Genomic DNA, 72,089 nt, shown 5'->3' with positions numbered 1-72,089 from the left:
GTCATTACTTTTAATAGCTGAGTAGTATTCCATTGTGTATATGTATCACATTTTCTATATCCATTCCTCTGTTGAGACCCATCGGGTCTCTTCTGGACCCATCTTCTGGATGGAAAAACATAAGGCTGCTATGAACCTAATGGAGCATGTGTCCTTGTTGTATGTTGAAGCATCTATTGGGTATATGTCCAGGAGTGGTATAGCTGGGTCCTTAGGTCCAATTTTCTGAGGAACCGCCAGATTGATTTCCAAAGGAAAGTATAGTAGAACATGAAAGTGAAGATGCACTACATGGAGAAGTTCCGAGGGTGGATGGTTAGGTGAGCAATGGAGCGATCTGGAGCATGGGAGAGAGATTACTACCACAGGTTTCCTCGCACATATGCACAACCATAGTTAATTCTGTTTGCTTGTATCTGTATATGATATAACAGCAGAAAGGGAACTACTTGGGGAAAGAAGAGGTTGTGAGGGAGCAAGGGAGCTTAAGAGGATGTGAAGAAGAGCGAGGGGCAGCATTCAAGCGCGACAAACCCATAAGGAAGCCAAAATATTTGGATCCTGTGTTCTCATCAGGTTCTACAAACGGGGCAGGCACGAATGTAGGGCTTGCTGTTTGCCTGTCAGAAATACTCCCACAGACCAGTGTCAAGTCTGCAACAGTCCATCTGCATTCCTTACAGTTTCACTGCCTCCCTCAACACCCACAACCTGCTATGCTGCTCTGTTTGTCCAAAGCACGCACTGTCTTCATCATTGCTTAGGAAAACGTGATTCCACTCTGGTTAATAGAGTTGCCAAGATGTGTTCTTGCCGAGTACCTCACTTTCGTGTTTGACAGGAACAACTTTGTAAATAACATCTGAGGTATGTGAAACTTACAGTCAATGAAACTATATACCCTTAGTCACTGCTCAATTGAAAAGAAATTTTAAGGTTTGGACAAGATACATGCAGAGGTTTTCTATTTGTATGGATGTATTTTCTGCACTTTCACAAGTGGGAGTTTTAGGCTTTGGCATTTAGCTGCTTCTGAGAGAAATCTTTTATCTTCTCAGTTTCCTCTGCCCTAATTCAGTTTTGTCAAATAAATAAATAAGTCAAAAATGAATAAATATATTTTGTCACACTCCCTTGGAAAAAATCCTCTAATGTTTCAACAAAAACCTAATCCCTAGTTATAGATCACCTTTAGATCCTTCAGCATGGGATTATTTTTGATATCTATATACATATATATACATATATACATACATATATATACATATACATACATATATACATATACATATACATATACATATACATATATATATATATATATATATATATATATATATATATATATATATATAAAAGAGAGTTCAAACTAAAAATGATTCTTGGGGCATTGCTGATTCTGCATGTGACTTTGGAAGACCCACCTGTACTCTGCGGACTCTTTATCATCATTATGTGTGCATCACATGTGAGTGGCAGCATTACTATCTTTGGGCTTGTGGTGTGTTGAAAGTGGGAGGAAGTATAGAGAGTTTGACACAGTGTAATTCTTGCTCTCTACTCCCTATATGTGGACACATTCACTTGATGTTCATATTATTTTAGATCCCAGGAAAAATACGGGGATACACTTTTATGTTTTGAAGAGTTTCCTATTAAGCCTTTTATTAAGGTCTCTGCTGTTTAGGCCTCATGCTTGTCTAAAAATCACCAGACTACCAGATGAAGATATTTTCTATAGAGTACATGGTAGGTATTAATGAGCTCACAAGTAAGGAAGATTCAGATTTAACAGCAGTTAGAAAATGTTCTGGAGTGCGGTAAAATGAGTTTGTGTCAGAGACTCATTTTAATTGTTTCAATTTGATATTAAAGTAAAATAACTCATTTATCTTAAGGGGTACAACTATTAGATATATTAAAGCTGACATCTCAGAACAACAACTCTCTAGAAGATTTTGGGTTTTGTTTTCATTTCTTTAAACCGTGGCACAGAATAAAGCCAGTTAATGAGAAAAGGCGTGATTTATCTGAAGAGGTGTAAAAGCTTGGGGAAATACTTTCATACCTTCAAAGACATCATTTTATAGAATGAAGGTGGAAGGCAATTTCTTTTTAAGGTGAGTAATTATTATGTAACAGATTCAAATATTCAGACTGCAGGTTGAATGTTCACTTCACATTTCTTACCGTCACTGGTTTAAGGTCACTGCACACTCTGACCGTCAAGACGTATAGTTTATCAGGGAAACAAAAAGCACATGGAACTAGTTTTGCTGCCTGCCAGAGTCTGACATGAACTGTGCAGTAGAGCTAATAGGTTATGAGGATCTGAGGAATAACATCATTTTGGGAAGAGGGCAGCTAGGAAACTATTGGTGGACATCATCTGGCTTTGAAATAGAATGTTGAAAGGGTCCTGAGAAGGGGCTGGAGAGGTGGCTTATTGGTTTAGTGGATGCGGTGCTCTTGTAGCAGACCTGTCTGACTGTGTGTCTGCCCAGGATGATTACCACTACGTGGTGGCTCACAGCCACCCGAGCCACTTCCATAGGGTGCAACGCCTTTTAATCCCTGAAGTCACCAGAAATGCATGTGGGGCATTTCATACAAACATTCCACATAACAATTAAAATATGAAAACCCCAAATTTTTAAGAGGAGCCAAATGAGCTACGTAAAAGCTATATAACTAATTAATTACAAAAAAGGCCATACATTCGAAAGAAAGCAAGGAAGGGGCATAGGGAAGTGTTTCGAAGGGACTAAAGAGAAGGGAGAAATGATAACATTATAATCTCAAGAACAATAAAATGCTGAAGTTCTCTTTTTTAATTAATTTATTAATCACATTTTATTGTTTCCCATATTTGATGATAGATGATTGCTTCAGTACTGTGGATACATAAGTTTTATCCTTGGAGATTAACCATGTCAGTAAAGTAATTTATCTTAACCTGCTTATATATTGGCATAGTGAAAACTGCCCAGTCAGTTAGCATTATAATGGAAGTGATAAAAAAAAAAGAGAGTAGAACAGGGAGGATGTGGAATGGGCAGGGTTTGGAAGACAGCTTCTTGCTGCCAAAAGAGTTCTTGAAACTTCGTGCTAGTTGTGTCGACGAAGCATACGTAACATCCTCTTAACATGCCATGCTAGTGACCAACATTTTAGTAACAATAATTGACTTTGCTCTTAGCTAATCGAACAATGACTTTATTATTTTTATTTATTTATTTTTATTTTTTACATTCCTATAGCTGCCCCCACCCCTGCCCCGATACTCCCTGCACAGAGTTCCTCTAGCTATACCCTCTGCCCTTTTCCTTTGAGAGAATGTGAACCCAAGGGTGTCCCCATACCCTGGCATATTCTCTCCTACTGTGGCCAGACAGGGCTTCCCCTGTTGGGGAACGTATTCCACAGACAGGCAACAGCTTTTGGGACGGACAGCACTGTGTCCGGTTTCTGGGAGGTCTACATGGAGACTGAGCGGCACATCTGCTACATACGAGCCGGGGTCGTCAGTACCGTCCGTGTATGCTCTAAAAGAGAGTTGCTTTCAGTTTTAGTCATTCTACCACAATAGTTTTCCTACTGTCTCGGCTCCCCACTGCTGTTGTAAGAGACCACTGCTCACTTAGAAACTTCACAAACATATTGTCATACAATTCTAGAAAGCAGACATGTATAAACCAAGTCTTAAGGGGCTAATGCCAAACTTCTCAGAGCGTTAGGCACCCTTTGCGGGAAAACACCTGTTCTGCATTTTGCCTCCTTCGTGAAGCTGTCCTTGACTCCTTGAACCAGGCATCAAATGATCGCATTCTCTACTGTCCAGTTACTTCTCTTTACCCTCTCCTGAACCTCTCTCCATTCTAATGGTACTGGTGAGGACCTGGCGCCCTACAGGTGACCTACAGCCGTTAGCTTAATCACACATGTAAAGTGCATTGTTCTCTGTTAGGAAGTATTCACAGATTCTAGGAATCTGGGTCACAGTATTTGTGTGGCCTGTCAGAGAGGGGGAAATCATCCTATCCTTCTCCCCTCGTATAGCGACTTGTTATTTTATGCAAAAATAAAAAAAAATAACTCCTCACATGAATCCACAAAAATGAGCGAGCCACATTCCACTTCTGTGACTTCATAATCACTGTTCTGTTTGTTCATTTCTATCTAACAAATTACATTCAAGAATGTGTTTAGTTTCAGTCTCATTAAACAGAAGAGATTTTGCAAGAATTAGAAAGATGAACTATGCCAAAATCTAGTGTGAAAACTCTGAACTGCTCTGTTACATATACGGAGCTTGCACTGACACACACAAACGCGCGCACACGCGCGCGCGCACACACACACACACCAATCAGAGCCAGCTCCATAAGTTGACTTTCCTGAAGTCACTTTAATACAGAAAAGTATGTCATAGAATAAGTAATAACAATGTGATGATGCTAAACTTATATATAGATGAGGAAAATGGCTCTAATTATTGCAACTGCTTAAAATTCAAGCTATCAAAAGATCATTTCTCATAGCAGAGCAATTTCTTTTTTTAATTAATAAATTAGATATTTCTTTATTTACATTTCAAATGCTGTCTGCTTTCTTAGTTTCCCCTCCAAAAACACCCTATCCCATACTCCCGCTTCCCCTCCCTGGCATTCCCCTACACTGGGGCATGGAGCCTTCTCAGGACCAAGGGCCTCTCTCCTCCCTTTGATGTCCAACAAGGCCATCCTCTGCTACATACGCAGCTGGAGCCATGGATCTCTCCATATACTCTTTGGTTGGTGGTTTAGTCCCTGGGAGGTCTGGGAAATCTGGTTGGTTGATATTATTGTTTTTCCTATGGGGCTGCAAACCCCTTCAGCTCCTTCAGTCCTTTCTCTAGCTCCTCCATTGGGGACCTGCGCTCAGTCCAATGGTTGTCTGTGAGCATCTGCCTCTCTATTTGTCAGGCCCTGGCAGAACCCCTCAGGAGAGAGCTATATCAGGCTCCTGTCAGCAAGCACTTCTTGGCATCCACAATAGTGTGTTGGTTTGGTGACTGTATATGGGATGGATTCCCAGGTGAGGCAGTCTCTGGATCTCCTTTCCTTCAGTCTCTGCTCCACACTTTGTTACTGTAACCTTTCTGGGTTAAGAATTTGGAGATGAATGGGTGGCCCTATCCCCCAATCGGGGGTGGAGTGGGGTGGGGATGGGGATCTTGCCTAACCTCTGGATTTGGTCTCTTCAGGTTCTCCCTCCCCTTTGTTGGGAATTTCAGCTAATCTATTCCCTGTTAGGTCTTGGGAGCATCTTACATCCTTAAAGAGTAATTATTCAAATTCCCACAGTCAAAATCTTTGGCCTTAGGTAGTAGCGGGGATAAGACTAATTTTGAGTGGTACAATCCTCAATAACCATTCCATTTCCTTGTTAAGAAGAAGACTTCTTGGTAGTATTCCTTACACAATTAGATAGCTTACAAATAATGGTACAATATGGTACTTTATTTTGATAAAAGGACGATTTAGAAGCTGTGCAACATGGTGCCATGGTGATTATTATTGACTATGTCAGGAAGCTACAGTGTCCTTTTGGGCAGGTGTGACTCTTCAGATCTGTTGTGACTGGAGATGACTGATATTTTGTGAGTCACTATTAGTATATTTTTATGTATCTGCATGCCACCATTTTGGGGGACATATACTAAGGAACCATCTCATCATGGTGTAAGTGCAAGTTGTTCATGGTTCATAGCTGTCTTACTGGAAAATTTCTTGTTTGTTAAGTGTTGAAGTTGAGCCTACTGCTACACCATTTCAACTGTCAGTGTTAATGTAGAAGGTAGTTAAACCTTTTTTTCCTACATACAGATTAGAAGACCAGCCTAGGAGACCAAATGATTCTTTGACAGTGCCACAGCAGCCCTGACAAAACTGATCCCTTCTGTTTATGAACTCTCCTCACTTGGCCCTTAACTTGACATATGTTTCCTTTAAAAGACAAACTCCCAGAAAGCCTCTTATCAACCACTCGATATTGACAAGATATGCGGGTGGTTTTACCATTATCATTAATGCAGAAGAAAATAGTTCTAAAGTCATTTAGACTTGGGTTCAAATGAATTAGACTTGCCTCTTACTTGTATCAAAGAGTTAGCTAAACTCTGGTCTATGTTCTCTCAGCTGTCATAACCTACTAATGCTGCTACATCAGATGAGCTTAGAACGCCACAGCTGTCCACTCTGCTGCCCTCTTCAGATAGTGGTTGTGAATCTGGCACACAAACATATGAGTAGAGAACACATTATGATCTCTGCTTTTGTCTGCTTTTTATTGATATATTTATTTACATTTCAAATGATTTCCCCTTTTCTGGACCCCCACTTCCTGAAAGTCCCATCAGTCCCCTTCCCTCCCCGTTTTCCCACCCAACCCTTCCCACTTCCCTGTTCTAATTTTGCTCTATACTGCTTCACTGAGTCTCTCCAGAACAAGGGGCCACTCCTCTGTTCTTCTTGTACCTCATTTGATGTGTGGATTATGTTTTGGGTATTCCAGTTTTCTAGGTTAATATCCACTTATTAGTGAGTGCATACCATGATTCATCTTTTGAGTCTGGGTTACCTCACTTAGTATGATGTTCTCCAGCTCCATCCATTTGCCTAAGAATTTCATGAATTCATTGTTTCTAATGGCTGAATAGTATTCCATTGTGTATATATACCACATTTCTTACATCCACTCTTCTGTTGAGGGATACCTGGGTTCTTTCCAACTTCTGGCAATTATAAATAGGGCTGCTATGAACATAGTGGAACATGTACCCTTATTACATGCTGGGGAATCTTCTGGGTATATGCCCAGGAGTGGTATAGCAGGATCTTCTGGAAGTGAGGTGTCCAGTTTTCGGAGGAACCGCCAGACTGATTTCCAGAGTGGTTGTACCAATTTGCAACCCCACCAGCAGTGGAAGAGTGTTCCTCTTTCTCCACATCCTCGCCAACACCTGCTGTCTCCTGAATTTTTAATCTTAGCCATTCTGACTGGTGTAAGGTGAAATCTCAGGGTTGTTTTGATTTGCATTTCCCTAATGACTAATGAAGTTGAGCATTTTTTAAGATGCTTCTCCGCCATCCAAAGTTCTTCAGGTGAGAATTCTTTGTTTAACTCTGTACCCCATTTTTTAATAGGGTTGTTTGGTTTTCTGGAGTCTAACTTCTTGAGTTCTTTATATATATTGGATATTAGCCCTCTATCTGATGTAGGATTGGTGAAGATCTTTTCCCAATTTGTTGGTTGCCAATTTGTCCTTTTGATGGTGTCCTTTGCCTTACAGAAACTTTGTAATTTTATGAGGTCCCATTTGTCAATTTTTGATCTTAGAGCATATGCTATTGGTGTTCTGTTCAGAAATTTTCTCCCTGTACCGATGTCCTCAAGGGTCTTCCCCAGTTTCTTTTCTATTAGCTTCAGAGTGTCTGGCTTTTATGTGGAGGTCCTTGATCCATTTGGATTTGAGCTTAGTACAAGGAGACAAGGATGGATCAATTCGCATTCTTCTGCATGCTGACCTCCAGTTGAACCAGCACCATTTGTTGAAAAGGCTATCTTTTTTCCATTGGATGTTTTCAGCCCCTTTGTTGAGGATCAAGTGGCCATAGGTGTGTGGGTTCATTTCTGGATCTTCGATCCTGTTCCATTGATCTGCCTGCCTGTCACTGTATCAATACCATGCAGTTTTTAACACTATTGCTCTGTAGTATTGTGTCTGCTTTTTCAAAAAAAAAATGCCCATAATGGGTGGTGTCAATGGCTCAGAAGTTAAGAACATTTCCTGGAATAGCCGATTTTAAGTCTCAGCACTTCTGTCCCTTGGCTCATAACTATTTGCTCTTCAAGCTACAGGGAATCTGGTGCCCTCTTCTGATCTCCATGGGAACCTGCACTTATGTGGCATACATTCACATACATACACAGACAAACACATATAGATGCACATTAAAAATTTTTTTTTCTGAAAATGACCTTAAGATAGCAAATAAGGAAATGAACCAAATTGGCTTGAGCCTTAGAAGGTAGAGAGGAGAAGGAAGCCTGACACTTATCAGAAGTGAAAACAATGCTGTTCCTCAGGGCATGGCTAACTGTGACTTGTATTGGAAGACAGACTGAGCTGATGGAATGTTGGCAAACCAAGGTGAAAACCTATATGAGCAAATGTAGGTGAAATGCACATCCTTTGGGAATTTGGTTCTCAATTCTTGCTACCTGATCTAACCTTATCAGACAACTTTATAAAAGACTCCAAGGTGAACATAATGTGTAGGTTGTTTCTCATGCAGTTATGTACATATGACATGGAATTTATGCTAAGTCCAAAGATTAAGACACCAGTGGAAGGTGCTTGGTTCTTTTCTGTCTAAATATATTGATGTTTAAATGTGGACATCAAACTGAAAGGCTATCAGCACTACTCAACAATACAAGTGTTCCTGTTGATTCAGGAAACAATGAAATAAGTAGGCATTTAGACAAGGTTTAAATGTGCCAATGAAAACCAGTCTGCTTGTTTCTTTCAGACAAGTCTATTTGAAACTGATTCCAGTCTGGTCAAAGGTAAGAACTCTTGCTTTAGCATGCCAATTGCCAGCTACAGATTTTTTTTTTTTCCTTTTTTTTTTTTTTTATTATTCGATATAATTTATTTACATTTCAAATGATTTCCCCTTTTCTAGCCCCCCCACTCCCCGAAAGTCCCGCAAGCCCCCTTCTCTTCCCCTGTCCTCCCACCCACCCCTTCCCACTTCCCCGTTCTGGTTTTGCTGAATACTGTTTCACTGAGTCTTTCCAGAACCAGGGGCCACTCCTCCTTTCTTCTTGTACCTCATTTGATGTGTGGATTATGTTTTGGGTATTCCAGTTTTCTAGGTTAATATCCACTTATTAGTGAGTGCATACCATGATTCACCTTTTGAGTCTGGGTTACCTCACTTAGTATGATATTCTCTAGCTCCATCCATTTGCCTAAGAATTTCATGAATTCATTGTTTCTAATGGCTGAATAGTACTCCATTGTGTAGATATACCACATTTTTTGCATCCACTCTTCTGTTGAGGGATACCTGGGTTCTTTCCAGCATCTGGCAATTACAAATAGGGCTGCTATGAACATAGTAGAACATGTATCCTTATTACATGGTGGGGAGTCTTCTGGGTATATGCCCAGGAGTGGTATAGCAGGATCTTCTGGAAGTAAGGTGCCCAGTTTTCGGAGGAACCGCCAGACTGATTTCCAGAGTGGTTGTACCAATTTGCAACCCCACCAGCAGTGGAGGAGTGTTCCTCTTTCTCCACACCCTCTCCAACACCTGCTGTCTCCTGAATTTTTAATCTTAGCCATTCTGACTGGTGTAAGATGAAATCTTAGGGTTGTTTTGATTTGCATTTCCCTAATGACTAATGAAGTTGAGCATTTTTTAAGATGCTTCTCCGCCATCCGAAGTTCTTCAGGTGAGAATTCTTTGTTTAACTCTGTACCCCATTTTTTAATAGGGTTGTTTGGTTTTCTGGAGTCTAACTTCTTGAGTTCTTTATATATATTGGATATTAGCCCTCTATCTGATGTAGGATTGGTGAAGATCTTTTCCCAATTTGTTGGTTGCCGATTTGTCCTCTTGATGGTGTCCTTTGCCTTACAGAAACTTTGTAATTTTATGAGGTCCCATTTGTCAATTCTTGCTCTTAGAGCATACGCTATTGGTGTTCTGTTCAGAAACTTTCTCCCTGTACCGATGTCCTCAAGGGTCTTCCCCAGTTTTTTTTCTATTAGCTTCAGAGTGTCTGGCTTTATGTGGAGGTCCTTGATCCATTTGGATTTGAGCTTAGTACAAGGAGACAAGGATGGATCAATTCGCATTCTTCTGCATGCTGACCTCCAGTTGAACCAGCACCATTTGTTGAAAAGGCTATCTTTTTTCCATTGGATGTTTTCAGCCTCTTTGTCGAGGATCAAGTGGCCATAGGTGTGTGGGTTCATTTCTGGATCTTCAATCCTGTTCCATTGATCCTCCTGTCTGTCACTGTACCAATACCATGCAGTTTTTAACACTATTGCTCTGTAGTATTGCTTGAGGTCAGGGATACTGATTCCCCCAGATTTCCTTTTGTTGCTGAGAATAGTTTTAGCTATCCTGGGTTTTTTGTTGTTCCAGATGAATTTGATAATTGCTCTTTCTAGCTCTGTGAAGAATTGAGTTGGGATTTTGATGGGTATTGCATTGAATCTGTATAGTGCTTTTGGCAAAATGGCCATTTTAACTATATTGATTCTGCCGATCCATGAGCATGGAAGGTTTTCCCATTTTTTGAGGTCTTCTTCCATTTCCTTCTTCAGAGTCTTGAAGTTCTTGTCATACAGATCTTTCACATGTTTGGTAAGAGTCACCCCAAGATACTTTATACTGTTTGTGGCTATTGTGAAGGGGGTCATTTCCCTAATTTCTTTCTCAGCCTGCTTATCCTTTGAGTATAGGAAGGCCACTGATTTGCTTGAGTTGACTTTATAACCTGCCACTTTGCTGAAGTTGTTTATCAGCTGTAGGAGCTCTCTAGTGGAGTTCTTTGGGTCACTTAGGTAGACGATCATGTCGTCTGCAAATAATGATAGTTTGACTTCTTCCTTTCCAATTTGTATCCCTTTGACCTCCTTATGTTGTCGAATTGCCCGAGCTAGTACCTCAAGTACAATATTGAAAAGATAAGGAGAAAGGGGGCAGCCTTGTCTGGTCCCTGATTTCAGTGGGATTGCTTCAAGTTTCTCTCCATTTAGTTTGATGCTGGCTACCGGTTTGCTGTATATTGCTTTTACTATGTTTAGGTATGGGCCTTGAATTCCTGTTCTCTCCAAGACTTTAAGCATGAAGGGATGCTGAATTTTGTCAAATGCTTTTTCAGCATCCAATGAAATGACCATGTGGTTTTGTTCTTTGAGTTTGTTTATGTAGTGGATTGTATTGATGGATTTCCGTATATTGAACCAACCCTGCATTCCTGGGATAAAGCCTACTTGATCATGGTGGATGATCGTTTTGATGTGTTCTTGGATTCGGTTGGCAAGAATTTTATTGAGTATTTTTGCATCGATGTTCATAAGGGAAATTGGTCTGAAGTTCTCTTTCTTTGTTGGATCTTTGTGTGGCTTTGGTATCAGCGTAATTGTGGCTTCGTAGAAGGAATTGGGTAGTGTTCCTTCTGTTTCTATTTTGTGGAATAGTTTGAAGAGTATTGGTGTTAACTCTTCTTTGAAGGTCTGGTAGAATTCTGCACTGAAGCCATCTGGTCCTGTGCTTTTTTTGGTTGGAAGACTTTCTATGACTCCTTCTATTTCTTTAGGCATTATGGGACTGTTTAGATGGTCTAGTTGGTCCTGATTTAATTTTGGTATTTGGTATCTGTCAAGGAAATTGTCCATTTCCTCCAGATTCTCCAGTTGTGTTGAGTATAGGCTCTTGTAGTAGGATCTGATGATTTTTTGGATTTCCTCAGTTTCCGTTGTTATATCTCCCTTTTCATTTCTAAGTTTGTTAATTTGGATACTTTCTCTGTGCCCTTTGGTCATTCTGGCTAAGGGTTTATCTATCTTGTTGATTTTCTCAAAGAACCAGCTCCTGGTATTGTTGATTTTTTGTATGGTTCTCTTTGTTTCTACTTGATTGATTTCGGCCCTGAGTTTGATGATTTCCTGCCTTCTACTCCTCCTGGGCGAAATAGCTTCTTTTTGTTCCAGGGCTTTCAGGTGTGTCATTAAGCTGGTAATGTATGCTCTCTCCATTTTCTTTTTGGAGGCACTCAGGGCTATGAGTTTTCCTCTTAGCACTGCTTTCATTGTGTCCCATAGATTTGGGTATGTTGTGTTTTCATTTTCATTGTGTTCTAAAAAGTCTTTAATTTCTTTCTTTATTTCTTCCTTGACCAAGGTATCATTGAGTAGAGTATTGTTCAGTTTCCACGTGTATGTGGGCTTTCTGTTGTTTCTGTTGCTATTGAAGACCACTTTTACTCCATAGTGATCAGATAGGAGGCATGGGATTAGTTCGATCTTCTTATATTTGTTGAGGTCTGTCTTGTGACCAATTATATGGTCGATTTTGGAGAAGGTACCATGAGGTGCTGAGAAAAAGGTATATTCTTTTGTTTTAGGATAGAATGTTCTATATATATCTGTTAAATCTAATTGGTCCAAAGCTTCAATTAGTTTCATTGTGTCCCTGTTTAGTTTCTGTTTTCCTGATCGGTCCATTGAGGAAAGTGCAGTGTTGAAGTCACCCACAATTATTGTGTTAGGTGCAATGTGTGCTTTTAGTTTTAATAAAGTTTCTTTTACAAAAGAGGGTGCCCTTACATTTGGGGCATAGATGTTCAGGATTGTCAGTTCTTCTTTTTGTATTTTTCCTTTGACCAGCAAGAAGTGTCCCTCAGGGTCTCTTTTGATGACTTTGGGTTGAAAGTCAATTTTCTCTGATATTAAAATGGCTACTCCAGCTTGTTTCCTGAGACCATTTGCTTGTAAAATTGTCTTCCAGCCTTTTACTCTAAGGTAGTGTTTGTCTTTGACCCTGAGGTGTGTTTCCTGTAAGCAGCAAAATGTAGGGTCCTGTTTACGTATCCATTCAGTTAGTCTGTGTCTTTTTATTGGGGCATTAAGTCCATTGATGTTAAGAGATATTAAGGAATAGTGATTGTTACTTCCTATCATTTTTGACGTTATTTTTTAAATTTGAATGCTTAACTTCTTTTGGGTTTGATGAAAGGTTACTATCTTGCTTTTTCCAGGGTGAAGTTTCCCTCCTTGTATTGGTGTTGTCCTCCTATTATCCTTTTTAGGGCCGGGTTTGTGGATAGATATTGGGTAAACTTGGTTTTGTCATGAAATATCTTAGTTTCTCCATCTATGGTGATTGAGAGTTTTGCTGGATATAGTAGTTTTGGTTGGCATTTGTGTTCTCTTAGAGTCTGCATGAGATCTGCCCAGGACCTTCTAGCCTTCATAGTCTCAGGTGAAAAGTCTGCTGTGATTCTGATAGGTCTTCCTTTATATGTTACTTGGCCTTTTTCTCTTACTGCCTTTAGTATTCTTTCTTTGTTTAGAACATTTGGTGTTTTGATTATTATGTGACGGGAAGTATTTCTGTTCTGGTCCAGTCTGTTTGGAGTTCTGTAGGCTTCTTGTATATTCATGGGCATCTCTCTCTTTAGGTTAGGGAAGTTTTCTTCCATAATTTTATTGAAGATATTTGCTGGCCCTTTAAGTTGTAAATCTTCACTCTCCTCTATGCCTATAATCCTTAGGTTTGGTCTTCTCATTGTGTCCTGTATTTCCTGGATATTTTGGGTTACAAGCTTTTTGCATTTTGCATTTTCTTTAACTGTTGAGTCCATGGTTTCTATGGAATCTTCAGCATCTGAGATTCTTTCTTCTATCTCTTGTATTCTGTTGTTGATATTTGTATCTCTGTCCCCTGATTTCTTCCCAAGGCTTTCTATCTCCAAAGTTGTCTCCCTTTGAGTTTTCTTAGTTGTTTCTACTTCTGATTTTAGATCCTGGATGGTTTTGCTTAGCTCCTTCACTTGCATGTTTGTGTTTTCCTGTAATTCTTTAAGAGATTTTTGTGTTTTCTCTTTCATGAGCTCAGCCTGTTGACCAAAGTTCTCCTGTATTTCTTTAAGAGATTTTTGTGTTTCGTCTTTCATGACCTCAGCCTGTTGAGCAAAGTTCTCCTGTATTTCTTTAAGTGTTTTTTGCATTTCCTCCTTGTTGGCTTTTGTATTCTCCTGGATTTCTTTCAATGATTTTTGTGTTTCCCTTGCAAGGGCTTCTACCTTTTGATCCATTGTCTCCTGAATTTCTTTATGTATGACCTTCATGTGTTCCTGTACCAGCATCATGACCAGTGATTTTAAATCCAAATCTTGATTTACTGGTGTGATGGGGTATCCAGGACATGTTGGTAGAGGAGAATTGGGTTCAGATATTGCCATATTGCCTTGATTTCTGTTAGTGACGTTCCTGCGTTTGCCTTTTGCCATCTAGATCTCACTGGTGTTAGTTTATCTTGTCAGTGCTGGACTCACCAGTGCAAGCTGCCCCTTCCCAGTTGGCCTCTGGTGCACAGCTTACCTCCTGCACTGCTTGTAGACAGTGTGCTGCTGCCCAGGCTGTTCAGATCCCAAAGCAGGCACCCGAAGGCTCCCGCTGGGGCCTGCTGGATTCACTGGAGCACACTGACTTCTCCCAGCTGGCCGCCCGGAAGCCCAGCTAGCCACTTGCAGGACTTGGAGATGTAATGCTGCCGCCCAGACTGATCTGGATCCGGAAGCGGAGAGAGTAGAGCTAAGGGCTTCTGCCTGAGGCCTTGCCCCAGATTGTGTCTGTGGAGCAGATGGAGCCCGTGTGCACTCCCAGGGAGTGCCGACGGTGTATGCTACTGTGACCTCCCCTGAGTTCCGCTCACTCCGCTGGGCAGCCGATCTGCCAACCGGGCTATCGCACACAAGGTTAGCCTGGCCGCCCAGTCCCTGAGTCCAGGCAAAAGCCTGGGAGGCCAAGGTCCGAGCAAAGTTCCCCTATGGCTTTGACTGTTAATTGGGTTTGCCAGGTGACTAGGATGGCGGGCGTGTGCGCCCGCGCTCCCTGAAAGCGCCGGGAGAGTCTGCTTTGCTAACAATCACCTGGGCGGGTTGACTCACATATGGCCCACCAAGCCGCCCAGTTCTTGGGGTCAGTCCTGTGCCTTTTGGGGCCTGGACCCCCGCTTTGTTAGCCTTAGGCTATGCCTGTTACAGGTCTGCCCGCCTGAGCTCTCTGTCGTCCTGCAAGCAAAATGGCGGCGGCGCGCTCGCAGGCCTGGGCAAAAAACCTCCTGGTTGGGTTGGCACCCCGATGGCCCCCCGACCCGCCCAGGGCCTGGGTGCAGGCCAACGCCCGTCGGGCTCAGACCACCGCGGTGTTGGCCTCGGATTATGTTTGTGTACCTCAGTCTGTCCGATTCCTGGAGTACGGAACCAAGATGGATCCTCCTCTCCTGACTGGTGGGAGGCCGAGTTCTGAAGTGGCCTCCGTGCAGGAAAGGCGCCGCACAACTGCAGCTGCTTGCTGTCCGGCTGGTCAGCGAAGGTCAGTGGTCGTGGGCGCAGGGCCTAACTGGTCCCTGTGACGCCTTGGTTCCACTGCTGATGGCCCTTCAGCTGGAGCAGCCACTGCTGCCGCTGCTGCCGCCGCCGCCGCCGCCGCCGCCGCCGCCGATCGATCCCAGCTACAGATTTTGCTATCAAAGGGGTCACCACATTCTAAAGGTTGTTTCTTCTCCAAGGCAGAGATCTTTTCCCTTTGTGCTGGAATGTGTCGACATGGAAATTCATGTTCATAAACATATGCACAGTAATAAAGCTGCCCAGGAAAGATGAAATAGAATGCTGGCAGAGAGCAGTGCTGTGTCTGCCATGGCCCTTCTGGTTCCATGGTGCCTATTGGAGTTGGCTGAAGCTGTGGTTCAATTCAAAGGATTAAATACCAGTGAGATTCATGTTCTGGTAGGAAAATGGCTCTGGGATAAACTCAAACAATTCAGAGTTCAGGAATGTGGAGGGGAAATGAACTCTGGTATAAATTTTTGCTACGCCTAAGTTCATAGCATATTTACCCTGAGCTTAAATTAAAGAATCACATCCATTTTTCATTACTTAAGAAGAAAAGAAGAAATACTGATAAGGAATACACACACACACACACACACACACACACACACCAAGCATTTGTTTTTGTATTCATTTCTTTTAAGGAATAATACATTTGATGATCAAATAAAAATATTGTATCACTCTGGTTTCTCAGCCTGACCAAAAGTCATAATTGTGTATGACTGATACTATTGAGATCATACTTGCTGTTCCTTAGCTAATAGTTCTTAAAAATAGTGAAATTGAATTTCACTTCCCTGTTTAGGTAGTTAGAGGGCATGGATTCACCTGATAGCTCAGGGGTTTGGGATAAACAGGATACACTCTTTGACTCTTCCAAGATGTCTACAGTTCTACTTGCCAGTCAGTGATAACAGGTCTGATTGAGGGCCACAAATAGCCTGGTAGTTGTTGAAAGTGCCACTAGCATCCAATGAAATTGACTCCTGCTGAAAAATGTCACTTAGTATGACATTATCTGGATTATCCAACTAAACCCAGTTGACTTGCCATCTGTTTCTACAGTGGTCCTGCCCCAGTCTTCATGAGAAAACATATCTCCCTCATATAATGGCCTTTGGGATGCAAAGCTAATTGACCATGACAAGTTAAGTTGATTAATTTATGATGCTAGTACAAAATTCACCCTCTACTACACACAAAAATCAATGTTAGAGCCTGACAAATACAGAGGTAGATGCTCTTAGCCAACCATTGGACTGAGCACAAGCTCCCCAATGGAGGAACTAGAGAAAGGACTGAAGCAGCTGAAGGAGTTTGCAACCCCATAGGAAGAACAACAATATCAACCAACCAGACCTTCCCCGCCCATTCGCCCCAGAGCTCCCAGGGACTAAACTACCAACCAGAGTACACATAGAGGGACCCATGGCTCCAGCTGCATATGTAGCAGAGGATGACCTTGTCAGACATCAATGGGAAGAGAGATCCTTGGTCCTGTGGAGGCTCGATTCCCCAGTGTAGGGGAAAGCCGGGACTGGGAGACAGGAGTGGGTGGGTGGGTGGGTGAGCACCCTCATAGAAGCAGGGGGAGTGGGGATGGGATAGGGGGTTTTCAGGGGGGAAACCAGAAAAGGGAATAACATTTGAAATGCTAATAAAGAAAATAGCCAATAAAAATTTTTAAAAAAAGAAAGCTTGTATTAAGTTCAAAATAAAACATTTTCTTAATTTATATAATACCAAAAGACAAAATGATACATGACATTTTTCCTTTAATTCAATATGACACGTAACATTTTTGATTATAATTCGATTGTTTTTTTTCCCCCCTGGGATTCAATAAATCAGGAAGCATAAGGATGAGCAATTAGCTTTCTTATTTTCTGGAGGTTGGCCAAGTTCTCTTAAAAGGTAGATTAGCTTATAGACAACAGCATTTTCATAGTTTGCTCACCTGATCTATCTTGATACTTAACACACATGTACAAACACACACACACACACACACACACACACACACACACTAATATGTACTCTTTAATAGCAAATTTTCTTACTATTCTTTCTTATGACGACATTAATCTTATTGATTGTACCATTAATCTTATTGTACCACTTAATGGCCACATTTAACCTTATTTCTCTCTTTTAAGTCTTACTAGTGGGTTAGTGCCTCAATATGGATATTTAAGGGTAGAGGTTGTCCAAACATTAAGAAAACCAAATATTTTCTCTCTTAATAAGTATTCTGTGTCACTATGTAAATATAATATAATATAATATAATATAATATAATATAATATAATATAATATAATATAATATAATATAATATAATAATATAATATAATAAATAAATATAATATAATATAAAATAATATGATAAGATATGATAAGATATGATATGATATATGATATATTAGCACCAGTTCAAAAGCGGTGGCACAGGAAAAAAAAAGAATGACAGCTGATGCAAAGGAGGAAACATGATTATTTCTCTTTAGAGTCTGCTGTTAATAGGTCGATATAGTTTCTTCCATAACTCCAGAAGTCTGTGCATCTCTATTTTGATTTCTTTCCTCTTCAGAGTTATAATTATGCACTGTAATTAGTACTTTACATACAATACAGTTCTCTCTGAAACAAGTGGCCTCATCCCGGTTTGTCTCAATTGCTGTTGATGATGTTAAAGAGACAATCTTAAACCAGCAATGATGCAAAGTGTCATTCAGACTCCACACAATTAGGGCAAACCAAAAAATATTACAGAACACAGACATGATATTCATTGATATGCATGCCTCCCCTTAACATGGAAAGAGATATTAAATACCATTTCCATGGGAGATTAAGAAACCTCTAAGGAGTGTCACTTGAGCAGAAATATGAATGCGGGGGAGACAAGATGACATCAAAGTGTAAAGGGAATGATTTCTAGACAGTAAAATAAGGAACTCATTGCCTTGACCTGGACGCATTGTGTTTTTATCTCAGGAACAGCTTGAAATTGTAAGAAGGAAAAAGATTCATAGTTGATTCACTTTGTCAGGACATGCTTTGTAACCTTATCATATGTCCTTTTCATATGTATTATGATGTAAGGTTATGTGCTTTTATGAGACTTCTTTGTGTGTGAATATGTGTGTCTCTGTGTTCATATGTATATACATGCTTGTATATATACATGTATATGTATATATACATGCGCACACATACACATATATATGTATATTAACTTTTTCTTTGGCTTTTTATCTTCTGTTTGTTTGTTTTGTCCTATTCTGGTTTAATTTGCTTTTATTTTGTCTTCTTTATTATTATTATTATTATTAATTATTATTATTACGTGTAGCGGGTCTAGGTCCATCCTTATATACATATGTGTAGGGGCCCTAGTTTCCCCATCCCATGCATGCTTTCTGGTTAGTGGTTCAGTCTCTCTAAGCCCCTAAGGGCCCAAGTTAGTTGATTTTGTAGGTTTTTCTTATGGTGTCCTTGATCTTCTGTCCCCTTCAATCCTTCCTCTCCCTCTTTTACAGGTTTTTCCAAGCTCCACTTAATATTTAGCTTTGAGTTGCTGTCTCAGTTTCCATCAGTTGCTGAGTGAAGCCTTTCTGGTGTCAGTTATGTTAGGCTGCTGTATGCAGGTAGGGCAGAATATCATTAATAGTATGAGGGGAGGAATGGGTTTCTTCTCATGGCATGGGTCTCAAGCTGGGCTACTTGTCGGTTGGCCACTGCCACCCCTCCTGTTCCCATCCCCACCACTCCCCACCCAGTCTTCCCCTACCATTTACTGATATGCCTAGTCTATTCTACCTTCTCAGTGAGATTCAGGTGCCCCTACCCCTTGCGCCCTCCTTGTTACTTAGCTTCTTTGGGTCTATGGTTTATAGTATAGTAATAATCCTGTACTTCATGACTAATATTCACTTACAAGTGAGTACATAGGTCTGGCTTACCTCACTCAGGATGATCTTTTCCAGTTCCATCAATCTGCCTGCACATCTAGCTATATGCTTTAAAGATGTTTAGAATACACAGTAACTGTTTACCCTTTTGCTATATCTTTGTTTTTGTGTTACTAAAAAGTGGTTAATTGTACAAATTAACGTACTATAGTTTTACATTAAATACATTAAAACAGCTTTGTATGTATAGCATTCAATATAATTCAATGTGTAAAGTATCATATGAAATTGATTTTAGGTTATTTTCTCTGAGATATTACATTTAAGCTAATGAATGAATTTCTTTTCTAAGCATCATCAGGAGATGGGAGACACTGAATCAGGTGCTTTTAAATTAAAGCACATTTTGAAATCTTAAACTGATTAATAAATATTTGAAATTGGTTAGCTAATACAAAATGGTCAGACCTGAAATCACATACATATAATTGTCTTTATATGATATGTATTGTATGCATGTAAACATAAAAACATAAAAATATAATAACACAAGTAGTGTTTATATTTTTAGGATATGTATGTGGGTATGTATATAATTCTTAAGATATGTAACATTTTATATTTTAAAGATGCATCATTTTGTTGATAATTTTAATATTTATCAACAATTATGAAATAGAGGTCATGAGTTTGTGATAGAGCAAGGTAGGGCATGGAAATGTTTGGAGGGACATAAAAAAAGGAAGGTGATATTTTAACTATATTTTAATTATTTGGAAAATTAAAAGGAGAGTTGAACCTGTTTTAATTACTTTATTTGAAATTTTGCATTCAAGTAATAAGAATAAAGTTTTGTATGTAAATCTATATTTGGATTATGAAGACATATTTTAAAACTGATTGTGTTTTAATTAGTATTATTCACCTTTCCTGTTAAATAGGATTCTAATTTCTAAGATTACTAATTACTAAGATTACAAAGGGAACTTTGTAAAATTTCACCTTACTGATGTGGATGCATTGATTCCTTTTTTTTTTAAATAAAAATGTGTATTGGTTTTAGTTTGTATGTGTTACTACATGAGTGCATATGCACAGAATGTTTGGTGGTAATTATGCAAACCAGAAGATAATGTCCAATGCGCAAGCCCTGGATTCTCAGGTGGGTGTGAGCTACCTGATGTGGGTACCAGGGATTGAACTCTCCAAGAGCACCAAGTTCTCTTAACCAATGAGTTATCCTTCCAGCCCCCAGCAGAATAAAATCACAAGCAGGTGAATGAATGGATAGAAGGATGTATATATTCAACATATTTGTTGAGGACCATTTAGAATATAGAGCACCACTTACTCTTACTAGCATTATATTATTAGGACAACTTCTTCTCATAAGAATCCTATGTTATTTTAATATCCAATACACTGAAGTGGCCGAGAACACCCACAATGTTGCACTCACATTCCATCTGTACGTCTTATCACACTAGAGTCTCTACTCTATTGATTACCCACACTCTCATCTTACACAATAGATTTTGACCACAGTTTCCCATCTGTCCACTTCTCCCTGCCCCCCTCTACAAGTTGCCCCTCCCCCCCAGATTCATTTTTATTTCCTGCATACTGTCTGGCTGTGGGTCTCTGTATCTGCTCCCATCTGCTGTGGGAGGAAGATTCCCTGATGATTGTGCCATGAGCAGAATATCATTAGGAACTACTTCTTTCTTTCTTTCTTTCTTTCTTTCTTTCTTTCTTTCTTTCTTTCTTTCTTTCTTTCTTTCTTTCTTTCTTTCTTTCTTTCTTTTGTTTCTTTTCTTTTCCTTTTTCTCTCTTTCTTTCTTTCCCTTTCTTTCTTTCCTCTCTTTCTCTTTCTCTTTCTTTCATTTATTTTTTTCTTCCTTTCATATTTAGCCACTCATGTTTGATTCTACACTATGTCTTTAAGCTATCCAGTTTCCAATTCATGGCTATCCAGGCAGTGTACAGAATGGGCCACCTCTTGAAGCACGGGCCTCAAGTCAATCCAGATATTAGTTGACCACATCCACAAGTTCTGTGCCACCATTGCCCTGGCACATTGTGTAGGCAGGACAGATTGTAGGTCAAAGGTTTTGTGGCTAGGATGGTTTCTAGGTTTTTCTTTCCTTAGCCTGCAGACTACTCTCCCACACCAAAGAGACTGAAACTTAGGGGCAAATGCACTTTTATCTTCTTAAAATGAGTTAATATGCCTTGGTTTTATTGTAAGTGTTAATGAAATTAATGAAGTAAGACAAATGTGTCTTGTTGTTGAATGAGAGTTTAATAAATATTCATTTCCAAAGATGGTAGAACTATTGTTAGTCACATAGTATCAAATTCACTCATACTTAGAGGTTGCCCCACAGTTACATTATTTTCTTTACAGTAAGCTTATTAAAAGCACAATCAGAAGGGATGTACTAAATAATGCTCTCTATCAGCAAAATGTTCTCATGTAAAAGAGGTAATGAATGTTTATCACTTTGCCCAGTAACTGGCCCGGAAGTGTTATGGTTATTATAAGTGCATTTAGCTAAATTAAGGTCCTCATTATTTTAAGGCTGCATGTTCATTTAAATACATTAGACTATTGGAGAGAACCCAGTAAGGCATCTACTAGAAACGGAAGGACTACTTATCTCTGCTAGCTGTAGACAGTTCTTGTCAAAGCACAGCTTGCTAAAAGCCTAAAAACCATTCAACCCAGTTTTCCTCGTAGTGTCCATATGGAGGACGGTATTTTGCAATGTTACCCACCTGACCAAGAAACAATGTCATTTTAAGAAATTGGAAAGGACTGTGCTATCTGGCCAGCATTATTTGTGGCTCCCCTACATCCATCAGAGAGCATAGAAATAGGGGAGTCTGCATACAGTGGCACCTGCGTGTCCAAAAGCTTTGAGTCCCCTTCATTCAGAATTTGGAAGCATGTCCAAGCTTTAAATGCTGTATAGCAGCTGGGTGGGAGGAGGAGATAAAAGACTATGCCAGGAAATTCATCCCAGACCACCTGAAGATGGATTTCTAAGCATATCACTTGACCTGAAAATGTTTTGCCTGAAATGAATGCAAGCGCTACCTCACACGAACGGGTATACAGCACAGCTCATTCTTCTATAATAGAACCAAATTTAATGTGAGGATGAGAACAGTTAGGCATGCTCAAATATTTGGCAGCAATAGTTATAGGTGATCTTACTAGAAGTTGGCATGTGGAAAGTTCATCAAATTTCTGCGCAGGTGTATGCAGGTATGAGGGTGTGCACATGGTTTTCGAGCAGATATAGGTCCTCTTTGTTTTGGACTGTCGCTTTTAGGGGTCTGGCTATCATTTTCAAGTTGTTCCAAATTGAGTTTTTTATTCCTTTTCTTGTACTGACTTTTATGTTAAATTCTTTACAAAGTACAGTTTGGTAACTACTGACAGGGAATTATTGCATTTAATTTGAATTAATAAAATTGGAAGCACAAATAGATCAAAATTGTCATGTTAAGCCCTAAGTGTGTGCACACACACACATATACACATACACATACACATACAAACACACACATACATACATACATACATATACACACATACATAGAGAGATACAGAGAGAGAAAAAGACAGAGGGAGAGAGACAGACAGAGACAGAGAAAGACAGGAATATAGAGACGGAGAGGCTAACATATATTAGAATTCACATTCTTTTGAAATATATTTGTACTATTACATGTCCTTTTCTGTAGAGAAATAATTTATCTAATACACCCTTCTGCAGAAAGAAAGTATGCTTCAACTACGTAGTGAGGTTGTTTTAGAATTTAGAAACTTCTGCTCTTTGAAATGTCTTTGTTAAACCAGTTTACTCATGGGGAGACTCGATGACTAAAACTCCTCAGACTTTAGCCTTAAATGTTTGGCATCATATTCCCTGAGCAGTTTTTCTGGCTCAGAAAATGATTTATTAAGCAGAGTTCAGCTGCCTTTTGCTTTTGTTGTGAATGACAAAAGGCGTGTTTAAACACGTTAAATTGGTTTAACCAGGGGATGGCTTGCCCCAGGAGAATCTGCTGCCAATGCATATTTCTCCTTTGTGTTGCATATAGGAATAGTTAATCTGACCTCAAAGAAAGGAAACATATGCTCCCCCAGATAAGGCTGTGGAGATGAATGAGTCTGTCTTCTTCATGGCATTTGTTGGTCTGGGAGAAGGGGGGTCTGGGAAACGGAGGCAGAAAATAAGCAGAAAATGAAACTCATGGAGAGTTTGCTTTCAAGATAAAAAGAGTGAAGGGAAACAGAGAACTCACACCTAAAACTAGCTGGAAGCAGGGACGCAGTGGGCAGGGACTGTGGCCAGAGCTCAGGTGTATGCTATTGGCCATCTCTCTCATTTGTGCTGCAGCAGCAAGGGACTGAAGAACGCAGAGCAGTCGATGTGCTTGCTCTAATGAATTAGGCTGTCAAAAATAAATAAATAAGCTCAATTTCGGGGCCATGGCCCATCAATTATATGATTCTAGGAGGCATAAGCAGCACACAGGTTCTGTTTGGAACCCTGTTTGCTTGTACTAAATGCCCGGAGTTGAAATGGCAGCGCCCTGGCTCATCTGTTGCTTCCTGTACCTGGAAGAGGCAATTTCACCTTGCGCAGCCTTAGGGCAGTTCCAGATAGGTTTGTGCATGCTGTGTGACTGCACCACACCACGGCACCGGCTCGCCCAGTCAGTCCAGCTCTTACTCCCACCTCCCTCACTTCTCCCACTTGACCCCATTTCCTGAACAAGGCACATTTCTTGAGCAACAGTGACACTTGTCAAACTTCTTTGCATTCCCGCAACTACTTGTCTATTCGAAAACAACTTAACTTTAAAACTGATCCTTTTCTTTTCAAGATGGCTTTTATACAAATTTTTTTACCTCTAATCACTTAAAAAAAAAAACCTCTTCATTTTCCTCTTAAGTGTTTATGACATAATGATGACTAACAAGAAAGATGTTTTCAGTCAGAAACATTTATAAAGCACTGCAAATCTCATCATCCTGAAACTTCACTCTAAAGTTACAGTATTTTCGGAATCATCTTAAATATGCTTGTTTCTTCTTATGCCAATATTTTCAAAATTAGTTTTCTTGCTTGGCAATTCTCATGAACATGTATTTGTAGACATCTCCAGCATCTATATCATAAACCCATTTATTTTAATGAATATTAAATTAATATACTATGAATTAGTATAGCATATACTATAAGATATATACTATAAGATACATCTCAAGCTGTAGCCACATTCGTATTGACATGTTTGTCTGAATATTGGGTCGAACTTTGAATTCAGCACTTCTAAGCCAACATTGTTCTTTAGAGAAAACATCTATCACTGTGCTACAGTGTGCACAGCTAGGTACTAAGGAGGAAGCAGCCAACAAGTTAATGTTTCTGTGGTGGTCAGAAGTAAAGGGAAGATGAGGTGACACCTGCAGGACCAGAGAGAGAAACGGGAGGTCAAATCTCAAAAAGTGCTGACTGTGCAGTTTGAAGCTCTCTTTGATGACTAATAGAATCTGTGAAAGGATTTTAACTAGAGCAGGTATCTGAATTACATTCTTAGCATCATTATGAATTCAGGATGAGGGAAACATTGGATGAGGAGAGGAGGTCATGGAAGCACTGCCAATAAGTTGATTACTTTAGGAAACTTACCAGTTTTCTCAACTGATAAGTTTCTATCATATAGTATTCTTTGGTGTGAGTGCTTTCTTATTTTCCTTAATATAAGATCTTAAGGACAATAATTTCACCTTGTGCAGTCTATAGCTGCCACCCTGAGCACAGTTCTTTGTATATTGTAGATGCTTTTATTTCTGGTACTGGGATTTGAACTTCAGGCTTTATGAGCTACATATCTCCATCCCCTTTAAGTTTGAGACAGGTACTTCCCAAGTTGTTCAGTATGACATTAAACTTGGAAGTCTCTTTCTTCTGGATCCTGATACATAAAGTGAAGGCGTGCCCCACCACAGCTGGCTTTTAGTGCCTTCCTTGTACCTCTTTGCTAAGCAAATGAAAATGAACTTGTTACTATCAAAAGCATTTTATAATGCATATTTCCTCAAAGGACCAGTAAGGAAAAAATAATGTAATAGAAAATACTGAGAACACAGAGAAGTAGAATCAACGATGGATGAAATATAATTATAAGGAAATAAATTGAAACTTGATAAGGATTGCCTACTTAGGAACCCTAGTATTCAGCTGACTAACAATTTAACACAGACCTTTAGCTCACAGAACCCAGGCCCTCTGGCGGTGATAACATTGCTCCTCATGGGCAAAGTCAGAACTAAGGCTCTATATCTTCCAATGATCTCTTTTTATTTAATCTTCTATTTTTAGTTTTTAAATTATGGCCCCAGCCTCTGGGTGAATACAAGTGCAGGAGAGATTGCTTTTGTGTGTCATTCTTAAGGAAAACAAACAGGCTGCCTTAAAATGTCACCAGAGGTGACTTTAAAGATGGTAAGTAAATTACTCTGATGAAGGGTAAAGAAGCCAATCAGGCCCGGATGGGCATGGTAAAACTACCCTCATCTAGAATCACGAACAGCCCTGGGAAAAATCTCTGATATCTATCCTACAAGGAAGGAATAGCTCTGTCATATGTTAAAGGAAAAGCATTGATCCTTTTTTTTCAACCTTGAAACACATAATAACATACAGCAAAAGAGAAACGGGTATCATCGGTGGTGATTAGTTTTCCTGAGATGGGGTGGAAAGGCCTGGACGTAAATAGACAGACTTTTGAAGAAACTATGACTGTTTCAGATTCAAAGCGGGGATGAATCGATGGCCAGCCTTGGCCAGCTTGAAGGAAGCACTATAAGACTCCTGGAAGGCCGGGAGGCACAAAGAGAAGACTTAATAATGAACAGGCCTTTCAGTGCAGGCAGTGTTCTGCTCAAGCTGAAGGCCAAAGCAGAATAAAAATAAATAATGTTTAAAGCGATCACAGCCAGAAAACAAAATGGTATGAATGGAGCTCATTTCGAAAAGTATCAGAAGCAAAATCTTTTAAGTCTTAGCTGGAAAGGAGTTGTGGACGGGGCTCCCTTAAATAGTAAGAGCAAATGCCGAGGCCTGGGACGTTTGAAAACGAGGTTCTAATCAGATGAGCTTTGTAGGAGAATTTTCTTAAGTGGGCTGTGCAAGTTTCAACATGTATCCTGTTCCATACAATTTTGTGGCTTATTTTTTTTGTTGTTGTTGAAAACATCATGAAGTTTTCACGTTTAAGCAAATTGCTTGAGTAGCCGATCATTAACCTAACAATGATCCCTCTCACTTCGCAGGTTGAAGGTGACAAGCTAAGGCAAGAATCTGGGTTTTGAGGAAGAGGGTGACTAGGAAAAGTGCATAGGAAACAGAGTGTGAGGATCTGGGAGACAGCCCAGTCCATCAAGCGCTTGCTGTAGAGGCTACAAGTACCTGAGATTGGACCCCCAGCGCCTATGTAGAAAAGTACTACTTAGTAGCACAGGTCTGTGTGAGCCCAGCTCTGAGACGATGGAGACGGCTGGATCCATGGAGCTCAACTGGCAAGTCCGGTTCGGTTAGAAATCTTGTCTCAAAAACCAAAGGTAGAGAGTGACTGAGGATAAGATTAGATGCAGAATTCTGCTCTCCACATGCACATGCATGTCCATGTGTGCACGCACATAGACATACACACAGATACACACACAGACATACATATACACCACACACACACACACACACACACACACACACACACACACACCATGAAGAATGGGTTTTTTGGAACTTATGAAGGGCAGTCAGCATTTCCCTAGCACTTGCAGACTTTCAGAGGCATTCAACATGGAGAGGATTGTGTGCTACCTTCATGTCAGAGGATAGAACTTGTTTTATCCTTGTTCACAAAACTCAGCTTATCTTCTTTGAATAATATCCTGCTTTAATAACATCAAAATTATAGAGATAAAGTTACATCAGCATAACCCCCAAGGGGATGTCTTCTCATAGTGGAAGGAAAGAACTGAGGTCTAATGCTTGGGGAGAAGGCACACTGCCCAAGTTCTTGCATTGCTCACCTAAGAAACATTTCTCCCTGTATTAGTCAGTGTTCTCTAGAGTCACAAAATTTATGGGTAGTCTTTATATAGTAAGGGAATTTGATGATGACTTACACTCTGTAGACCAACCATGATCATCAGCAGCTGTGAATGGAAGTACAAGGATCTAGCAGTTTCTCAGTTCCACAAGGTAAGCATGCGAAGAAGAGAGAGAGAGGGAATCTTCCTTCTTCCAATGTCCTTATGTAGGTCTCCAGCAGTAAAGGTGTACACCACCACACCTGGATCTGGTACTTGCTTGACTTTGAACTCAGAGATCTCCTTGCCTTAGTCTCCTGGGATTCATAGCCTCTATGACTCAAGATCTCCATGCCAAGATCCAGGTCAGAAAATTGTATCTTCCAGCCTCCAGATCAGGATCACAGGCAAGTCTTCCAATTCTGGATTATAGTTTATTCCAGATATAGTCAAGTTTACAACCAGGAATAACCACTACACTCCCCTTTATTCTTTTAGACTATAATAGAAAAATAATAGCTCAGCCATGCCTTAATAAATTTGTCAGTATTACAGGAGCAAGCAATTTTAGCTTTCTTTAGATAATACTAATAATTTAATTTTGGCTTTATTTTCATCTGTAAAAACTGTCACATGAAGGTATATAGTAGGAATGGTCTAGAATCATATTACATTAAAATGTGAGCATAGTTCTAAATAACTCATGCCACTTACTTTTGTAATTAAGATAGAATGGTTCTCTAAAATATAGTATGAAATTTTAACCTCCGAGTTGCCATTTGCAGCAGCAATGTGTTCTGTAGTCTTCCAGCTGCTGCATCTGGCTCCATGACAGGGCATGTCACAAGCAATCAATCTCTGTGCTTCACATGACCACATAGAGCAGGAAAGGGTCGTGGTTTCAGTGCATGATACAGGGTCTCAGCTGAGGGAAGTCTCAGAAATCCTCACTGCTTTTTATCACCTACTATCAGAAAAGACAGAAGCAGTGTCTGCACACTCAGCTTCATAGACTCCTTGAATTTATTTTTGCCTCAAAACTGCTGTCTCAAAACAAAACACCCAGGTCACAGGAAACAAACCGTGATTACAAAGTTGAATTAAGATAACTGAATTTGGTGCTAGATTACAGAGTTTTCATCCCATCTCGGGTCAATTTTCATTTCAAACCCATTTGTTACATTTCTGAATTCAATTGAACTGTATTTTGAAAATGATTTCCAAGTAAGATTTTCCAGTATGAGATGGTCTATTTTGTTATTATTCAGATAAGCCCAGAATGACCACCATTTAGAGACAGTGACTTTTGAGTTTACAGTTTGCTACAATATTGTTGCCAAATTTCTCTGTGATCTCCATGCTGGCTGTGCATATGTGAAATGCCTGCAGGAAACTGAGTCTGAGAAAGGCCCCGTGATCTAAAGAGAAACAAGATTCGATTTGTACCATAATGACCATGAAACAAACTACTTTCTAATCTTCACAGATTTTGAATAGTATGCCTGCAATATGTTCTGAATTAATTGTTCCTTACCAAGGGAATAGGAAATATTTTTTATATGTTCTCATTGGACTAGATTCATCATATTGGTCTGTGACATAGTTTACATCTTACGTAAAAAGTTGCTTAAACTAGTTTGTAGCTTTACAGATCACTAGAATACTATGAATAAATGAATACTAGAATAAATGAAGGAATTTGGCTCTTAGTCCTATCTTTGATATCCAGTCGCTATTTTATCTGGAAAATTAATTAGCAACTCAAATCTTCAATTTCCTTTTCCTTACTTACTCCTTAAGTGTAGGGTACTGATATTCCTCAAGAAGGGTTAGAGGAGGGGATTAAATAAGAGGAATCGAAAAGAAAGAACAGAAGGAAGAATAGAAGAAAAGAAAAGAAGAAAGGAAGGAAAAGGGAGGAAGAAAAAAAGAAAGAGAAAGAAAGAAAAAGGAAGGAAGGAAAAGGAAGGAAGAAGAAAAAAGAAAGAGATGAACCCTTGACCTAATAGCTCGTCAAGAATACTATGTCTTCTGCGAATAGTTTACATTTCTCAAAGTCTGTGATGAGAATTTCACATTTCTGAGATGTAACCATATTTCCTGTGGGTGTAGACACCAGTGTATAACATGGGAGGGAAGTTACAAAGCAGTGGTGAAATTATCTGCCATCTGTGAAATTCAAGGTAAAATCTTTTGACCTTAAATGTTGCCCTTTGCCCCTCACGGATTGACTATGTTTTATGAGCAGAGGATCAGGTTGCAGAGTAGCCCTAAGGAAAAGTAACTTGTAATTATACCAATTAGGTTCGGCTTATATCTGAGTTAACAATTCTAGTAGCTCAAGCTTCTGCAAGTAACCTCAAAAGTTAAGCTGTGCACTATAATTATTGAAGCGCTATTCCTCTTTACCTTGGGAGCTTTTGAAACTAATAAAATCATCAAAAGTATTGCTTGTTAATGAAGGACTTATCATGTTTTGCTCATGTTTCAAAGTCTTTTTTTTTTTTTTTTTTTTTTTTAAGTTGGCACTCAGGTTTTTTTTTTTTCTTTTAAAAATATATTTATTTTATCATTTTATTTTTTTTTATTTTTTTATTTTTTTTTTAATTTTTTTTTATTATTCGATATAATTTATTTACATTTCAAATGATTTCCCCTTTTCTAGCCCCCCCATTCCCCGAAAGTCCCGCAAACCCCCTTCTCTTCCCCTGTCCTCCCACCCACCCCTTCCCACTTCCCCGTTCTGGTTTTGCTGAATACTGTTTCACTGAGTCTTTCCAGAACCAGGGGCCACTCCTCCTTTCTTCTTGTACCTCATTTGATGTGTGGATTATGTTTTGGGTATTCCAGTTTTCTAGGTTAATATCCACTTATTAGTGAGTGCATACCATGATTCACCTTTTGAGTCTGGGTTACCTCACTTAGTATGATAATCTCTAGCTCCATCCATTTGCCTAAGAATTTCATGAATTCATTGTTTCTAATGGCTGAATAGTACTCCATTGTGTAGATATACCACATTTTTTGCATCCACTCTTCTGTTGAGGGATACCTGGGTTCTTTCCAGCATCTGGCAATTACAAATAGGGCTGCTATGAACATAGTAGAACATGTATCCTTATTACATGGTGGGGAGTCTTCTGGGTATATGCCCAGGAGTGGTATAGCAGGATCTTCTGGAAGTAAGGTGCCCAGTTTTCGGAGGAACCGCCAGACTGATTTCCAGAGTGGTTGTACCAATTTGCAACCCCACCAGCAGTGGAGGAGTGTTCCTCTTTCTCCACACCCTCTCCAACACCTGCTGTCTCCTGAATTTTTAATCTTAGCCATTCTGACTGGTGTAAGATGAAATCTTAGGGTTGTTTTGATTTGCATTTCCCTAATGACTAATGAAGTTGAGCATTTTTTAAGATGCTTCTCCGCTATCCGAAGTTCTTCAGGTGAGAATTCTTTGTTTAACTCTGTACCCCATTTTTTAATAGGGTTGTTTGGTTTTCTGGAGTCTAACTTCTTGAGTTCTTTATATATATTGGATATTAGCCCTCTATCTGATGTAGGATTGGTGAAGATCTTTTCCCAATTTGTTGGTTGCCGATTTGTCCTCTTGATGGTGTCCTTTGCCTTACAGAAACTTTGTAATTTTATGAGGTCCCATTTGTCAATTCTTGCTCTTAGAGCATACGCTATTGGTGTTCTGTTCAGAAACTTTCTCCCTGTACCGATGTCCTCAATGGTCTTCCCCAGTTTTTTTTCTATTAGCTTCAGAGTGTCTGGCTTTATGTGGAGGTCCTTGATCCATTTGGATTTGAGCTTAGTACAAGGAGACAAGGATGGGTCAATTCGCATTCTTCTGCATGCTGACCTCCAGTTGAACCAGCACCATTTGTTGAAAAGGCTATCTTTTTTCCATTGGATGTTTTCAGCCTCTTTGTCGAGGATCAAGTGGCCATAGGTGTGTGGGTTCATTTCTGGATCTTCAATCCTGTTCCATTGATCCTCCTGCCTGTCACTGTACCAATACCATGCAGTTTTTAACACTATTGCTCTGTAGTATTGCTTGAGGTCAGGGATACTGATTCCCCCAGATTTCCTTTTGTTGCTGAGAATAGTTTTAGCTATCCTGGGTTTTTTGTTGTTCCAGATGAATTTGATAATTGCTCTTTCTAACTCTGTGAAGAATTGAGTTGGGATTTTGATGGGTATTGCATTGAATCTGTATAGTGCTTTAGGCAAAATGGCCATTTTAACTATATTGATAATGCCGATCCATGAGCATGGGAGGTTTTCCCATTTTTTGAGGTCTTCTTCCATTTCCTTCTTCAGAGTCTTGAAGTTCTTGTCATACAGATCTTTCACATGTTTGGTAAGAGTCACCCCAAGATACTTTATACTGTTTGTGGCTATTGTGAAGGGGGTCATTTCCCTAATTTCTTTCTCAGCCTGCTTATCCTTTGAGTATAGGAAGGCCACTGATTTGCTTGAGTTGACTTTATAACCTGCCACTTTGCTGAAGTTGTTTATCAGCTGTAGGAGCTCTCTAGTGGAGTTCTTTGGGTCACTTAGGTAGATGATCATGTCATCTGCAAATAATGATAGTTTGACTTCTTCCTTTCCAATTTGTATCCCTTTGACCTCCTTATGTTGTCGAATTGCCCGAGCTAGTACCTCAAGTACAATATTGAAAAGATAAGGAGAAAGGGGGCAGCCTTGTCTGGTCCCTGATTTCAGTGGGATTGCTTCAAGTTTCTCTCCATTTAGTTTGATGCTGGCTACCGGTTTGCTGTATATTGCTTTTACTATGTTTAGGTATGGGCCTTGAATTCCTGTTCTCTCCAAGACTTTAAGCATGAAGGGATGCTGAATTTTGTCAAATGCTTTTTCAGCATCCAATGAAATGACCATGTGGTTTTGTTCTTTGAGTTTGTTTATGTAGTGGATTGTATTGATGGATTTCCGTATATTGAACCAACCCTGCATTCCCGGGATAAAGCCTACTTGATCATGGTGGATGATCGTTTTGATGTGTTCTTGGATTCGGTTGGCAAGAATTTTATTGAGTATTTTTGCATCGATGTTCATAAGGGAAATTGGTCTGAAGTTCTCTTTCTTTGTTGGATCTTTGTGTGGCTTTGGTATCAGCGTAATTGTGGCTTCGTAGAAGGAATTGGGTAGTGTTCCTTCTGTTTCTATTTTGTGGAATAGTTTGAAGAGTATTGGTGTTAACTCTTCTTTGAAGGTCTGGTAGAATTCTGCACTGAAGCCATCTGGTCCTGTGCTTTTTTTGGTTGGAAGACTTTCTATGACTCCTTCTATTTCTTTAGGCATTATGGGACTGTTTAGATGGTCTAGTTGGTCCTGATTTAATTTTGGTATTTGGTATCTGTCAAGGAAATTGTCCATTTCCTCCAGATTCTCCAGTTGTGTTGAGTATAGGCTCTTGTAGTAGGATCTGATGATTTTTTGGATTTCCTCAGTTTCCGTTGTTATATCTCCCTTTTCATTTCTAAGTTTGTTAATTTGGATACTTTCTCTGTGCCCTTTGGTCATTCTGGCTAAGGGTTTATCTATCTTGTTGATTTTCTCAAAGAACCAGCTCCTCGTATTGTTGATTTTTTGTATGGTTCTCTTTGTTTCTACTTGATTGATTTCGGCCCTGAGTTTGATGATTTCCTGCCCTCTACTCCTCCTGGGCGAAATAGCTTCTTTTTGTTCCAGGGCTTTCAGGTGTGTCATTAAGCTGGTAATGTATGCTCTCTCCATTTTCTTTTTGGAGGCACTCAGGGCTATGAGTTTTCCTCTTAGCACTGCTTTCATTGTGTCCCATAGATTTGGGTATGTTGTGTTTTCATTTTCATTGTGTTCTAAAAAGTCTTTAATTTCTTTCTTTATTTCTTCCTTGACCAAGGTATCATTGAGTAGAGTATTGTTCAGTTTCCACGTGTATGTGGGCTTTCTGTTGTTTCTGTTGCTATTGAAGACCACTTTTACTCCATAGTGATCAGATAGGAGGCATGGGATTAGTTCGATCTTCTTATATTTGTTGAGGTCTGTCTTGTGACCAATTATATGGTCGATTTTGGAGAAGGTACCATGAGGTGCTGAGAAAAAGGTATATTCTTTTGTTTTAGGATAGAATGTTCTATATATATCTGTTAAATCTAATTGGTCCAAAGCTTCAATTAGTTTCATTGTGTCCCTGTTTAGTTTCTGTTTTCCTGATCGGTCCATTGAGGAAAGTGCAGTGTTGAAGTCACCCACAATTATTGTGTTAGGTGCAATGTGTGCTTTTAGTTTTAATAAAGTTTCTTTTACAAAAGAGGGTGCCCTTGCATTTGGGGCATAGATGTTCAGGATTGACAGTTCTTCTTTTTGTATTTTTCCTTTGACCAGCAAGAAGTGTCCCTCAGGGTCTCTTTTGATGACTTTGGGTTGAAAGTCAATTTTATCTGATATTAAAATGGCTACTCCAGCTTGTTTCCTGAGACCATTTGCTTGTAAAATTGTCTTCCAGCCTTTTACTCTAAGGTAGTGTTTGTCTTTGACTCTGAGGTGTGTTTCCTGTAAGCAGCAAAATGTAGGGTCCTGTTTACGTATCCATTCAGTTAGTCTGTGTCTTTTTATTGGGGCATTAAGTCCATTGATGTTAAGAGATATTAAGGAATAGTGATTGTTACTTCCTATCATTTTTGACGTTATTTTTTAAATTTGAATGCTTAACTTCTTTTGGGTTTGATGAAAGGTTACTATCTTGCTTTTTCCAGGGTGAAGTTTCCCTCCTTGTATTGGTGTTGTCCTCCTATTATCCTTTTTAGGGCCGGGTTTGTGGATAGATATTGGGTAAACTTGGTTTTGTCATGAAATATCTTAGTTTCTCCATCTATGGTGATTGAGAGTTTTGCTGGATATAGTAGTTTTGGTTGGCATTTGTGTTCTCTTAGAGTCTGCATGAGATCTGCCCAGGACCTTCTAGCCTTCATAGTCTCAGGTGAAAAGTCTGCTGTGATTCTGATAGGTCTTCCTTTATATGTTACTTGGCCTTTTTCTCTTACTGCCTTTAGTATTCTTTCTTTGTTTAGAACATTTGGTGTTTTGATTATTATGTGACGGGAAGTATTTCTGTTCTGGTCCAGTCTGTTTGGAGTTCTGTAGGCTTCTTGTATATTCATGGGCATCTCTCTCTTTAGGTTAGGGAAGTTTTCTTCCATAATTTTATTGAAGATATTTGCTGGCCCTTTAATTTGTAAATCTTCACTCTCCTCTATGCCTATAATCCTTAGGTTTGGTCTTCTCATTGTGTCCTGGATTTCCTGGATATTTTGGGTTACAAGCTTTTTGCATTTTGCATTTTCTTTAACTGTTGAGTCCATGGTTTCTATGGAATCTTCAGCATCTGAGATTCTTTCTTCTATCTCTTGTATTCTGTTGTTGATATTTGTATCTCTGTCCCCTGATTTCTTCCCAAGGCTTTCTATCTCCAAAGTTGTCTCCCTTTGAGTTTTCTTAGTTGTTTCTACTTCTGATTTTAGATCCTGGATGGTTTTGCTTAGCTCCTTCACTTGCATGTTTGTGTTTTCCTGTAATTCTTTAAGAGATTTTTGTGTTTTCTCTTTCATGAGCTCAGCCTGTTGACCAAAGTTCTCCTGTATTTCTTTAAGAGATTTTTGTGTTTCGTCTTTCATGACCTCAGCCTGTTGAGCAAAGTTCTCCTGTATTTCTTTAAGTGTTTTTTGCATTTCCTCCTTGTTGGCTTTTGTATTCTCCTGGATTTCTTTCAATGATTTTTGTGTTTCCCTTGCAAGGGCTTCTAACTTTTGATCCATTGTCTCCTGAATTTCTTTATGTATGACCTTCATGTGTTCCTGTACCAGCATCATGACCAGTGATTTTAAATCCAAATCTTGTTTTACTGGTGTGATGGGGTATCCAGGACATGTTGGTAGAGGAGAATTGGGTTCAGATGTTGCCATATTGCCTTGATTTCTGTTAGTGACGTTCCTGCGTTTACCTTTTGCCATCTAGATCTCACTGGTGTTTGTTTATCTTGTCAGTGCTGGACTCACCAGTGCAAGCTGCCCCTTCCCAGTTGGCCTCTGGTGCACAGCTTACCTCCTGCACTGCTTGTAGACAGTGTGCTGCTGCCCAGGCTGTTCAGATCCCAAAGCAGGCACCCGAAGGCTCCCGCTGGGGCCCGCTGGATTCACTGGAGCACACTGACTTCTCCCAGCTGGCCGCCCGGAAGCCCAGCTAGCCACTTGCAGGACTTGGAGATGTAATGCTGCCGCCCAGACTGATCTGGATCCGGAAGCGGAGAGAGTAGAGCTAAGGGCTTCTGCCTGAGGCCTTGCCCCAGATTGTGTCTGTGGAGCAGATGGAGCCCGTGTGCACTCCCAGGGAGTGCCGACGGTGTATGCTACTGTGACCTCCCCTGTGTTCTGCTCACTCCGCTGGGCAGCCGATCTGCCAACCGGGCTGTCGCACACAAGGTTAGCCTGGCCGCCCAGTCCCTGAGTCCAGGCAAAAGCCTGGGAGGCCAAGGTCTGAGCAAAGTTCCCCTTCGGCTTTGACTGTTAATTGGGTTTGCCAGGTGACTAGGATGGCGGGCGTGCGCGCCCGCGCTCCCTGAAAGCGCCGGGAGAGTCTGCTTTGCTAACAATCACCTGGGCGGGTTGACTCACAGATGGCCCACCAAGCCGCCCAGTTCTTGGGGTCAGTCCTGTGCCTTTTGGGGCCTGGACCCCCGCTTTGTTAGCCTTAGGCTATGCCTGTTACAGGTCTGCCCGCCTGAGCTCTCTGTCGTCCTGCAGGCAAAATGGCGACGGCGCGCTCGCAGGCCTGGGCAAAAAACCTCCTGGTTGGGTTGGCACCCCGATGGCCCCCCGACCCGCCCAGGGCCTGGGTGCAGGCCAACGCCCGTCGGGCTCAGACCACCGCGGTGTTGGCCTCGGATTATGTTTGTGTACCTCAGTCTGTCCGATTCCTGGAGTACGGAACCAAGATGGATGCTCCTCTCCTGACTGGTGGGAGGCCGTGTTCTGAAGTGGCCTCCGTGCAGGAAAGGCGCCGCACAACTGCAGCTGCTTGCTGTCCGGCTGGTCAGCGAAGGTCAGTGGTCGTGGGCGCAGGGCCTAACTGGTCCCTGTGACGCCTTGGTTCCACTGCTGATGGCCCTTCAGCTGGAGCAGCCACTGCTGCCTCTGCTCGGCACTCAGGTTTTCTTCAAAGTCTTTAAATGCATCACGGTGAACATTGTTCATGGAAATGCTGTAAGCTATGTAGATAATACTTGTCTCAGATAATGCACCATGTTGTGGATTTTGAGTATTTAATTAAACCTTTGCATGCCTTTAGTATTTAATAATTACATGGAAAAAGAAAAAAATCACACTTTTAGTATCAAGTAAAAAGGTTTTAAAATATAGTTTTACTACCAAATTCCCAGCAATCCATTGATCTAGCTGCTTTGTTCAAATGGCCCCTCCCCCGTCAGGGCATCTGCCTGTCGACAACTTTTGATGTAGGTCAGTCCAGATACAGTAAAAAAGTGAGAATGGACCCAATAGGAACTAAAATATGTATCATCATTTTTAACGTATTAGCTCTGACTGTCAGATAAGCTAGCTGAAGAAATATGGAAAGACAGACATTAACTAAGTTATAAATTTCTTTCTATAAATCATCTTCTAATGTGTTTGGGGTTTAAATAAGTGTAGTGTCTAATCTTGGTGGCAAACTTGACTCGATGAGCCAGAAGGAAACCGTCTGATTATATTGTAAGGCAATCTAATAAATCCCCTTTAAAATACCATTTTATTCATTTTTTTTTTAGAGAGAGTTCTGACTAATATGAGAAGAAAATTTAACAGGTGATATCTAGGACTCGAAGTATCAGATTGGCCCTTTGTAAGATTTATAAAACAACATATGATACCGATCAGAAATGTAAATACAGTTCAAAATGTTTTATGTACATTTATTATTTTAAGCTCATAGGAGGTTACAAGGTCACCTCTTCCCAGCTTGTACATTTTTTGGAGACAAGAGAAGGTAAGCTGCCTTAATATTTATTCAAATGTGAGGCAATACTTGAAAAAATAGTTCATTGATTTTTAAAACTTTATTTTTTGTGTGCCATTCATATTTATGCAGATACATAGGCAAGTGTGTGCATGCGGAGGCCAGAGGAAAACTCAAACGTTGTTCCTTGCATACTTACTATAAGGGTGTCATATTAGCTTGGAATTCAACCAGTAGACCAGGCTGGATGGCCAGGGAAGTCTAGGGAAACCCCTTGTCTCTCCTGCTTCCCACCCTTGGGATTACAATGGCCCCCCACCATGCTCTGGTTTTTACATGTGAGTTTTGGGAATCCAACTCATAGCCTCATGCTTGAAAGGTCAGCACTTTAGTAAATAAACTATATCCATAGACCCAAATTTTTCTTGCTGACATTAGTTTTAGGTTCACAAAACCACTGAAAGGTAACTAGTGAAATCTTTCCACATGCTCAGTACATGCACACATTTCTAATCTTCCCTCATTCTCATGATCATGTAGCACAGTGATGACTTTGGTACGGCCACCTCTCTGCTTATTTGATACGGCATTATGAGACATAATCCCATAGTTTCTCACTATTCTACCAGATTGGAAATGTGTAATGACATCGGCCCATCATTATGGAATCAGCCAACCTGGGAGATCACTTATCTTTCATGGGTTTTCCTAGTCTGCTTAAGCAAGATTATCATGGAATAATGTAGTCTGTAGAGTTTTCCGTTGATTAAGCATTTTTCATACTCTTGGGTTTTGGTAGACATTTCCTGATAAGTGAATAACAGTTCACTCTCTGTCTGGGTATGTTCCAGTTCATTTGTTCATCCACCCACTAAAGTACATCATGGTTGCTCTGACATTTTAGTGAACTAAATTTCTACATGGATCTCAAAGCAGATTTGTGTATGAAGATGTTTCCAACCCTTTTGGCAGAATGCCAGGATATGTGATTGCTGTATCACATAGGAGGAGTGTGATGATTTTATAGGAAAATTTCAAACACTCTCCAAGTAGCTGTATCATTTTGTTCCCACCTACATTGGATGAGTTCTTGGGACTGCTCATCCTTGTCCACATTTGGAGTAGTACATAGTGTTCTGGTCATTTTCACAGGTGTATAACTCTAGCTCTCTGTTGGTTTAATTTATGAATTAAATATGAATGGTATGGTACAGGTTCCCATATGATTATTTGTTTTTTTTTCTTTTTTGTTTTGTTGAGACGTCTGTTAAGGTCTTTGTACTACTTTTCAGTTGAGTGATTGCTTTTAATTGCCAAGTTTTAATAATTCTTTCTACCTATGCACAATCATGTATGCCATGTATGTTCTTTTGTTTGCATTTTCTTCCAGCCAGTGCTGTATGTTTTTATCCTCTTTGGTATATTTTACAGAGCCAAGTTTGTAACCTCAAGGTAGTCTGGTTTATTAATTCTGTCTTTCACAGATCATGTCTTTACTGTTGTACCAAAAAGTCATCAAAAACCTCAAGCTTCTTTTAAACTTTTTCCCATGATTTACTTACTTATTTATTTATTTATTTATTTATTTATTTATTTATTTATTTATGATTTTATACTTGTTTTTATCTCTGTTCCTTATTTTAAGTTGATTTTGTTAATGGTCTTTGGCTGGAACTATTGACATACATGTGGATGTCTGAATACTCTGCCATTTGTTGGAAAGACTAATTTCATTTAATTGCTTTCATTTTTTGACCAAAACCCTACTAATTGAATGTGTATGTGCTACTTCTGGTCTCTGTCTGTCCCATTCATATGGGCCTACTTTTTTGATACATACCACGTGATCTAATTGTTTTGCTTAATAAACAATTTGCAACCAGAAAACTCCAGTCTGCCTTGTTTCTCAATATTATATTATATTAGATATATTTGGCTCTTTGTCTCTTGATATAAATTTATAATTAGCTTTGCAATATCCTTATACTAGGTTACTGATATTTTATTTGTGATTATATTGAATCTATCCGTAAATTTACAATAACTCACACCCTGACAATATTCTGATTACAAATGAGAAAAATCTCCCAATTCATGTTGTTTTGTGAGTTCTTTCATCATATGCCATATGTTCCTTTTGTTGATTATGTTTACAATTTATTATTTTTTGTATAAAATTTTATTAACACATCACTGTAATATTTTATTTGGAAATGAAATGTTAAAATTAATATTTTGCAGTGCTGAATGAGATGAAATTCTTTGTGTATGTAGGTGAGTCCATCTAAAGTCTGTGTCTGCATATTACAAGCTGGAAACATGGTTTTAATTTCAAATTCCACATGCTCATTCATGGTGTGTATTTAAGCAGTTGTCCTCAGTTCTGCTCTTACGTCCTCCAAACACTGCTTCTGTATTTCTTCTTTTGCTTTCTCGAGGCCTAGGCTGATTTTGTCTATGTTTTCATAATTTGGTGATGAGGTTTACATTGTTTCTCTAATGAATTCTTTGTAGAAATGCTGTTCCACTTTTTGTCAATATTGAGATGGGTCCTTTAACAGGTGGTCCTTTACCCTGAGAACTCTAGGGTAGCGTCTTCATGGCTGGATTTGTGCTGTGTTAAGATGGCTGAAGAGCTAGCCAGCCTATTCATCAAACAAAAACTCCTTGAGTTGGTACAAAGTGAAGACAGGAAACAGCTCCTTACCAGACATCAAATCTGCCAAAAGATAATATTTTCTTTCTGATAAACATATTGTTTATAAAATTTTGTTATAGTAATCTGAATGGACTAAGACAGGCATACAGAATTTTTCATAAAGTTTCCATTTTAATATCCTTGGGAGCTGAAGTAAAGTTTCATTTTCACTTCCAATTTTGGTAATTTGTGTCTTCCTTTTTTACTTTGTTAGCCTGGTTAGAGGCTTATTGATTTTAATCATCCTTTGAAAAGCCAGCTTTGGATTTGATTTTCTTTATTGATATTCTGCTTTAAATTTCATTGAAGTTGACCTGATTTTTATTATTTTTTGTTCTGTTTACATTTGATTTAATTTGCTTTTATTATTCTGGTTTCATGAGGTAAAAACGGTGATAGATTTTAGACTTTTATTATTTTCTAATGTTTGCATTCATTGCTGCCGCCATATCCTCCGAAGCACTGTTTTTTAGTGTAAGTCTACAAAACTAGAGGCTCTATGGTCTTGTCACTTATTTTTAGAATTATTTTTTTTGTTAAATTTTTCTTAAGATCTTTTTCTTTGACCTTATGGAGTTTCGTGTTTAAACGGATCTGAAACACACGGTCATCCTGTTCCGGGCTCCTGAGCCTGTGTTTCAATTCCTGGCTACAGTTATGTTGTGTTTTCGCATCTCTGCCTATTTTCTTTTTCTCACCTGCCTTCCGTTATTGGCTTCTTGCTAAACACTACTATTGTCTGAGAACAACCATTGTATGAGTTCTGGTCTTTAAAATTCCTAAGTCATGCTTTATTTTCCTAGAAGGTGATGGATAGAACGTGAGACCCTGCATGAGCCTGGACAGGATGTTTGCTCTACTGATGCTGGATGGAGCTCACTAGGTGCCAGTTACGTGTAGTTGATTAATTGTGGCTCCTAGTGCACCTGTGTCCTCACCATGCTTCTGTCTTAGGATCTATCTAGTTTTGATAGATGGGCATCGACATCTCCAACTACCTTGGTGGGCTGATCTATTTTTACCCCCTCAGATATCTACCATGAAAAGATACTAAGATTTTTATTAACTGAGAAGTAAAATCAAAATAACACAGGGCATGACAGTGAGATAGTTTGAGACTGGCTTGTAGGGTGTGTGATACATAGTGAACTTACTTAGATCTTAAGCACACTTCATTGCTCGCATGGAAAACTTACAAGACCATTTCTCTTTCCAACTTTTCCAGGTGTCAGCTCATTGCTACCCACCATAGACGTTGGATCTGCAGCTGCAACACAGCTTGTTGCTGCATCGTAAGATGAATTTAGCCACTCTATTTTGGCAGGTTGTCAGGCACATTGGTGCGTGTTCATGAGAAGATCGGTGTGTCTTTTGGAGACTTGACTCCCTTATCATAGTGCAATGACGTATTATATTGCAATGACTTATTGCATTGTAATGATGGGTTACCTTTATAGCTCATACCTTTGCTTGCTCTGGAGTCAGCTGGGTCTGAAAGCATAAACTACGTCTCCTTTCTGCAGGCTGTGGCTGCCATGGTTTGCCCTTTTCCAGCCTTTTCATTTATGTGTGTGTTTATGGTTAAAGTTAATTTACAGTGGACAACACATATTTTCTATTGTGTGTGCATGTGTGCATGTGTGTGTGTGTGTGTGTACTCTGGAAATCTCTGTTTTAATTGACAGCTTAACCAATACCATTCCTAATAGCCATTGGTATATCTAAATTTATGTGTGTCATTTGTTTCTCTTTGTTCCTATTTTTTTATTCCTCCCCTGCCTATTATGAGCAACACGGAACACTTTTAGGGTTATATTTTCTTTCTTTCATCATCACATTGGCTTTACATTTCGATTCTTGTTCAGGTTGATCTAGTATTTACAGTATATCTACAATTAGTCAAATCCAATTTTCAGAAAGCCCTGTGTGGTTTCGTAGGTGGTGTGTTTCATTATGGGGAAATGATCAGAGTTACTCCCCATTTCCATTGTATCACTTCTGCTGTTCATACCACACACATAATATATGTCTGTATATTAAATGCAATGTGATATTACTTTTTGAATAAATTCTTAACTGCTAAGATTAATTAAAATAATAAAAATTAAATTTTCCATCTATTTCTGTCTATTTGCTCTTGAACATGCTACCATTCTTTTTTTTTTTTTGAGATTTATTTTATGTATGTGAGTACACTGTCTCTGTACCATTCTTCATATGGCTTTGAATTTCCTTCCTTTCAGCATGGAAGGAAATACTTCACCAAAGGCTACAACCCTAGCTGTGGGTTTCTAACACAGATTGTGTTTCCTTTCTAAAGTGTTCTTTAACATTTCCCATTTCTGTAAGGCCAGTATACTAACAATAAATGTCTTGCTTCTGAAATTATTTCTCTGACAGTGTTGACGGATTCATCACAGAACACAATGAGTGTTTTTTTTTCTTTTGTTACTCTTACAAACTTTCAATATGTTGATCTGTTCTTCACACTTTAAAATGAGAAGACCCAGAGACTTGAGGCCCCAGGGACTGGGGAAGTCTGGAGGGGGTGGGGTGGGGTGGGAACATCATCTTGGAGACATGGGGAGAAGGAATTGGATGAAGAACTGTAAGAGGGGGGACTGGGAAAGGGACAATGGCTGTATTGTGAAAAAAATAAAAGTAATAAAAAATGGTTTTCGCTGCATCTTGGAATCTGAATGAGCCTTCAACACTTATATGTTGATGACTGGTCATGAGCCTGTGTGTGAAGGCTTTATTAAAGTGGAGCTTGGTGCATGGAAATTAGGTTTTTGGACAATTGTTCTCTTGAGAGGCAGGAAGGTTTAGATCTTAGTTTCTGTAGTTAAAATGTCTTCTGTCCTGTGCACTACCTCGGCAAGATTAGCAGGCCAGATCGTGCCTGCCCTCTTAACATAGATTATCATAGTTAATTTTTATAGTAAAGTTGATGCTCTGATATGATTTCTAAGTAAAAGCTAGATTTATTTTCCTCTCAAAGTTTATTAATTTTTATTTTATATGTATGAGCATTTTGTCTACTTGTAAGTGTACTACATGCATGCAGTGCCTGGCGATGCCAGAAGAGGGAATCAGAGCCATGGGACTGAGCTACATATGGGTGTGAGACACCATGTGGGTGCTGGGAATTGAACTGGTTTCCTCCCCAGGTTAAGTAAGTTCTGCTGTGCCTTGTCTGCAGACTCTCAGCTCAGCCTTCCTCCATTAGCTCCATCATAGAGAGGCTATTCCTTTCCCCCTGACAGCCTTTCAGGGTTGCCTCACCTTGCTTTGAATTTTTGTTTATTGAAAATGATATCCTGATATCCACCATCCATACTTTTATTCTACTCGATATTTTATGAGATTACTGGATTTGTTATTTTCTCTGTGACATTAATTTGGGGGAAATATCTGTTATGGTTGTTTAAACTTGTTGCTTTATCTTTCTAGAGATCCTCAATTTTCATTTCTTGTGGTTGTTTCACATTCCCTGAGAGGGTTTTCTGTTTTTTTTGTTTTTGTTTTTTCCTGTTTGGATTTTGAACTTTCTGTTAAAATTTCCTCAGGCTCAGAGTTCCTTTCTCCACTTCCAATACAGCAGTTGGTTTCTAACATTTCCTTCTGAGACTTCTTGAAATGTCTGCCTCTCAGTTTTTATTATCTGCTTCTTCCTGCATGGACTCTTCCTTAACCATTAATACCTATAAGGTAATAATTACAGTCTGAAAAAAAATCTTGTTGTAATTTTTTTCTTTCATTTTATTTGAGATGGTGTCTTACAGCATAGCTCATGCTAGTCATGGACTCCGGACCTTTCTGCACACCCTCGAAAGAGCTGCGATTAGAGGTGAGCCAGGCAACCTACTGAGCCTCTGTGAACAGTCAGACACAATGCATTGAGTTAAAAGGCACTGTAGGTTCTGCTTTTAAGGCGTGTGGCAAGAAAGGACTCATTCCAAAGTGCCATGATTGGTTCTTAATTTCTGATTAAGAGTGTGCACCAGAACATTTTAAAGGTCACAAGTGCTTCTCAGTGTTCTTGAGATGTGTGATGTGCGATGATTCCGTTAGGTATTTCCTTTCCCCAGTTCAGTTACGTGCTGATAAAACACAGTCATAACATGAGACTTTCTGTAAAATGTTTCTCTTGAGGGCAGACCTTGTTTAAGAGAACAGGGTGTTCTGACTTCTTTCAAAATGGTTCATATTTCACTCCTTTCTAGAAGAACAAGAGAGTCTTTCATCGTGAGAAGATATTCGTTGTGAGACCCTGTGGAGCCTCAGAGTAAAACTCAGAAGGGTTACATGGCGCCTTGTGGGCCTTGTGACAGGATCTCCCTGGAGAGATGAATTCTAGGTTCTATTACACTAGGCTTCTAGCAACTTTGCAGTCTTTATTTCAGATATCCAAGTGGCGTTGTTGGCTCTGAGGATTCCGCATTTGGGCGTCTGTTCTGGGGACTCTAAATGACCGAGGCATTTTAAAATACCAGGGCATTGTCTATGGTGTAACCAACAAAAAGTAGTTCTTGCTTTCAGCGATGTTCCTAAAATGTGCCTACCCCTTTCAGACTGATAAACACAAAAGCAACAGGAGCTGATTTGGTTCTCAGTTTCTTTTTATTTCTTCCTGTGCAACCATACCTTGATCCCCACCTGCTTGTGACTGTCCACCACTCTCACCCTGACTGAGCTCCTGAAAGGTCTGGGTCATCATGTTGAGGACTGAGGGTCTGATGGCCTCTGATCTGTAGCCCCTGCAGGGTTGCCTGAAACCTGATTCACATTAGCTCTGGGTCACTTCCAGAGTTTCCAAGAAGGGGTTTAACCCTTTGTAGACTTGGTCTGAGGTTAATCTCTCTACTGGATTCCTCTTTCCCTACTCCTCAGTCCTGTGTTTTCTCCCAAGCAGGCCATATTTTCTCTCCTCAGACTGTTGGCTTCTGTTTTCTGCCTGGCTGAGCTCACCGCCTTCCTACAGCACCTCGGGGAATTGCCCTCTTATTACCACAATTACAATCTGTACACATTTCATTAAACTAATATCGCTCAGCACAGGCTTTCTCCACAGAACTGCACAGCTGGAGGCCCATTTCTTTTCCTTAGCTTAAACACTTTGACAGGTTAAGAAAGCTATTATGGCTGAATAACAGGTGTTGCAAAACAATGTGCATTTGATGTTTAAATGAGAGAGCTTCTTTATTGACTGCCTTTATTGCAACTCAGGCTTCCCTTCCTTCACAATGGCTGAATTTTTATTGTCTTTACGGCTTTTTAAAGTCTATTCTGTTGTTTCAGAACAGATCCAAAGTGCCTGTGTGTGCTTATTTGTTATTCTGCTGGCCTCTCTATATTATTATTATTTGTGCGGCCTGCTTTCTTCCCCAGGTGAAAAGGCGCCTGCAGAGTGGAAGGATTTTATTTGGTCTTTTCTCTAATAGAAGCACATGCACTTCACAAACACTCTAAATGGGCATCTAAGGCTCCTTTTCCATCACTTCACCCCTGTCTTTACTGTCCCATTCATCCACCCAATCCGCTAGTGAGCCTAAGAGCTGACTCCCGAGTGAGAAATGGTAAAATCCATATATAGGGGTGGCTTGCTGTCCAGATTCCTTGTTTGAATATTCCTTCTTTGTCTATTACCTCGCCGTAAAGGACACACATTGGAATGCAGTCTGGGGGGCGATTGTTCTTCTCCCTAGGCACTTTGTTTGTTTGCACTCAAACCCATCAACCTCCAGTGCCACTCTGTTCCTTCCCTCTGTCTCCTTGCAGAATATCATGCTCAGCAGGATACAGTCTGTTTTATTATTTCAATAAAATGACTTTTGCTGAAGAGACAGTCGAGTGTTAAAATACCATTTTTCAAAAGTAAGTGCTCAGTGAGCGAGAACATACGATTATGAAAGCATAGAAATGGATGGAAATAAAAGAGGGCCTTGAACTCTACCTATGCACGCTCCTACGGTGTGCAGGAGAGTGCTGTTCACATCAGTCACTCAAAGCTGCCCAACTCCACTCTAAGCCATAACGTACTTCTTAAAGCAAAATTTAGGTTTCACATTTTTTTCTTATTCTTATATTGTCTGATAGTGAAAAGCAGGAAAGAATGCAAAGAAGAAAAAGAAAAATCTGTTTGTTTCAGCTTTATATTTTCAATGTTTTCATTCCACGGAAAATTGTTATTCTTAGAGTCATTTCCTACCCATATTTGCCCAGCAAATGATATCATTCCTGTGAGGGGATGGCATTAGTATCTTACCCTGCTACAGTAGAGCATTGGCTCTTTCTCTATAGTCTTCAGTTCTTTGATCTTAGCCAAAAGGCCGAGAAGTGATTAGTCTTCAGTTCCTTAAGCATTTCTGAACACAAATCAATGCTTCGTGAATGACTGTTGAAAGAACTGCCCTTGTTTCCTTCAGAAAATGAGGCATATTTGTTGGTGGAGATTTAAAATGGATGAAGGCCTCTTAAAATTAAAAAAACTCAATTGAATGTTGTAGACCTATCCTATGGAAGACCTATCCTATGGAATGTATCCTATGGAAGACCTATCCTATGGACTGCTGCAGACCTATCCTATGGAAGAGTAGGAGGAAAGATTGAAGGAGTCAGAACTGTCAAGGACATGGCAAGAAAACATACATAAACTAACCTGGGCTAAGTATGGTCTCCGAGACAGAACTACCAATGAGAGAGCATGCATGGTGGGTAGGCCTTCTCCACATATGTAACAGATGTGTAGCTTGGCCTTCAAGTGGGGCCCCCTAACAGCAGGAGCAGGGACTGTCTCTGACCCTGCTGCCTGCTATTGAATCCCTCTCAGTTAACTGGGCTGCCTAGTTTAGCCTCACTAGGACAAAATGCTCCTAGTCATTCTTCAGCTTAATGTGCCACGGTTGGTTGACATCCATGGGAGGCCTCTCTCTCTGAGGAGAAAGGAAAGAGATTGTGGGGGGAGTTGAGGGGATATGGTGAGACTTGGAAGAGAGAAGGAAGTGGAAGCTGGGGTCAGGATGTAAAGGGAATAAACAAATTAATGAAAAAGTACTGTTAAATTACTCGAAGGATAGTGCTAGCAACTATCATACTCAGCATAAAATTGTGACACACGTGGATACTTTTTAATAATAGTGCCCAAATCTGCACTCTCTTTAAACTCTGTAATTTCAAAAGTGCTTTCTCATTTGAATCACTCAGAGTCCATCCCAGTAGACCACTGAGTCACCCTTCCCTGGGAACGGGAAGGCCAGTCCTACTTTCAAGATTCTTCTGATACAAAATGTGTGTTAGTGCCCAGTGTGTCCAGCACAACTATCTTCTTAAAGTGTTAGCAGCCTTACCCTTATGAAGCACATTTCTCCTGACCATCTTAGTAGATGACCTACTGTAAAGCAAGACTATTACTCTCTTCACTTACCTAGCAGAGGAGCCAAAATTTTGCCACTGCACCGTGATTTTTCTTGTGGCTATGGGAATCGTGAGTGAAATGCAATGAAAATGCCCTGGGGTTTTATTTAGTTGGTTTACAATAAGCACAGGAAAATATATTATGCATATATATTTATAGGTCTTAGGAAAATTTTTGCAAAAATATCTCATAGAATGTATCTTGCTTCCTGGCTTCAAAATTAGAAAGTTAATTTTAAATGAAAGGAAAGGAAAAATAACATTTTTATATGTGAGCCAATAGAGTTACATAAATGTATAGATTCCTATTGATATGCAAAGATGTATTAAAACAGTAGGCCGTACAGCAGCTTATGGTAATCTATGATGATAGGTTTTACTAATTATCTGCTATCTTCATATAATTCCACAGATGTAGATAATGCAAGGATTTAGAAGAGATTGTGTTTGCCTGAAAGATGGCTATCAAATTGAGAGAATTCTGATACTTTATGTGTCATTTATGCTAATTAAATGCCTTAATGAGAGATGAGTACCATGTATTTTGCAAGGTTTTACCTTGGCACATCCTGAAATTTTGTAGACTTGTATATTGTGTGAAAGAGTAGGACAGAGATAAACGGAGAAAAGTTAAATCCAGTTCTGCCTCTGCGCTTCTGTCCCTTTTGAATATCATTGCAAGGTATGATGCATTTGGGCATATTCTCTGCTTCAGCCTATTGAATATAATAGAATCAGTTGCCTGTAACGGTCTGTCAATCGCATTGTGTTTCTGCTGTCTTCTTGTCCTAGAAATTCATCTTGTTGAAAGCATTTGTGTTATTGAAAGCAATGAAGCCTGGTAGTGCTGGCCATTACCATTACCTTACCTCATTTACATCTCAGCCCTGCATCCTGCCAGGTCCTTGCTCCCCTCTGAAGCCTCCATCACTCCAGTGCATCTCATCAGGCACCATCTCAGCCACACAGAGGGGAGCTTGCTGTGCACAAATGAGTTGCATACAAAACATGGGTTCTGGGGAGTTTAGAGCCTGCTGGGCTTGTTCCCAAGCCAGCAGCAGCTGGGATGACCCAGATCCAGGGCTGGCTGTCCCTGCTCTGTGCTTTGCCACTTTCCAGGATGACCATTGTTGTATTTCCATCAGGATGGGAAAACACAGTGTGCGTTCTGTGGGTGGTGTAATTTCCTCTGCTGGAAGAATGAGGGCACAATGGGACATTTAAAACCCCAAAGAGCAAAGGGGTGAGTGTAACAAAGTGGAAAATACATGCCTGGTGTTCTGTGCCTGGTGTTCCATTATGCTAGCAAGTATTGCGTCCTGTGTGTGCAGGAACAGTAAGAAAATTATATACTCACCTGCCTGGTTATAGGCAACAGGCACAGCTTAATGCAGCCATCAAAAACAATAGGGAAAACCCGCAACATTTATTTAGTCTAAGAGTTCAATCAAAGCAGAAAACGAACTGTCAGAAATTAGAATAAATAACCATTGAATTGTCTGGTCATTTATTTAATAATAAGTGGCTTCTTATAACCCAGCAAATGCTTAATCACATTAAAAACATAAACAAACCCTAGTTATAAAAAAAAAAAACATTTCCTGACTTTCTATTGAAAAATTTTCTTTCCTGTTCATCAATATCATTAAAAGATGATTTATCTAAACCAGTGGTTCTTAAACTAGAGCATCAGCTAAAATCATCTGGAAACTTGCTGAAGCTACAGTCTTGCTAAACCTATGCTGGTGAGCTGGGTCTACATGTGCTGTGTCTGGCCTCCCAGTGGTCCTATGCACTCAAGTGACAAAGAACTATTGGTCCAGGATTTGAAGATGACCCAAACTAATATACATTGATCTGTTTAGATGCTTGGTGTCATTTTAAGTAACCAGATTAAGGGACATGGAGCTACCTTCAACTCTTACTGTCATATCTCAGCTCTAACCTAGACTTCTTGATCTTGTCTTTTTTAATATTACATGGCAAACCAAACTTGCATATATGTATGGGATACACATGTGGTTAAGAGCCATGTATTAAATAGACCATCATTAAATCGAGCTAATTATGGGCAGTGATGGCGCACACCTTTAATCCCAGCACTTGGGACTCAGAGGCAGATGGATTTCTGAGTTCGAGGCCAGCCTGGTCTACAGTGTGAGTTCCAGGACAGCCAGGACTACACAGAGAAACCCTGTCTCGAAAAAACCAAAATCAAAACCAAAACCAAAAACAGATCTCCAACTCAAATCGAGCCGATTAGCATGACTTCATCTCTATTTTTGGTGGCAAATGAAACTTATTGTCTCACCTATTTTGAGACACTTGAAGCTCTGGACCCTTGGCTGACATTCCCCAGTCTGTCACTTCCCGGCATCCATACTGCCAGCCTCCTCCCTCGGTTGTTTTCAGCTTCACAGACAGTGGGAGCATGTGCTCATTGCCTTTCTGTGGCTAGCTTATTACTTAGCATAAGGATTTCCAGGCTGGTCTCTTATCTCTGATCACAAATCCATTTGCTTTTATAGGTTCCAAAGAAGTAAAGCGTCATGTGTTAATTCTACTTCTGTTTTGAGGTACTAAAGACACCTTACCATACCATATTATACCATATCATACTATATCAATCATATTATATAATGATCATTTTCTGTATTTAATAGTGGCATACATATCCATCTTACAATATTTTATCTGTGTGCAATGAGGCATTCTTTTTTCTCATTTTTATTTTTTGTGAGAATTTTTTTATTAATTATTTTATACACTCCATATTTTATTCCCCACCCCGCCAATCCCTGTCTACTCCCCCCACCCCCCGTCTCCATATGGATGTCCCCATCCCCCACCCCACCTGACATCTAAACTCCCTGGGGCCTCCAGTCTCGTGAGGGTTAGTGCATCATCTTTGGATGAACACAGACCCAGCTGTCCTCTACTGTATGTGTGTTGGGGGCCTCATATCAGCTGGTGTATGCTGCCTGTTTGGTGGTCCAGTGCTTTTGAGAAATCCCAGAGGGGATGGGGTCCAGATTACTTGAGACTGGGGTCCTCCTACAGGATCACCCTCATCTTCATTCAGCCTTCCCTAACTCAACAGCAGGGGTCAGCTGCTTCTGTTCATTGGTTGGGTGCAAATATGTGTATCTGACTCTTTCAGCTGCTTGTTGGGTCTTCTGGAGCTCTGGGGAAATCACCATCCCTGACCTCAAGTTTTACTATAAAGCAATAGTGATAAAAACTGCATGGTACTGATACGGGAACAAACATGTTGATCAATGGAATAGAATTGAAGACCCAGAAATAAAACCACACACTTTTGGACACTTGATCTTTGAAAAAGAAGCCAAAAATACACAATGGAGAAAAGAAAGCATCTCTACCACCACAGTTTCCCCTCCCTCCATTTTTCCAGTCCCTCCTCCCTACCTTGTCCCACCCCTGCAGGGAACATGAATGATTCTGTTCTCACTTGAAGATATACAATTTTCTGCTCATTTTAGTACTGATCTCTGAGTTGGGTTTTTAAATCTCAGATCCTTGGGTGGAAGACTATGAGGCAGAAATCAAATATCCATGACACTGGATCTAAGAAAAGCTAGAACGGTGTTGCAGATATGGCCATGGGGTATCTACGTTGACTAAAGTTAAGATTCAGTAGATTAAAATATTTCTTAATGGCAATTGGGAAGTAAATAATAGTTGACTTTTCTTCTAAAAGAGGATGTTCAGATAGTGATAGTCTGATTTATAGAGGTCTATTCCTAACCCTGAATCGTTATCTTCCATTGAATCTATTTAGAGGAGCGATGCTGCAGTACAGACTTCACATTGGAGACAGTTTAAGAGTAAGGCTAAGAGTCTGCTAGAAGCCATATCAGCTGTGCAAGCATTGGACTGAGACCTACAGAGCAAAAAGACCATTATCTACTAAAAAAATCAGAATTTGTCCTTTTCTGAAAAAAACATGTCAAATAAACATTGCACACCAAATTTAATAAGAGCATCAGTCTTGGCATCTCCATGAACTTCTGTACTGTTAGCCATTCTGAGCTTTACACTGGATATCCTACTTTCATGTTTGGATATATTTTTAATCACTTTAAGATTTAAGATAGGAGAGAGTATGTGTGTGTGTGTGTGTGTGTGTGTGTGTGTGTGTGTATATATATATATATATATATATATATATATATATATATATCTTATTCATTTTACTCCTGCTCACTTCCCCCCTCGTGGTCACCACCTCTCATAATCCTTCCCCCATTCTCCTTCCCTTCCCCTCTGAGTCTCTTCAAGGCTAGGCGCTTCCTTTCCCATTGAGGCCAAACAAGGCAGTCCAACTAGAAGAATGTATATCCCTTATATAGATAGCAGCTTTTGGAATATTCCCTGCTCCAGTTGTTCGGGACGTACATGAAGAACAATCTGCATATCTGCTACATATGAGCGGGGAGGCCTAGGTCCAGGCCATGTATGTTCTTTGGTTGGTGGTTCAGACTCTGAGAGCCCCACGGGTAGGAGATATCCTTGAATGCATTGGTACAAGAGATAATTTACTGAACAGAACATTAACGCCTCAGGAACTAAGATCAACAATTGATTAAACAGGATCTCATGAAACTACAAAACTTCTGTAAGGCAAAGGACACTGTCAATAGGACGAAGCAGCAGCCTGCAGATTGGGAAAAAGATCTTTACTAACCCTACATATGACAGAGAGCTAATATCAAAAATTTTCAAAGAACTCAAGAAGTTAGACACCAACAATCTAAATAACCCAGTTAAAAATGGGGTACAGAGCTAAACAGAGAATTCTCAACAGAGGAATCTTGAATGCCTGAGGAGCACTTAAAGAAGTGTTCAAAGTCCTTAGACATCAGGGAAATGGAGACCAAAACAATTCTGTGGTTATATATCTTACAGTCATCAGAATGGCTACGATAAAAGACCTCCAGAGATAGCACATGCAGGAGAGGAAGTAGACCAAGGAGACCTTCTCTATGGAACACTAACATCTCAGAAACTAATGCCAAATAGTAATAGATGGTGCTGTGTGATAGGTAAGGCTTCTGTAGAGCAAAAAATATGATCAGTAGAGTAAACAGACATCCCACACAACAGGGGGAAATATTTACCAGCTACACTAGAGACAAGAGGCTAACACCTTGAAAGTAACAAGAATTATAGAAAATAAATAGCAAGTAAATAAAACTGTCAGTCAGAAAGTGGAGAAATGAACTGAATAGACAGTTTTCATGAGAAGAAACACAAATGTCCAATAATTATTTTTAAATTTGGTCAGCATCCATAGCCACCTCTGCTGAGCCTACTTTGAGATAATACCTATGTGAGCATGGTTACCACCAACACCTCTGACAACATAAGTAGAAGAAAAAGGAAAAAAAAAAGAAACGCTGATTCATTGTTGGTGGGGCTACTGTAGAATTAGTTGGAAGAATCTCAAATGTTTAAAAATAGAGATATTGTATTACAATTGTTTCTCTCTAGAGTATCTATTCCCCAAACTGTGTAACCAAACACAAAGACGTTTGCATTCCCATGTTTATTGATGCTTTACTGACTATAGCAAAGACTTGGAACCAACCTATTTTCAACCAGCAGATGAATGTATAATAAAGATTTGATACTATTAAGACTTAAAGAAAAGTGAAATTACAAAATTTGCCTGAAAATGTATATACTAAGAATTTTTGATATTAAGTGATGTCAAATATCCTTATAAAGAAAATATAAACAAATGTGCATGTGGGTATAAAATAAAAAAAAGCAATAACAGCTACTAGGGGCTGAGCAAGGACTGAAAATAGGTAACTGATATGAGTTGTGAAAGAGTATATAAAGCTAATTGTTTTTCTAGTTTTAATTTAGTCATGGACTTTGCATTTTGGTTGGTCGATAAATGCAGAATTAGTTCTAATGAGTTTTACATATTTGTCTTTTCTTCCACTAAGCATACATGGTTTCAGTTCATAAAATGTGAGTTTATATATTTCTATTAGAACAAAATACATGAATAAATCTAATTGTAGGAAAGCATCCATGAATGCTGTCATCTGAAAGGGGACAAGGCAAAAACGAATGAAGAAAAAATGGCAATCTTTTTTGCAGAATAATTGCAAATAAAATCTTAATATAATTGTGCATTGGTGTTTACTAAGAAAAAGCAGCTTCTAAATAGAATAAGAACTCTTGTTATTCCCACATTGAGCATCAAATATGTAAACTCTTTGCACGGTATATTTGACAATGTTGTCCAAAATGTTTCCTGGTATGAAATATCAAACGTGAAAAGCAATTACAGAGTAGGCCATGTTCCTCCACATTCCACCTGCAATTATTCAACTCCTTCCACGTATCAGTGAATAAAGTACTGCTTGTGATAGTAGTTAATTACCTTAGATAATAAGTTTTAGGTAGCCTATCAAGCCTTGTAGTTTGAAAATTGGTTTAGCTTAAAAAAAAAAAAAAAGAACAGAGCAAAGTTGTCCATGAGTCCTCTGTTATCCCAGATAGCCATGCTAAAGCAAGATAAGTAGGCAAGGGAATTAAGTCTAAGTAATTGTTTGTAAAATTGATAAGATTCCTCATCCGCCCGCCATGCATTTCTAGTCTGAGTGTGGTGAGTTGTAGTTTTCAGAGATGATGTAATACCATCTCCACTGACCATGTGCTCTTTGTGTTTGCCATCATCTATTCCTGAGGAGGAAGACTTGCCCTCTAGTTAAAATTAGTCAGATCTTTATGACTAGTATGAGAAATGAAACACAGTAGATGAAAGACTGTATAAATAAAGCTGGAGCCAGACAAATGACACCCCTCCCTCCCTTCCCCCCCCCCCTCTCTCCCCTCTTGCTACATTTTTCTTCCCTTCCTCTTTTCCCTCTTCTTTCCTCTCACTCTGCACCCAACCCAACAGCTACAGGCCTCATTTACATATCTTCACAAATCAGCCTAGCTGTAGTTTCTAATGAGTGAGAATATTAATTGTTGATAGACATATGAGCTACACATGTCAACTCTTCATGTGATCACAGGTTCATGCTCTTAGCTATTCCAACTGGCCCTCAACAGAAGAGATGCAAGTTATTCCTGCATGATCCTATGTAAATTGCATATTATAGAGAAAAATAAGAATTGTCTGAGATTTTAAGATTTGATCTGGTTTGTTTTATAACATTAGTCAAGTAAAATTATTTGGTATCCAGAACCAATATCATAAACTCCACATCATTTTGTATATTGTATTATCAATTACTATATTGAGCTCTCCTATGTCTGTTGACATCTAGACAGAATGAGTTAAGGATCGGTAAAGAAATGTCTTCTTTCTAAGCTTATCCTATATAAGTTATAATACAGGTGACTTCTTTGTGAGATGTGAGATTCAACACTGAGACAGTTAATAGTACAGCTCTAGGAGATTCACACACTGACAAAAACTAAAGAAAGACTGACATAAAGTAGAAATGCACAACTGTCATATCTCAGAAAGAAGGATGTAAATCTGTACACAGCATGCCATGTTAGAGGGATTACATTATGTGTGTTGAAATACACTGGAGGTTATGTTCTTTGGCATTCCAGGAGGATGGAGGATTTCTTGTTTACCAAATCGATTAGAGGTGTGTTTGTCAAATGGGGCTGGTTCAAATGGCAGTTAGCATATAGAAGAATGTAAATCAATCCATTCTTATCTCCTTATACAAAGATCAAGTCCAAGTGGATCAAGGGCATCCACATAAAAACCAGATATACTGAAACTAATAGAAGAGAAAGTGGAGAAGATCCTCGAGCACATGGGCACAGGGGAAATTTGTCTGAACAGAACACCAATGGCTTATGCTCTAAGATTAAGAATCAACAAATAGGACCTCATAAAATTGCAAAGTTTCTGTAAGGCAAAAGACATTGTCAATAGGACAAAACAGCAGCCTACAGATTTGGAAAAGATCTTTACCAAAAATTCATCTAATAGAGGGCTAATATCCAATATATACAAAGAACTCAAGAAGTTAGACTTCAAAGAATCAAATAACCCTATTAAAAATGGGGAATAGCACTAAACAAATAATTTTTCTTTCTTTTTTATTAGATATTTTCTTTATTTACATTTCAAACATTCCTGGTTTCCCCTCCAAAAACCCCCTATCCCATTACCCACCCCCCCCTGCTTACCAAACCACCCACTCCTGCTTCCCTATCCTGGCATTCCCCTACACTGGGGCATCAAGCCTTCACAGAAACAAGAGCCTCTCCTCTCATTGATGACAAGGCCATCCTCTGCTACATATGTGCCTGGAGCCATGGGTACTCTGGTTGGTGATTTAATCCCTGGGAACTCTGGGGGTATTGGTTGGTAAATATTGTTGTTCCTCCTATGGGGCTGCACATCCCTTCAGCTCCTTTGGTACTTTCTCTAGATACTCCATTGAGGACCAATGTATGGCTGTGAGCATCCATCTCTGTATTTGTCAGGACTGGCAGAGCCTCTCGGGAGACAGCTATATCAGGCTCCTGTCAGCAAGCACTTGTTTGTATCCACAATAGTGTCTGGGTTTGGTAACTATATATGAGATGGATCCCCAGGTGGGGAAGTCTTTGGGTGGCCTTTCCTTTAGTCTCTGCTCCACACTTTGTCTCTATATTTCTGGGTATTTTGTTCCCCCTTCTAAGAAGGACTGTAGTATCTACACTTTAGGTCTTCTTCTTCTTGAGCTTCTTGTGGCCTGAGAATTGTTTCTTGGGTATTCTGAGCTTCTGGACTAATATCCACTTATCAGTGAATACATACTATGTGTGTTCTTTTGTGATTGTGTTACTTTACTCAAGATATTTTCTAGTTCCATCCATTTGCCTAAGAATTTCATGAAGTCATTCTTTTTAATAGCTGAGCAGTACTCCATTATGTAAATATACCACATTTTCTATATCCACTTCTTTGTTGAGAACCATCTGGGTTCTTTTCAGCTTCTGATTATTATAAATAAGGCTGCTATGAACATAGTAGATCATGTGTCCTTGTTATATGTTGGAGCATCTTTTGGGTATATAACCAAGAGTGCAATAGCTGCGTCCTCAGGTAGTACTATATCCAATTTTCTGAGGAACCACCAAACTGATTTTGAGAGTGGTTGTACCAGCTTGCAAGCCCACAAACAATGGAGGAGTGTTCATCTTCTCCACATCCTCTCCAGCATCTGCTGTCATCTAAGTTTTTGGTCTTAGCCATTCTGACTGGTGCGAGGTGCTCAGAGTTGGTGTGATTTGCATTTTCTTGATGACTAAGGGTGTTGAACATTTCTTTAGGTGCTTCTCAGCCATTAGGTATTCCTCAGTTGAGAGTGGAGTGGGTAGGTTGGGGAACACGCTCATAGAAGGAGAGGAGGAGGCCAGGTGGTGGTGGCACACACCTTTAATCCTAGCACTTGGGAGGCAGAGGCAGGCAGATTTCTGTGTTAGAGGCCAGCCTGGTCTAACGAGTGAGTTCCAGGACAGCCACAGCTATACAGAGAAACCCTGTGGGGGGGGGAAGAAAAAAAGGGGAGGGGAGATGGGATAGAGGGATTGTGTGTGTGTGTGGGGGGTCCAGGAAAGGGGATATCATTTGAAATGTAAATAAAGAATATATCGGGGAAAAAAAAGAACAATAAGGAAAAAAAGTGTGTTTGTGGTGAAGGAGTTATACCACTAAAACCCTCAATTCTTCTTTTCCAGCAGGCTAAGTATTATTTGTGAACTCTTCTATTATAAACTGTTTTCTCTGGGAGCAGCACCAGTGGTCAAACTTTTAAAGAACAGAGAAGACCTGTGCAAGAATAACTTAGAGAATCTAGGTATATTCAGCTATAATTAGCTGCAGGGTCATTGGTGAAGAGAAAGCATGGTATTTTTGACACACAGTGGGTTGGGAAGATAGTTAATGAAACATGGTTCCCATAGGTGCAAGATGTAGTAGCCAAAAGTATGAATTAATATGACTAAAAAGAAACAATAAAGCATGATGATTGTTGTTATAATATTGCATTATGGCATGAGGAATTTTCAGACCAGGAGTGTGCTGCCTATTTATATTAGGGCAGTGCAGTGTCCAGGAGCTTCTGAGAAGAATGTGGAAAAACCTAGATAATAAACTTCTCTGTTGATCATGTTTCAATTGTGAACATTAAACCTTAAGATCATGAAGAATCATCCTTCGCAATTCTTTCAGTGCCTTAAGTACTGAATCTCCACTAGGTAAATGCGTGGACCAAATGAGGTTGGAGATGCTCCTTCTACCAAACCACTCTGGAGGTAGAATCATTTCATAGTCCATCACCTTTCCACATTTTAGAGTAACATGTCTCATTTTCAAATGGGTAGGATTCATGCCAAGGCCACAATTTTGCTGGTTATTTTTATGACTACTTGTTGCTAGTTAGAATCATTTGGTAAGAGGAACTCTCAACTTAAAAAAAAAGGCTGTCTGTTGTCTGTGGGAGAATAATCTGGATTATTTGTTTGTACTAGAAATCCAGCTCACAGTGGATTGTGCCTTCCTTATATAAGCAAGTCAATAAGCAGCACTCCATCATGGTTTCTACGTCAGCTCCTACCTTTCTATTCTGACTTGATTTTTGTTTTCCATGGCTTTCCTGGATGATGGACTACAGGCTGTAGCATGAAATATACTCCCTGAAGTTGTTTTTGATCATGGTGTTTTATCACAGACATAGAAACCTTAATGGAGATAGCACACACTGTAATCGCAGTCACGTACAATGAGACGGGTCATCTGAGATTTGGCACTCTCCCTGTGCTAAAGGCCAGGAGAGTGTCACCATCCAGGCAAGAGCAGCTGCCTCTGCTAATCAGACTGGGTTTTTTTCCACAAGTAGTAAGAAAGGAAAGTGTTTACCTCCTGTGATTCAGTTTAGTACCTACTACTAAAACTGCTCAGTTTTTTACAGAGATTGGAATAGCACAGATATCATTTATTATTGCAAGATATTTCCTATACATTCACACTGAGGTAGTGAGAGGCCAGTGATTAGACGGGAGAGAGGAGGAGGAGCTAAGGAGAGAGAGAGAGGCTGGGGAGAGAGCAGAGAGGGAGGTGAGGATATCCAGATGGCTTCAGACATATTTCTGGGGTTTTGGAGAGGTTAGAAATATTAGTATAAGACTTTACCATTGTAAATTGGCATTATGTAATTGGGAGTTTTATATACATAAACATATTTGGTTAACTATTCAAGTTTAAGAGTCACGGTTTACCAGATACTTGGAAGGAGTGGTACAGAGGTCTGGCGGAGTAGTACTCTTTTAAACCATTACCCCTACATTTATGACCTTAGAAGGTATGCTTAGATTGCATGTGGGTCAGCATCATTGTCTTGTTAAGGGCTAAGCTGCTTAGTCCAGCTGAAGTCTAGCAGAGGAAAGAATGCATGATGTAGCCGATAGGTCTTAAGTGTAGTTCTGTGTCCTCTGTCTGATTTCCCACACTCAGGGTATCCAGACATTGCTGCAGGGATCCTGGACTGGCTGGGATTGAGTTGGAGGTGTGTTTGCTTCTTCAAGGATCTTAGTGCTACAGTTCTCTTAGACAAAGGAATTCAAGGAAACAGCTCTCTTAGACGATCTTAGCTTGTGCACATACTTTTATCTGGCATGGGCTTGTACACATATACTTTATTTGGGGTGAACCAGGAGTATTTATGGACCTTGGAGAGTGGGAAGGTGTTTTAAGGGTAAATAAAAAACATTGGGTAAAAAAACAAAACAAAAACAAACAAACAATAAAAGAGATCTTTGTTTCAGCCGGGCGGTGGTGGCATACGCCTGTAATCCCAACACTCTGGGAGGCAGAGGCAGGCAGATTTCTGAGTTCAAGGACAGCCAGGGCTATACAGAGAAACCCTGTCTCTCTGAAAAAAGCAAAAACAAAAACAAAAAACATTGGGTAGAGTTTAAAATTCTGTGAATGCCTCATTTGTATGGAGAGGCGTTCCAGGAAACCTGACTTGCAGGTTTTGGAGGTCTGCCAAGGACTGCTGAACCTTCCTCAGGGAGAGGCTGTGGGGAGGTCAGGGGAAGGGAAACTTTTCAGGTAAAGGGAGTCCTCCATTTGCACTGAGCTCAGAGGAGCTTCTGGCCATGGTAGACTGTGACCTTAATTAGCAGGGTATCCCCACACCTATGTATTATTTATACTTTCTGAACCCAATGCCAGCAGTGGGGCTATAGTTTGACCCACTTTCTTAAGGAAAATCTGTTCTAAAACAACAAAAAAACTAGATCTGAGAGATACAAAGATTTTCAAGACCCAAAGAGTCAATCTTGCAGCAACCACTCAGATGTCAGATCTAAGAAAATTTCTTTCCTACAGGAGATCCTTTCTCAGTGGAGTGCTACATGTATGCCTTCCTATTGCTGTAGGATGCAAGTCCGTCTTAGCTTCAGAGCTTCAGCTAGGGTCACGTTGAGCTTTAAGACAAAAGCGTGTATTCCACCTTTCTCCCTCCTTTTGTTTCTTGCCACAGAATTCCAAGTCCTGACACACTCCTTCATTCATTTTCTGAATGTTTATGTGCTCATGTTCACCTCTGCTTTATGGGTTCCTTCTTGGACAATGCAACGGTCTTCGAATTCTCTGTATTCTCAAATCACCTCACCCATGCAGGTTAAATATTTCCACTATTCTTCTAATTGATAACCCTTGTCCAGGGTGGTTGAAATGAACACTTTTTAAAAAAAATCCTTTCTATACTTATAATTTTTATTGAGTATTTTGTACATGCATATGGTATATTATGATGACACACATAACCATTCCATTCTCTCCCACAAACTATTACTTACCTCCTAATATCATGTATTCTTTATTTTTAAAACTACTGTGTCTACTTAGTGTTGCCAGTATGTAAATGTCTGTAGAGTCCAACAGCTGGAGCATGGGTATTCCTTGAGGAGCCACATCCCTGAAGAAAACCGACATTTCTACTGCAGCAGCCATGAATTTGCAATAGGCACTTCTCAGCTGCAGTGTTACTTTGTAAGCCTCTCCCTCATCCGCACTGGGATATTTGTTGGCTTGACCTTGCATGTGTCTTGGGGATGTAGTCATAGTCAGTATGAGTTCGTATGTGTATTGTCCTTGTCATGCCTGAAAAAAAAAACACTGTTTCAATGTAGTCATCTACTACCTCAAGATCTCTATTAACTCTGCCTTTCATGGTCTTCCCACCACTTGGGAAAAAGGGGGGTATGACATAAATCTCTGTTTAGGAATGATCATTCCATACTCTTACTCTCTGTATGTTGTGTAGCTGTGAGCTGCTATATTAACTGCCATAATAAACTTCTCTGATGACAGATGAGACAATTGGATAATATAATTACATTGTTTCCACTTTCACTTTCCTTCCTTCAAATACTTCCATATACCTCTCTGTCTTAGTTAGGATTACCATTGCTGTAAGAAAACACCATGACCCACAGCAAACTCTGGAGAGGAAAATGCTTATTTGGTTTATACTTCCATATCTCAGTCCATCATTGAAGGAAGTCAGGACAGGAACTCAAAGAGGGCTGGAATCTGGAGGTAGGAGCTGATGCAGAAGCCACAGAGGAGTGCTTGCTGCCTATGGGCTTGCTCATAATGGCATGCTCCATCTTCTTTCTTATAAAATGGAGAAACACCAGCCCAGAGATGGTACTGCTCACAATGAGCTAGGTCCTTCTCCATCAATCACAAATTATGAAATGTCCTACTGCCGTATATTGTGGAAGCATTTTCTCATTTGAGGTTCCCTCTTTTCAGATAACTCCAAGATGACACAAAACCACCAAGCACATTCTTCTTGCTCTCTTTCAAATTCATGACTTCATTTTAGATTAATTGCTGATACATAATTCATATATGTATATATATGAATATATGTGTGTATATATACATGTGTAGTATATATATGTGTATATATACATATATATAATATTTCTTTAATAAGTACAACCTTCTCAGTTCATATAATGTAGTAAGATTGTGTATATATGTATGTTTCAGAGCTGACCATTTTGTATTGCATAACTAATTCATGTGTTTTTCCCTGGGGAAGAATATTTCTCCCATTATCAGCATCCCTTAGTTGCCTGTTGTTCGTTGTATAGTGTTAAGGCCTTATGGATGTTCCCCCATCCTCTTAGGCACCTCTATTGGTTTCTTTCTTGTTCAGCTCATGTTTAGGAAGAAGTTTTCCTTTGTGAAGAAGTTCTCTATCATGATACAGCTCTTTGGCTTACTTTTAATCCTTTTGCTGCTTAACCTCTCTTAATAACTACAGGTCAGAATATACCCGGGACTCATGTCCTATACATTGTCCACCATATGCTCCTTGTCATAGGGTTTCAAGGAAAAATCCCATTCATTTTTTTCCTGGTTATAGGAATAAGGTAGAAGAACTTTGTGCAAGGCATTAACTTTGTTAGTTCTGTTCTGGGTGATGCTGATTTCTAACATGTTTGGGTTTTGCTACTGTGTTAGATGCCTAAGGATGCCAAATTATATCTAACAGTTTGGCAGTCCACTTATAAGGGTTCTGCTGGTTGGTTTTGGATTTCTCTCTCCTTGGTTTGCATTCAGCTGCCTTTCCTATATAGTCTTTATTCTGAAGGCAAGTGTGTGTATAAATATGCACATAATTCTCTGTTCCTTAAAACGGATTTCAGCTTAAAGACTTATATTTTTTTCTTTTAATTACCTTTAAACCCTGTCCAGATATAGTCACATTCTGAGGTATTGTGTGTGCATGTGCCAAGAGTACAGATAGTTTCTTCTGTCATACTTATTCCCCTTGGCCACAGCATTCCATGTTTCCAATTACCCCATTTTTTTTTCTGTTCTCCTTTCTGCCCTACAATAGGCCCCTGTTCTCTTTTATCAGCACATCTTCTGAAGGGACACAATTCAGCCTGTGACATCGCAAGTGAGCTACCTGCTGCTTAGCACTTCTTACATTTCAGGTAGTCCAGAGATCATCTGATCTGCAAAGCAGCTCATCGCTATTGGAGAACATACAAAGTAGCTTCCTCTAATATGTGCAAGGCATTGGTATTTTGAGCCCAGTTTGGTTTTAATCAATGATTCATTTAGTTTGCTAGCCTCTATTCTAGTCTGTCAAATACAAATTATTAACAATTCAAAAATCACAGATCCCTTGCTCCCCTCGGATCCTAAGTACATTTCAATCCCCTCAAATGCTAAGTAGATCTGTACTGTGCATGAAATGTCAGAATGTCAATGACAATCTAAGTTTTTACTTTTGACCTTTTCTGTTTGACAATTTTCCACTTCAACCTCCTCATTCATACTTGATACTCTGAGACTTTTCAATGTGAACAATAGTTTGAGTGTAGATGATCAGACTTAAGCACAGGATATTACTAACAGCACAATGAGAGTTGTAGAGAGCATGGGAATTTTGAAGATTTGGAAATATTGTTCTAAAATATTGTTTAGTCATATGCTACAAATTTATCAAAACTGGGGATAAATTTTAATGTTGTGATATGCAGATATACAGACACAGGGAAGGTAATAATCATAGCAACAACAAGGCTTAGAAAGAGTGTCCTTTGTTACAGAGTTTAGGGAAGCACCAGAAGTAGAGCTATTTTATCACAGCCGAGACTGGGCTATTCTTGATGGTAAATTTTAGATGATAGATTTGTCAGGAAATTAAAATACCCAGGAGTGGATATCAAGGGGCCATCTGAAGGAGCCCCATTATTGACATTGGAGAAGAGAAAGCTTGCAATGCTATATAATTTAATTGGACTCTTATGACAGGCTGACCATTTGCCAATAGCTATGCTAAGGAAAAAATAACACGATGGGCTGTAAATTTCCTATATGTCTCCAAGGTTGTATAGAGCAGTGAGACAGTTTTTAATTTATTTAAAATGCCCCTTGTCCCGAGATTTTATTTTTAAAATTTCATTGACAAAAAAAAAAAAAAAAATACTATGCCCCAGGCAGTGTCTGTGAAGCGACCTTGGAATTAGACTTTATCTGAGAACTAGAAGTAACCTTGCGTGTTTTCTCATTTTGATTTTTAATCTGTGCCAAATAAAGAGAGACTTTTTAAATCTCTGTCTGAAAATGTAGTGTGCTAAAAGTGAAAACTAAGCACGACACACAATGAAATAAAACAGTGGGTTTACCATCAACAACGCTGAGTTTCCTGGAGCTGTGTGAGTTGAGTCATGGTGAATACAGAATTTTATTTCTCTGGAATCTTCAGTAGGAAAAAAAAAAACAACAAAAAAACCGTTGTCCTTCAGACTTCTAGTTCATTGCTTCCTCCATGGAGAGACTGGCTTGTATAGCTTACAGAAATAAGTAGCACTCTAAACAGCTATTTTCAGATAGGGGCTACTTTGATCCTAAAGGAAATTTGATAATAATGATTTGATAATCTTGCTTCCTCATTCCTGCTGCACTTGGTAAGAAGATACCACCTATGACCTCATCCTCACAAAAGTCAAGGTGAAGTGGGTCTACGTGTACTTTGCTAACTACAAACCTGCTTCCTGATTATTGATATTTCAAGTTTGAGTTTTAACTTAGCTCACCAATTCGACATGGGGTATGCGTGACTATCAAGATAGTCATTACCCTTTACCTTGAGGTCTTCAAAAGGATGTTCTGTAGTGTCAAGGAAGTGTTAAGTGAACCCCAAAAGACTAGTCAGGAGCTGATCTGATGTAATCACATAAGGGCCTTTATTTCCAAGCCTGAGCTTGGGCTCAGCCCACTGCCGACCAGTAGGCGGCAGTAGAGAGCCCTGAACACTTAGCAGGGCAAGGTTGTTTTTTTTTTAATTCGATATATTTTTTATTTACATTTCAAATGATTTCCCCTTTTCTAGCCCCCCACTCCCCGAAAGTCCCGTAAGCCCCCTTTTCTCTCCCTGTCCTCCCACCCACCCCTTCCCACTTCCCTGTTCTGGTTTTGCCGAATACTGCTTCACTGAGTCTTTCCAGAACAAGGGGCCACTCCTCCTTTCTTCTTGTACCTCATTTGATGTGTGGATTATGTTTTGGGTATTCCAGTTTTCTAGGTTAATATCCACTTATTAGTGAGTGCATACCATGATTCACCTTTTGAGTCTGGGTTACCTCACTTAGTATGATGTTCTCTAGCTCCATCCATTTGCCTAATAATTTCATGAATTCATTGTTTCTAATGGCTGAATAGTATTCCATTGTGTAGATATACCACATTTTTTGCATCCATTCTTCTGTTGAGGGATACCTGGGTTCTTTCCAGCATCTGGCAATTATAAATAGGGCTGCTATGAACATAGTAGAGCATGTATCCTTACAGGGCAAGGTTTTATAGAAAGTGGCAAGTGAAAATTAAGTGTTTCTAGCCTGGCAAGCATCTAACCTGAGTGCTATTGTGGCCTTTAGCATAATTGGCTGGTGCTGGAAGTCAAACCATAAACCTAACTTCTGTTCCTTGTACATTGGTGGTTGTTGGGCAGAGGTGGGCTTGTAACCTATGGGCCCAGATTTGTTGGGGTCTAAACTGGAAATTCTGGATTTGTTGGGGGAGATTAACCTGAGACTCAGGTCTGGTTGCAGTTAGTGTAGAAACTGAAGCAAAGCTAAGGTTTTGTTGGGGTGTGACTTGGAAACTAATGCCAGGTGTGGCCTGTTGGCTTACCTGAGTTCAAACTTAGGTCAGGTTCTCTAAAATGGAATCTGAACTTACAAGATTCCATCTCTCAGTTCCACTTGATCCCATATAGGAGTCCATCACCGTGCACTTGAGGGGGGGGTGATTATGGATTGATTGTGGTGTGATCTTCTTTTTACTCTGACATGCCGCTATCAAAATTGTATACCAAGGTCAAAATTGCAGCCTATCATTGAGAGATGCAAAAAGTGAGATAGAATCTTCAGAAGAGAATATGAAATGGAACATGAGGAAAGTCAGAGGGAAGAAAGGAAAGTGGGGAAGTGATAGAATTATATTTTAACTAATATTTTAATTTAAAAAATCAAAGGGAGTATCAAAAGTTTTATGAGGAACAGTAAATGTGTGAGTGCAATCGTAATAGAATAATAGTAACTTGCATATTTAGAAGCCAAAGTAAAAATTTCAATTTGGAGGTATGTGTGTACCAAATTCCAGTGAATAGGAAAATGTAGAGGAAGAGGTGACTCACAAATAGCACATGATAGATTTACAGACAGAGAGAACAGGAATACATTTTTCAAGCAGTTTTAATTTGAAAGATCCAAAGAATACATGTGTCGGTCACATAATGTGCCATGACCTGATGAATATTTTGTGCTATGACATATGATATGTTATGATACAATATGTAAGGTACACTAATGAACACCCTTCTCTGCCTCTGATATCTGGATCCTAGCAGTGAAAAATATGCATAATATATATTAATTTATATTTTGTTATAAATATATATAATAAATGATATATAATATAGTTCAGTATAATATTATATAATAATATGAATGACATCAACTGTCATATTCATATTCATTTAGAGATAAAGATGATGTTTCTTCACCTTCAAAGAGTGTAAAATAGTGTAGCATCTCTATAAAAATGCACTGCTCAAATGATGTCCAAGAAGAATGGAGGAGTGGCCCCTGGTTATGGAAAGACTCAGTGTAGCAGTATAGGGGAATACCAGAACAGGGAAGAGGGAAGGGGTGGGTGGGGGAAGAAGAGGAGGGAAGAGGGCTTATGGGACTTTTGGGGAGTGGGAAGCCAGAAAAGGGGAAATCATTTGAAATGTAAATAAAAAATATGTCAAATAAAAAAAATAAAAAATTGCACTGCTTACAGTATAATCGTTAAGCATAAAGCATGAAACAATGTGTAGAGTCAGTCTACTGTTTAACAGGATTTATAAAATACTTCTATGGAAAAAATGGGTCCTGACTAGGACCTAAATTAAGGAGTACAATTTTATACTTTGCACACTGTAAAGTAGAATGATATTCTAGGCAAGGGAAATGGCTTGTGAGAATGCAGAGAGACATTCATTATTTATAAATTTAGAGGGATTTTGATTTGGGAACCTGACAAATCATGAAAGGATTGTACTGAGAAAGAGTCCTTGAATGGATGACTATGGAGTCAGAGCTCAGTCTCTGGGAATCAGAGAGCCTCGGGGACATGCACTTAAGCTTGGGAGGAGTGATCACGTTTGCATGTCAGGAAGAGGAGTCTGCTGGCAGGGAAGAAAACGTGCTAAATATGCTTTAGTTGTGAGTTAGGAACCTCAGCTAGGCCACCATTCTCAGAACCAAATAAAAGACAGCGGGCGTTGAACAGATTCACTGCTATGTGTGTGGAGAAGGAAATATGCTCACGAGACTTAATTAGAAAATCAAACTTCCAGGACTTGGTCATTAGTCAGTGGTGATCGTGATAGCCACGAGAATGCGTAGAGTTTATTGAAAAGTTGTCATAGACCAGACACTAATGATGGGCTGCATTTTTTCACATGCAACATAAAAAAATAGATATTTATAATCCCCCCTAAATTATCCTCTCCCCTCTGTCCTAGCTTAACAGTCAGCATATCACGTTTCGCCTAAACTCTGTGGACAAATGTAATCACACTTGAAAGGTCCTTCCCTTCCATCCTGCATCAAATTCATCATCCAATAATATGCTCACCTCTCACCACCTCTGCAGCAGCAGGCATCATCAAGGCTGCTGTCCTCTCTCCAGGGTTAGTCGTGATTGCAAGGTGACTGCCTCTCCTTTCATGTCCTCACGTCCTTCATGCTCAGAGTGTACTCCTCTTACAGAGTGTGGAGTGATGATCTTCAGACCCCCAGGAGTAGATTCCCATCTCATGCCTTATATGCAGCTCTTTTGTGTATAAGGACATTAAGGCTAGAGCCGACCACTGTTTACCTACCTGCCTGTTACTGATAAGTTTCCTCTGAATCTCCTCTACAGTTCTTACTATGACTCTTTGCCCTTCCTTGAATGCACAGAGGTATACTTTTCTCAATTGAGACTTAAGTGCGTGTTTTTTCTCCTACCCTGGAATTCTCTTCACAAGCTTTTCTTTCCTCAATCTGCTTCAAGTAAGTAAACACCAACTCAAAAAAAAAAAAAAGCCAAAACTAATAAAACCAAAAAATCCCACTAACAAAACCCCCAAAACCCCAAAACTAAAAATAAAAGAAAATAAATAACAATAAAACTTTACCATGCAATTCCGTTAAAAATGTTATTGATCCTTCTCCATCTCCTATATCCCATCATCCTATCCTTCTTCACTGCAAATATCTCAAACAAAAACTATGTTTTTTTTATTTGTTAACCACGTTTTCCCTAGTTTTATCATATTTGGCCTGTTCCTTGCTATATTCCTGAGACATAACGGCATTCCATACACAGTCGAAATGGAATACTTACTGAGCAGATGCAGAAATGAATGGATAGAATTCTTTCCTTAGGGGAGAAATGGAAGCACAAAGAAAGAAGTTATGTTCTTAAGTTTTCATCTGTTAGACGTCACAATTGAGGTTTCAAACCCAGCAATATCAATACTAAACACACAGGCATAACCTCTCTATATCATAGCTTGATATGCCTGGTGCCTCATAGGAGAAACTCCCGTTCCTGTAAGAAAGTATTGGGGGAATTAATTAGAGCTTTCATACTAGCTGTGATTTCATAGAAACATCTCTATATATAAATATAAAATCTATATTCTGTGTGGGAAGTTATGATGAAAGTTGAAGACAGAGTAAGAATGTTGCTTTTATATTAATCTGAAACATACATACCTGGGTAATTCTTATTTTAAGATTATGATATAAAATACAATAGTACAATATTTTACATATCAAATCATTTATAAAGCTTTATCTCATTGATAAGTGTTTTCCACATAAAAAGGAACATGTTCTTGTCTAGATAAACAAAGGTTGTGAGCCGCAGTGCATTATTTACCTTGCGGTCCTTTATGTATGTGTGATAAATGTAAAAACCTGCTTCTTTTGGCTCTTGCAGACACAGTGACTCTCCGGAGAAGCCACTTACAGACTGTGGAAATTTGGGTCTGGATATGCTAACAAGGTGATGTAATTGGCCTTCTGTCTTACGTGGCATCATTGCCATCCTTATATGAGCACTTGCAAACCACGAGAGAGCCTCGCTGAAAATCACAAATAAGCTGGCCCTTCCCACTTACTTTTTTTCCTCCCATTTGAATTCACTGTAAATTGTTGTGGCTAGATACTCTAAGCAAGCCTCTTCTGTGCATAAAGCAAAGAGGCGGCTCCAGAATCGCTCAATGTTTATTCAAATCAGAGGTTTTTTAAAAGGATGCATTTCATGTGGAATAAAAGGGAAAGTTTAAAAGCTCAGCCATGGCAATTACAGGGAACATGTTTTCTGTCTCTTCTCATAGCAACACATGCATCTTATCCACAATGGCTGCCAGCTGACTTGTCGGAGCAATTACTTTAAAACAATTGTTTTATTTGGAATAGATGCCACAGCCCAAGTGATTGTGCCTTGTCAGTGACGCATTCAATTAAAACAGCCTGAATAGGAGTTCTGGAGGGCCTACTGTGCCTTGTCCAATCTTATCAGTCAACAAAGAACAAGCTCAGAGACTCCGGACCGGCTGCTTCCACTGTCAGGTGGCTGGAACATGCTGCACCTTCCCAGGGTTCCTGGGAGGCTCTCTTCCCTGTACCTTTTACAGCCAATGGCAGGCGCCATCTCAGCAGTGTCTGCGTCCACAATGCCAAGAAAGCTTATGGCAGTAAATAAGATGGCAGCTGTGACAGTCCTGACAGCTGGCTGTAGCTCAGGGTGGCAGGCTGAGCCGGACTGTGAGCAGTTGGAGTGGCAGTGAGCTATGACCACCATTACTTGTTGGCAGATGACAGTTTCCACACTACTAGTTACACCACAATGGGACCAATGTGTTCACATCGTCACTTAGACAGAACTTTAAACAAACTCCGGACGCTTAGCCGTTCCTCACTTTCTCAATGCCAGGAAAACCAAATACTTTTAGTAAAACAAGACTATCCTCAACTTTGTAAAATCGGAGCAGAATTTTATTGAGTAAAAATAGGAGAAAATTGGCTCTTTCTGTGTAAGAGCAGGACTCAAGGAGAACAAAACTGATTTTAAAAAGTTCTTATTTTTTACCACCATTTAAAGAAAGACACAGTTGATTCATTACTATATATATATATATATATATATATATATATATATCCATGAAATCTCATGTTTTTGTCTTTTCATAGGCAAATTCTCATACCTCCACAACTTAATTGTTTTTTTCTACACTCTGAACAACGGATGCTCAAAGTACTTCTTATCAGAGGAGACACTGTTTGAAACCTTCATTACCGAAACAGGAAAACTGGAAAGAAGCCAAAGTATTACATATTCCATACCAATGTGATTTCAGAGCCAGGTCGAACCAGATTGCTCTGGTCTTGTCTAGTCGGTGCAGGGAAAAAAAAAAGACTCTTGCCACAAGGTGGGCACATGGGCTCCAAATCTGGAAATCTGTCACAGTTTTGAATCTAAGAGTCATCACAGCGAATGCAGCCGTAGGTTGAGCCACAGATGAATTTCATCACAAAGACAACTCATCAACATGACGTCAGTTCAAATTGATGGTGCAACTTTCACACACAATTTTTTAAGAGATTAGGGGGTCAGATTGTCTAAAACCATTTCTTCTAATGTCCGATTCCCTGAAATACCCATTAGCCTAGTAAATAATCATATTGCTAATATAAATTTATTGTAGATATATCACTACTTATGATGATACTACAGCGTGATGCCACACTTAAAATTTATTAGAGAAAGTTTTTCAGTTTTTAAAATTAATTTTATAACAATTAAAACAGTTAGTCTTAGTCGGGTGGGATACTTCCGAAGTCTCAAAAGTAAGTAAAACAAGCATTGTAAAGGTTTGTCGAAATCCCTCAAGCTAACACTATCCTTGCATTGATGGACACTATACGTAATCAACCAGCATTTTAAATGAATATGCCATTAAGCAAATTGATAAGTATGCCAACTGATTTTATGTAAATTAGCCTTCTGCAACTTGGTAATCTCTTCTTGAAAATGCTTTTCTGTCCAGAAATTCTAAAATTTCTGTAATGCATAGCAAAGCCTCTGCCTAAGACAGCATTTGCTAAGAGAAGTGAGTTCTCCTTGGTACTATTGTGAAATGAGGTCAAGATTTCCATTCAAAAGCATTGATAATAAAAGAAAATAACTATGTATGGTTAGTGAAGTATAATACCTAGGCACTTCATAGCTGTTTCTTCAACATTTATTGAATATTGACTGTATGCCAGGTGATGTAATCCTCACACTTACCCTATAGGTCATTCTTAAAGCAGCTGAACACAGGGTTGGGAACTGTGGAGGAGAAAAGTTAAATAATTGCCTAATTAAGTGGGAGAGGTGAGTTTTGAACCCATGTAGTCTGGACCAGCATTTTACTGCCCCAGAAGATTAACTCTGTTGATAAATCATTCACACTGTCACTCTAAGTAAAAATTTAAAGCCAATCAAAACTCAAAGGTAGATTGTTATGGTATAGAGGGTACAATTTGAATAGTAAAAATGAAAATCTAAAGGCTATGCTTTTTCATTGGTAGTACCAATAGGGAGGTATTGGACGTCAGTAGTTAGAATGGGTCTTACTTTCTTTAAGGACATATAGGTTATTAACTGGAATAAAACAAACTGTAGTCAAAAAGAGGACTTGATGGCCAAAGGATCCAGGTAAAGCCTGTTGACAGAGCAGCAGCTGACAAGCCTCTAAGAGTCACGTGCTCTAAGTTTGCTTTCTATTGCTGTTATACAGACCATGACCAAAAGCAATTTGTGGAGGAATACGGACTATTTGACCTACACTTCCTTGTCACAATCTATCATTGAGGAAAGTCAAGGCAGAAACTGAAGCAGGGACCTAGAGGCAGGAACTGAGACAAGGGCGCTGGAGAACAGCTGCTTTACCGGATTGCTTTCCCTGGCTTACTCTACCTGCCCTGTCATACAGTGCAGGTCCGAGTCAAGGGCGGCATGCCTCACATACGTTGGGGGCTCCCGTTTCCATCAATCATTACTCACAAAAATGCCACGTGGGTTTGCCCACAGGCAATCTGATGGTGATTATTTTCTCAGTTGTGGTTCTCTCTTCCCAGATGACCCTGTTTCTATCAAGTTGACAAAATATACTAACCAGTAGATGTTTCCACTGTCCACTCTCCACTTTCTTATGGAGAAGACAGCTCCATTTCTTTACTCCTGCATTTATACTTCTTTAGTATAGGGGAATATAATGTTGGAAGGACATAATTGCAAAGACAACTTAATTGCTTCTTTGCTACTGTGAAGGATATGCCATTAGTGGGAGCTAGTAAGGGATGTTGTTTTTGGGTCTTCTGAGCTGCTGACCAGGTGGTTGACTAGAGCCATCAGAAAACTACTATATCATCTTCAGTCAGAATAGCACTTTCTGAAAATAGAATCTATTTATTCCTTTACTATCACTGGAAGTATTTTTGGAGGGATTTATTTCAAACAAGTGCTTTATTATTAAATAACAATCAATCTTAATGTATAGTTGCCATATAAATTTTTGGTAAAACAAAAAGATTACTATTTGGAAA

This window comes from Apodemus sylvaticus, chromosome 4 (assembly GCF_947179515.1).
Source record: "Apodemus sylvaticus chromosome 4, mApoSyl1.1, whole genome shotgun sequence".
Lineage (NCBI taxonomy): Eukaryota > Metazoa > Chordata > Mammalia > Rodentia > Muridae > Apodemus > Apodemus sylvaticus.
Note: the sequence above shows the minus strand (reverse complement) of the source record.